The 72,089-nt window shown below is 34.8% G+C and overlaps 1 protein-coding gene and 3 pseudogenes across 1 annotated transcript; 3 read left to right on the top strand and 1 right to left on the bottom strand.

Annotated features, from left to right (window-relative positions):
• Positions 1–14,342: 14,342 nt before the first annotated feature.
• Positions 14,343–15,226, top strand: Cavporv1r-ps623 (vomeronasal 1 receptor cavPorV1R-ps623 pseudogene; annotated as a pseudogene).
• A 12,156-nt stretch (positions 15,227–27,382) lies between these two features.
• Cavporv1r-ps622 (vomeronasal 1 receptor cavPorV1R-ps622 pseudogene) lies at positions 27,383–27,658 on the bottom strand (annotated as a pseudogene).
• Positions 27,659–34,463: 6,805 nt separating this feature from the next.
• Positions 34,464–35,363, top strand: Cavporv1r-ps621 (vomeronasal 1 receptor cavPorV1R-ps621 pseudogene; annotated as a pseudogene).
• Positions 35,364–61,986: 26,623 nt separating this feature from the next.
• Cavporv1r606 (vomeronasal 1 receptor cavPorV1R606) lies at positions 61,987–62,895 on the top strand. Its single transcript, NM_001167462.1, has one exon. It carries the CDS (start codon positions 61,987–61,989, stop codon positions 62,893–62,895), a length of 909 nt encoding a protein of 302 aa, NP_001160934.1.
• Positions 62,896–72,089: the final 9,194 nt, after the last annotated feature.

Here is a 72,089-nt window from a genome sequence, read left to right as displayed (position 1 = left end):
TGAAGCATTTATTTTTAATCATCCTGTTTCTTGAGATAAAAATTTAGAAATTATACATTTAATGAGGTACTCTATAGAGATGAGCTGATTCTACTTACAAATTCTGAGATTTCATTCATTTTTAGCTATTTCCTCTTTGTGATTTTTTTCTTTTAAAAAGTTTATTTAGAAATGGTTGTTTGATATTTTATATTTTGGTAAATATTTACATATCATAGTTATACATTTGGCATATTTGATAGTTTTAAAATATAAACTGTCTAGTTTTTCTTTTGCTAACTTTGAGGAAACATTTGTTACCTAGTGTCATAGTTACTTTTTACTGGTCACTGAGACAAAATACCTGATGCCCAAAATTGGGAAAGGAAAGGTTTATTCCTTAAAGTTTTTGGAGGTTTCAATCCATACTCAGTTGGCTCCAAGACAGGGTGGCATGGTGGGGCCGCAGTTCATGGTGGCTGCAAACAGCAAGGAAGAAACCCGCAAGAGAGAGAGACACACTTTCTTCCTGCTATTACATTACATCCCGGCTCCACTCTTAGGTGGGTGTAGCACTGACGGACATCCATCCAACCACTAGACAACCAATCACAAATGCACAATGCAAACACATGAGGCCTGGGGGCCACTGACATAAACCATGACACCTAGTATATGGCAATGTTGGTGAATATGTTCTGTGTATTTAAAAAGAATACACATTTCTCAGTTTTGAGGTGGAATGGTTTATAAACATGAATTAAATCACATGTAACTTTAAAACGTTGCTTTCCTTCATGTGTCTTTTTCATTTTGTCTGTTTGGTATAGTAAATATTGCTGGTGTCTATGATTGTGAATTTGTCAATTTATTCCTATAGTGTTGTCATTTTTCCTGTAAGTGTTTAATGTGGTTTAGACATTATGTCAACTTGATTTATTTCAACTGGGTTATGTTTATGAAGTGTCCAAATTTATAGTCTATCTAGCAAAGCCAGGTGTATTATACTTACTGTGTATATCATGTAATTTTTCAACTAGAGACGTCCATTTAAGGGCTACATGATCATCAACTTTTGTTGCACAGGACACAATAAACTGAATGCCTTAAAAGTTAGGACAATATTATTCCATATCTATAGCATATATTTAAATGAGATAGATTTAGTCAAAATCATTTTTATCTTTTTATCCTAAAAAAGCAAAGGAGAAAAAAAGAATAGAAACGATACAGAATTTCAAAAAATAGTAGAAAATAAACACTAGTTATACACGGTAGCTACAATAGTAGTTTATAATAGATTGCATGTAGTAAGAACTGAATAAATCTAACACTATTTTCTAAAATAAGATGTCAAATAGTTTGACAAAAGTGTAAATATGCCAACTCCATAGAATTTGCTTTTGTTTATAAAAATAGAAATATTTACACTAACATTATTTTAATGTTATAACCTCATAACTTTTAAAGTCAGTAAGTAGGCAAACTCACCAAGTTATATTGATTAAATTAAGATTTTTCAACATGATCCTGTGAAAGCAATAATCATTCAGTAGAAACATGAGCAACTATTTTGCAGATAACACTATGTAATGTAAAGGCTATTGTTAAATGCCTATATCTTATTTTGAAATCCTACATCACTATTTTGTTGTTTTTGTTGTTGCTTTATTATTATCATTTGGCTTTTGCCAATTTTTTGGCGTCTGCTTACTTGATTGCTTTTCAATTTTCTGCATTTTTCCTCTCCCAAATACAAATAAATAAATATAAATATCATAGAGTGGAAACCACATTTAAATTTAGACTTTTCCCAGGCTACTGACATGCACTGCCCTGGTACTGTGTACTGATGCTGGACAGTGCAATGACCCACAGCACTCAGCAGCCACTAGATCAGAAGAAGAAAATACCTGCATCATGTCCAGTGCTTAAAGTATAAAGTCCAATAGGATAGTGGATTGAATGCATTTTTATTGTATGTCCAATATGTCCAGCCTGTTATTGGTTTATCTATATACAATACAATAGTCATTTAAAGAATATCTGTAAAAATATTTTAAGAAATTTAAGGACTGTGTGTTTAGCTCAGTGGCATTAGTCACTGCCTGGTGAGTGTGAGATTGTGAATTTGATCCCTGGTACAAAAAACCTTTTTTATTCTATTTATCTAACTTTGATAACAATCCATGCAAACATAGATTTATATGTCACCATGAATGTTATGTCAAAAATTCTCCTTACATCAAAAAGTTGAAAAACTATCATTCAGAAGATAGAAAGATATCCATCCTTAACATTTCCCAGGTTCTTTGCTGTTTTATAAGTAGAAGGATTTGTAGGATATTAATGTAACCCATTTTTGTGCACTGATCTGTGTTTTAGTTATACAAATATATTGTTCTATCCAGTTCTTGGACACTTAAGAAGCTAAGAAAGAAATAAAACATGTTTCTGGTGTTTTATCATGTGTATAACCATTTTCATTATTTTTTCTGTACTTCCATAACTCAATTAACTATCACATGCATACTCTGAAAACCTTTATACATGGGTTTATACATCTTTCATTTTTATATATTGGTACATAATTGCCCTCAGATTATATCTCTAAGTACATTATTATACTCTCATGTTGAAAATGTTTTTCATGAAATGTTGAAATCACTGAAAGAGAAATAAGAGAAGCCACAACTTTCATACTAGCATCCAAATCAATGAAATACTTAGGAATTAATCTCACAAAAAAAAGTACAAGATCTAGATAGGGAAAATTATAACACCATGGAAAAAGAAATCAAAAAGGATCTCAGAAAATGGAAAGACATCCCTTGTTCATGGATAGGAAGAATAAATAATGTGAAATGGCCATTCTCTCAAAACTGTTATACAGATTCAATGCAATCCAAATGAAAATACCATCAACATACCTCATAGATCTAGAGAAATCACTCATAAAATTCATCTGGAACCAGAAGAGACCTAGAATAGCAAAGACAATTCTAAGCAGCAAAGGCAAGGCAAGAGGCATCACAATCCCTGACTTGAAGTTATACTACAAAGCAACTGTAATAAAATCAACATGATATTGAGATAAAAACAGATCTGAAGATGAATGAAATAGATTAAAAATATATAACCACAACTACAAACACATTCAACCACCTTGTCTTTGATAAGAGGGCCAAATATGTTCACTGGAATAATGACAGTCTAATAAATGGTGCTAGAAAAACTGGCTCTCCATATGCTGAAAACTAAAACTACACCCAAGCCTGTCACCATGTACTAAACTAAAATCTAAATGGATCAAAATCTAAATATTAAAACAGAAACACAAATCCATCGGAGGCAAATTAGGTAAAAATCTTGAAGACATAGGGACAGGTAGAGAATTCATTAACAGGACTCAAACCACACAGGAAATACTTCCCAAAATCAATAACTGGGATCACCCCTTATTAAAATTCTGCATGCTAAAATAAATCTCCAGCATAGTGAAAAGAAAACCCACAAACTGGGGAAAAATCTTAGTGGGATGTCCGTCAGACAAAGGACTTCTGTCTAAAACATATAAAGAATTAAAAAATTCAGATCCCCAAAATTCAAAGACCCAATCCAAAAATGGGCATCAGATATGAATACACAGTTCTCAAATGAAGAAATATAAATGGCAAATAAATACATAAAAAATGGTCATCATCACTAGTCATTAGAGAAATTCAAATTAAAATCACACTGAGATTACATATCACTCCAGAAAGAATGACCAGGATCAAACAAACTACCAACCAAAAATACTGCAGAGGCTGTGGGGAAAAAGGAAGTATCCTGCATGTTGGTGAGAGTGTAGACTGGTGCAACCATTGTGGAGGTCAGCCTGGAGATTTCTCAAAAAGTTGGGATTGGAAGTTCCATTTGATCCAGCTATTCCACTTCCAGGCATATTCCCAGAAGAACTGAAAACATCATACCACAGTGATATGAGTGCACCCATATTTATAGCAGCACAATTTGTAATAGCCAGATTTTGTAGGCAATCTTAGTGTCCATTAACTGATAAATGAATAAAAAATTGTGCTACTTTTATACAATGGAGTACTACTGAACTATGAAGAATGATCATATTGAAATATTTATAAATCAATGGATGCAACTTGAGACCATACCCATAAACGGATAAACTAAACTCACATGTATAAATACCACATAGTCTCCTTAGTGCAAGAAATGGTAAGAGTACGTAAGAGTTTATGGTAATCATGATTCCCCATTACATTGCTTTGGAGCCTTATAATGTTCCCATTCATTAGTTGGAATGGTTTCATGCTGGGTTGTTTGATTTTATTATCTGTGATGGTATGAACAGCTATTTTGAAGAAAACAAGACATTGTAATAGCCAGCGCTGATTTAATATCATCTAGTTTTGAAGCCCTACCATGTTTTTGTTCTTCTGTTTCCATTGGTTCTATCATGTTGTAGCTTATTGGATTTTATTATGTATGATAGTATTAACAAATCTTTATGGACAATGAGATAACATAGTAACCATTTTTTTTTCATTTTCTGTTATTTGGTTCTGATTGCCCTGTAATACTTGCATTCTCTTTAATGTTTTTATACTATTTTTATATGTTTGATATTATTGTGTATGAAGTTATACTCAACTATTTCAAGGAAAGAGACATTATGGCAGCTACTGATATATCAGGTTGTCTTGTGGTGAAATACTATTTTGCTTAAATTGTTCTGTTCTGCTCTGCTTTGTTATGTCATCTTTTATCTTAATCTCTTTAAAATAAAGATAAAAGATGACATAATAAAGTAGGTAAGTGTATCTGTGATGGGGTGGTGGAGAAGTAGATGTGTGAGCAGGCAGCCAGTGAAGCCTCTGAGTGATAAGTTTGGTGGGCCCAGATAAACATTTAAACCCCAAATATCATACATCTCAGAGGAAGTTAATTCTGCAGTGCAATGGGAAATTCTCTTATGAGTGTTTTAGTGCTTTTATTTGATGATTCATAAAATTAAGACTTTTCAGATGAAATACTAAGGTAATATAAAGTATGCATTGTTTTTTTGCTAAATTAGAGGACTGTGGATTACTACCTAGGTCCATTCTAAGGGAGATACCATCTGGTCACTTTTTTAAAATTTTTATGTCATACTTTTTAAAAATTTTACTTAAAGAAAAAAATTTTTTTAAAAAAGAGAAAAACAGAAAAAAGTAGAATACAGAATTCAAAAAATATTTAACATCATAAAATCATTAGTTGGTACATTACAGTGTCATCTTATCAAGAGTTGTTAAAGTCACAAAATCAAAGCATACAAAGTGGCTAGGCACTTAAACATCGAGAGTCCAATTTCTTCTGTTCAATGATCTAATAGAAATTTAGTAATATGATCAACTATCTTACACACTATATATACTGTTGTATCCTTTAGAGCAATTTCTTTCCCTTTCACTTTTACAATATCTATGATACTTTTTGGATCCCAATATTCTATTAGTTCCTATTATTTTATATACTAGAGAGACAATGTGTTATTTATTAATATGAATCTTGTTTATCTCACGAATGAGGATATTCTCAAGTTGCCTCCATTTACCCACAAAGGCCTCAAGATCATCCTTTTATATAGCTGAACAATTTTCCATTGTATAAAAATACCACATTTTTTTTCATCCATTTTGTGGGTGATGGGCATTTTGGTTGTTTCCAAGATTTAGCTATCACAATGGTGCTGCTATGAACATGGCTGCACATATATCACTATGACATGACCTTTTCAATTTTTCTGGGAAAATACCCAGGAAAGGAATAGCTGGATTGAATGGAACTTCCAATTCTAGACTTTGAGGAATCTCCATAAATATTTCCACAGTTTTTGCACCAGTTCGCACTCCCACTAACAGTGGGGAAGTGTTCCTCTTTCCATGCGTCCTCGCCAACATTTGTTATCAGTTATTTTCTCGATGGCAGCCATTCTTTCTGGGGTGAGATGAAATTTCAATGTTGTTTTAATTTGCATTTCTCGCATGACCCACGATGGTTATCATATCTTCATGTATTGATTTGCCATTTGTATATCTTCATCTGAGAAATGTGTGTTCATCTCAGATGCCTATTTTTGGAGGGGTCTTTGAATTTGGAATCTTTGATGTTTTTCAGCTCTTTATATATTCTGGATAATAAGTCCTTTGTCTGAGGGATATGTTGGCTAAAATTCTTTCCCATTCTGTAGATTTTCTTTTCACTTTGTTGGTGATTTCTTTTGAAGTGCAAAACTTTTTAGTAATATGATATCCCAGTTGTTGATTCTCTGAAGTATTTTCCATGCAGTTTGCTTTTTATTCATGAATTGTCTCACTACCCCTGTGTCTCCAAGATTTTTACCAATCTTGTCCTCCAGTAGATTTATTGTTTCTGTTCTAGTATTTAGACCCTTGATCTGTTTTGACGTTAGTTTAGTGTATGGTGATAGGCATGGGTCTATTTTAGTCTTCAGCATGTAGAGAGCCATTTTTTCCAATACTATTTATGAAACGGGCTTTTTTTTTTTTCCAGTGAACTTGTTTAGCCCCTTTGTCAAATATAAGGTGCCTGAATATCTCTGAAGTTGTGTTTGCAGCTTCTAATCTTTTCCATTGATCCTCAGGTCTATTTCTTTGCCAGCAACGTGCTGATTTTATCACTGTGGGTTTGTGGTACAGGTTGAAGTCAAGAATTGAGATGCCTCCTATCTTGACTTTGTTGCCCCTAATCGCCTTTGCTATTCTAGGTTTCTTCTGTTTCAAAATGAATTTTAGGAATATTTTTTCTAGATCTTTAAGGTACGTTAATGGTATTTTGATGAGGATTGCATTGAATCTGTATAATGGTTTTGGGAGTATAGTCATTTTCACAATGTTGATTCTTCCTAACCAAGAGCAAGGAATATCCTTCCATTTTCTAATATCCACTTCAATCTCCTTTTTTTAGAGTAGTGTAATTTTCACAACATAGGTCTTTTACATTCTTGGTTAGGCTGATTCCTAGGTATTAAATTTTTAAGATGCTATTATGAAAGGCAGTATTTCCGTGATTTCTCTCTCATGGAGTTTTTTGTTTGTGTACAAGATTGCTATTGATTTTTGAGTGTTGACTTTGTACCCAGCTACACTGCTGAATTTGTTTATTACCTCTAGCAGTTTTTTCATGGAGTTTTTTTGGGTCTTCTATGTAGAGTAACATGTCATCTGCAAATAATGATAATTTTACTTCTTCATTTCATATTTTTATTCCTTTTATTTCTCCCTCTTGTCTGATTGCTCTGGCTAATATTTCCAGAACTATATTGAATAGGAGTGATCATAGTGAACATCATGGTCTTGTCCCTGATTTTAGAGTAAAGGCTTTCAGTTTTTGTTAATTTAGCATAATATTGGCTGTTGGTTTTTCATTGATAGCCTTTATGAGTTTGAGGTATGTGACATCTATTCCAAGTTTTTGTAGGTTTTTTATCATGAAAAGTTGTTGGATGTTATCAAAAGCTTTTTCTGCATCTATTAAGATGATCATGTGATTGTTATTTTTGGCTCTGTTGATGTGGTGTATTACATTTATTGATTTGCATATGTTGAACCATCACTACATTCCTGGAATAAATCCTACTTGGTCATGGTGTATAATCTACTTGATTTTTTTTTTTTTTTGTCTTTTTCATTTTTATCGGTACCGGGGATCGAACTCCTGACCGCCTGCTTGCAAGGCAAGTACTTATGCCGCTGAGCTAAATCCCCAGCCCATCTTCTTGATAATTTATAATTGATAATTTGCTGCAGTCTATTTCCCAGTATTTTATTGAGAATCTTTGCATCAATGTTCATTATTGAGATTGGTCTATAGTTCTTTTCGTTTATGTCTTTCTCTGGTTTGGTACCAGAATGATACTTGCTTCCAAGAATGATTTCAGGAGGATTTCTTTTTCAATTTCATTGAATAGTTAAGGAATGTTGGCAGTCAGTCTTCTCTAAATTTCTTAATAGAATTCAACCATGAACCATCAGGACCTGGGCTTTTCTTTTTCTGGGTAAGTTTTTAATCACATTTTTAATTTCAGTAGCTGATATTGGGTTGTTCAAAATTGCTATATTTTCTTGATTGAGCTTTGGTATTTCATATGTTCCTAGACATCTATCATTTTCCTCTGTTTTCCACCCTATATGAGTAAACATTTTCAAAGTAGGTGCTCGTGATCTTTTGAATTTCCATGGGATCTGTATAAATTTCCTTCTTTTTAGTCCTTATTGCATGAATTTGAGTTCTTTCTTGATAAGGTTGGAAAGTGGTTTATCAGTTTTGTTTATTCTCTCAAAGAACCAGCTCTTTGACTTATTAATTCATTGTATTATTTTTTAGTTTCAATTGTAGTAACATCTAGTCTTTACAATTTCCTCTCTTCTATGAACTTTGAATTTGAGTTGCTCTTCCTTTTCTAGAAGCTTGAGATGTAGCATTAGGTTATTTATTTGTGTACACTCCATTTTCTTTATGCGACTATTTATTGCTATGTATTTCCATCCTAGGAGTGCTTTCATTGCATCGCATAGGCTACAGTATGTTGTGTCTGCATTTTCATTGTATTGTAGACATTGTTTTATTTCTTCTTTAATTTCATCTGTAACCCACTGATTATTCAAAGGTTGTTATTTAATTTGCATGTATTCATGCAGGTTTTGCAGTTTTTTGCCATTGATTTCCAATTTTAGGTCACTATGTTCGGATATTATGCATTAGATAATTTTGCTACCTTTGAATTAGATTAAGAGTACTTTATAGGTTAATGTATGGTCTATTTTGGAGAATGTACCGTGTGCAGCTGAGAAGAATGTGTATTCTGGTGTGATTGGTTGGAAGACTCTGTAACTGTCCACTAAGTCTATTCACTCACAGGTATGATTCAGTTCTGTTCTTTGTTGGCTTTTTGTCTAGTTGATCTATCCCTTTATGACAGTGAGGTGTTAAGGCCTCCTTTTGCAATTGTGTTCTTGTGTATTTGGTTTTTCATGTCCATTAGGATTTGTCTTATATAGTTGTGTGCTCTGTATTTGGTCCATACATATTTATAACTATTAATTCATCCTCTCGTAGTTTTCCACTTATAAGTATGTAGTGGCCTTATTTGTCTCTTTTAATAATTTTAGGTGTGAAGATCACTTTACCTGCAAACATAATTGCTACCCCTGATTTTTTCTGGATTCCTATTGCATGGAATATTGTTATCCACACTTTGACTTTTAATCTATGAATTTCCTTTTGAGTCAGATGAGTTTCTTGTAAACAATATATTGTGAAATTCTGTTTCTTGATCCATTCTGTCAACCTGTTTCTTTTGATAGGTGAATTGATTCCCATTGACATTTATGAATGACACTGATATGTACTGGCTTGACTTTGCCATGTTGTGTTCCTATTGTTGGTTTCCTGTTTTTTACCCTTTTTTATTATCTTGTCTAGCCTGGTGGTTTCTTTCTGTTGTTTTTCTGAAGATTGTGGTCATTTTTATCGCTGTGTAGCACGTCTTTTAGTACTCTTTTAGGGTTGGTTTGGGGAACAGGAAATCTTTTAGTTGTTCTGTGTCATGGAAGTATCTTATTTCTCCATTAAGTTTGAAAGGTAGGTTGGCTGGATACATCAGTCTGGGTTGGAAGTTATTTTATTTCAGAGCTTGAAATACTTCACTCCAAACTCGTCTTAACTTGGTGCTGAAAAGTCTGCCCTGATTGTAATAGACTTTCCTTGATAGGTGAGCTGTTTCTTTTCTCTAACAATTTTTAGTATTCTGTCTATGCTGTATGTCTAGAATATTAGTTATTATATATCTGAGTGTAGATTTATGTTGGTTGTAACTGTTTGGCATTCTATATGCCTCACTTATTTGTATATCAGATTTTTTCCTTATGTGTGGCAATTTTCTGCTGTTACTGTTGTGAATAGTTCAGTTATGTTACTTGCACTGTCTCTTGCATCTTGACTGATACCTATTAGTTTTACATTGTTTCTCTTAGCATTGTCTTGAAGCTGCTGGATTGTCATTTCATGCTAGTTTGCTGTTTTTATACTTTATACTCTTTCATGATCACTATCTGCAATCCTGCTTTCAAGGTCTAAAATTCTATCCACAGCTTCATTTAAACTTTTTTGCCAACTTCCAATTAGAGTCTTTTGTTTCTTTGATATCTCTTTGAATTTGTTTCATGGATTCTGCTTGTTTTCTGCATTATTCATTCAAAGTTTCAATCAATGTCTCATGCTATTTTTTAATCTACTTCTCTAGCTTTGTTGAGCAATTTATTTACTAAGGTTGTTATTTCTGTCTTTTCATGAGACATTATTTCCAATTTTGTTTCCTCTATAGCCTCATGGGTTTATTTCTTTACTTGCTTTGCTGCCTTTTCAGAGATTGTGGGTGTATGACTTTTAAAGTCTCCTGTACTTGCTACTGATGGACTAGATATTTGAGATTGCATTCTGTCTTTTTTTTTGTCATTTTCACCTTTTGGGTATACATTTGATCTTTCAATCCCAACACCCTCAACTGTCTGTAGTGTGAATTGTAGGGGCTTACTGTCTGGTTGATGTTTGTCCAATTGCTGGATGCCACAATGTAGAAGAGAGCCAGTCACCTGAATTCCTCCTACAGAGCCTATTGAGTGAGTCCTATGCTCTTTATGGGGTCATTAGCCTAGAAGTATTGATGTAGGCCAACTCTTTGTTCCTGTTGTTGCTATGTCTTCAGGTTGATGCAGGTCACCAGATATCCCTGTCTGTAGTATTTGTGTCAGCTGAAGCCATACTGTGGTGGCTGTACTAGGCAGGTAGATCGTGCCAGGGGCAGTACTATTGTTCCCACATTGGGGCAGACCTAGCAGCAGCAGTCCTAGGTGACCCAGGCCTTCCAGGACATTCCAGGTGTTCACAGCTTAGGGGTGGGCCCAGAGGCAGCAGCCCTAGGCCATCTTGTCACTTTAGAATAAATCTATTAGTGTTTATGCCCTTATGAACAGAAACTTTCACTATGATTCTGCATCAGGTACTCTCAGATGTTCTTCTATTATCTACATAAGTCAGCATTAAAACTGTTAATTAACACTTGTAGTTAACTATATTTAACGTATTTAAATTATTTAATATTTAACAGTATTCTTTCTTCAAATGATTTGCATATCCAGAGATTTTAGCCTAAAAAAGAGCAAGCCCAGAGAGCAAATCTGTTAAAATAGAGATTAGCATTTTGTCATACTGAACTTTCCTGCCCTAATGCTAATTTCGTAATTTTCCACTTAATGTTGTACTCATTTCACTACATGCTCCATCTGGGAAGTAATCTCATTTCAATGCATATTGAATTTTGGGTGGCTATGCCATTAAAAATAAAGGACTCAAAGGGAAAACAATAGAAACTTTCTGACTCTCTAAATGTATACTAAGAATACAGTTTTGCAGAGTTTGGTGAAGAGACTGTTTTTCTTCAAAAATTTCCATATATCTTTATTTTCATAATTCTTTTTAAGCTTTAATTGGGTGTGATACAAGAGAACTCATTTCTTGAGAGCAAATGCTTTCACCTGCCCTGATCTCTGTCAGTAGGTGTTAGATCCACTCTACCAACAATTATTGCAGCATTTACAGTCAACAGATGAGCAAAAACTAATATATTTTTGGGTAATCAATAAAAGAGGATAGGCTTTATAATCAAAAGTGAAAATTTGTTCCTGAGATCACAAGGTGACCCTTGTTTCATTACTAGGTTGGACAGGAAGTCCTTGACACAGCCTTTTCTATTCCAGAGTTATGGCTGTTTTGTTTTTGTGAAAAATGCCACTATGAATTTCTTGTTTCTGTAGTAATTTCATTCTCCAGATTTTTCACAAAACCATGTAAACATCTTGATTCTCTAAATACCACTAAGAAGAAAGCACCGTGGACTATACATAACAATCTTTTAAATCTTCACAAATAGCTAACTTGCACTCCCATTTTGTGGGACGGTGGTTGACATTAATCTCATATACTCCTGATTGTTCCTTTTCCTGGGTGCAGCACATTTGAGAAAGGCTATGTACCTGGAAGGGAGCTGTGGGTGATGACTTTGCTTTCCGCACATGCCAGCCATATCTCTCCTTTTCCCAGTGAAGTTTTTTACTGATCTGAACGCATTGAATCACACTCCCAGAGCAGTGTTTTATTTTTTTTACTTTTATTCATAGCTAAGGAAAATTTTGAGCAAGGTGAAGTGAACTAATAGGCTATAGTGCTAAGAAGTTAGGAGTTTCCTGTCATATACTTAGAGAAACAGAGAATGTATAGAAGATAAATCATTTCATCCTTGAGCAATGCAGAGTGTGCTCATATTACAGCTGAGTGAGGAATTGTGTCCTCTCTGCCTTCTGTGTGCACTCTCTAATTACTCTACCCACAAGGTCACACTTGTACAGAGATCTGCAGAGGCCTCCTCTTGTCCCATTGATTGTAGTTCTCTTCTACCACTGGCTCAAGTACACAGATGAACATTTTTCTCAAATGTTGGCCCTTTTTTGTAACAGGTGTGTGAAAATGCCTGTCATTTTGGAAAATGCAAAAATATCACCATGTTTCAAATAAATCATTCCTGGATCATATTAGTAATAGGAATGAATTACATTTCTCCTGAAGGAAGCTACTCAGTAAGTCATGAGAGCTCTCCAAGATGGGTGTCACAAAGAATGTATGGATTCCCTTTTAGCATTTTTTCATCCATGCATATTTACTTTGACTACCACTCACTGGGCTTTTTCCTCCTCTTTTCCATTGTGGCTTGAGGCCATAGCTACTTGAGGCTACTCACCTGGGTTAATTTACCTTGATTTATTTATTAGCATATTAATCAATCATCTCCTTAAGGAAAAATTTTTCTGCTAGTGTTAAATGAGACTTTTGTCCATGTTAAGTTGAGCAAGCCAAGTGTATTCACTGAATCATCACTACTAAGAGTTGTGTTACAAGAAGAACTACTACATTACTCTACTGATGCCTAAAGTCCCTGTCTGTGCCCCTTCTATTTTTTAATTGTGTTGTGCTAAGCAATGATAAGATGGATGAGGAACATGAGGTGTCATGTTTGAAGATTGCCTTTAATTTTACTTCAAGAGATGTTCATACTGTTCAATAGGTATTTTCTTCTAAAGTAATCTGTTAAAAAAAATATATATATATATATATTTAACGTATATACAATACACACAGAGGTATTTTGAGTATGTGTTTACATGACACGGATTTATGTGATTCATAAAACTTTGAAGTAGTTAAATTACTCACCATTATTTTTTTTATCTCGCAATAGAGCTAACACAAGTTGATGAATATGAGTTCATCAAATTGAGTCATATTCCTTGATTACTGCTCAAAAGGAAGGTCAGTTGAAGATTACCAGTTTCAAGCAATAATTACTCACTGATCCCAAGGTACTTTGTATGTTATGTAAACATGTCGCAAGTGAGCACATTTGCCATACCTTTGTAATTTCTATGTAGGGCCACATTTTCCTACATAATAATAAGGCAGTGAACTTCTATTCTGGCACGTGTTAGAAGATTTGAGTGTTTTCCTTGGCTACTTTTGGGATGTTATGTATTAAGATTCTTCTTGAAGCAACTTTAAACTATCTCTTAAATTTCAGAAAATCACATTAAAAGACAAATTGATATTTTAATTTGTATTGTCATTCTTTTAATATATATGTATTATATATCCATTAACATTATGCATTTCAATATGATTTGTATATATTTTGAAACTTTCATAAAGTAGAGGGTTAAAAACCAAGTACACTTTCTGTATAAGCACATGTAATCCAATATTCCTTGCTGAACTTTGTTTTATAATATCACGTGATTCAAAAATCTCACACAGAACCAGATAACAAGACTTAAAGTTTTCTATTTTTTCTGGCCTCACATGGCTCCTTAATTTACTGCATTTGTGAATGCAGATGCTGGGACAAGTAAGACAGTGGCTTGGTCTTGGAGCTCTAAAGATGAGAAACATTATAAAAATATCTTCTAAATATGACTGTTTTATTTCAGAAATAATATAGTAACTCAGCAAGGAGAGCCATAATGCAGCCATGATGTGTAACAGAAGGGACAAAGGACAGTCCCAAGAGGAATCCAATCTGTTGGTGGAGGTGACTAGTGAAATGGGGAAAGTACACATGGACATAAGTATTCATAATTTGAAGAATTGTACTGTTGGCAGAGATTAACTAAAGAGATAATATTGTAATAATTTTCTTTGTTTTCCTTCTCAGATATCTATGACATAATTCTTCCTCCATGAAGGTGAATAAAAACAACAAAGTTTTCAGGTTTATTTACATACAATACCTGTTTATCTTTGAAGTCAGCATTGAGATATTAGCCAACGTAATACTGCTTCTCTTTCATGTCCTCACATTACTTCTGGAGCACGAGCCAATAGGTCTCACCATTGGCTACTTGACTTTAATTCACACTGTGATGCTAGTAACTCTGTGTTTCATAACTATGGGCATTTTTGGCTATCAGGATATAGGGGATTACATTAAATGTAAATATCTTCTATATTTGTACAGGGTGATGACGGGCCCCTCTATCTGTACCACCTGCCTTCTGAGTGCCCTCCAGGCCATTACTCTCAGCCCCAGGGACTCCGGGTTGGAAAAGTTCTAACAGAAATCTCTGCATCAGAACTTTTTCTGCTTTCTGTTAATATGGTTTACCAACATGCTTATTAACTGTCATTTCTTAATCTTCACTATTGCCTACCTTAATGTGACTAATAATAACCTTATATTTGTCACTGAATTCTGCTCCCTTTGGCCAATTAATTACTTACTTTGGTATATAAGTTTTTCCTGCTGACTTTGAAAGAAATTTTTATATGGCTAATGGGGCTCTCAAGTGTGTACATGATGATTCTTTTGCACAAGCACAACAGACAGTCCCAGTACTTTCACAGCACCGACTTTTGTCCAAAAGCATCACTAGAACAAAAGGCCACTCAGATGATTTTATTGCTCATGAATGTCTTTATTGTCATCTATGCTTTGTACTGTGTTATTGACTCCATAGCTGGAGTGTTGTGGAAACATAACCAGATTCATCATTATACCCAGATGGTGGTTGGAAATGGCTATATCATTATCAGTCCTTTGATGCTCCTCAGTACTGAAAAATGAATGATCAAGTGTTTAACAAACATGTATTGGAAATTCAATTGATGGTTGTGTATCAGTGACTGATAAATTTCTCAGACAATGAACAAATGATTTAAATTTCTGTTGGATCCTTGACATATACAAAATTGTACTTTTCCTTTTCAATGTATTTACTTTGATATATGTGACTGTGAAGCATATAATTTGACAGTATAACTTTGAAGAAATACAGGCTTCGATTCTTAGCATACATGAAGAACTTGAACTCTCACCTGGTTTCAAACTTTAAAGAATATGGTACTTTACTCCTTCTGGAATAGCTTAGTAGTACAAGAAAAAGCCTGCAGAATGCGTTGAAAATCTGTATACAATATTTGAAATGTTGTTGTGTTTATTTTTAACATATGCTATATATGTTACTATTTACCATTGTATATTTTGTTGTACATGTTACTATTTATGAAGTTTATTTTATTTCAGTTACACCTAAGATAACTGTTTGAAGAATCGAATACATAACTTGATGGCTAGTGAAATAGTTAGTGGACTGTCTTCCTGGCAAGCATGAGGTCTCAATTCAATCCCAGATACCAAAACAAAAAAATCTGGAACTTAGATAAGAAAGTTGATGACTTTACTAAATTATTAAAGAGCATATGTATAATGTCTCTAAGTGATGAGAAAATACAAGTAAATTTGTAGGAGGTCATTGTTACTATTGCTTTTATATGGGTTTGGGAAATATGGAGAGAAATTCCATAATGAAAAATTACTATGGTCCTTAAATTATTGTGATCTTTATTCTCTCCACATTACTTACTGGACTAATATCAGCACATAACCACAGAGAGCAGTAGGATTTACATCCTTCCCTTGTTTACTTATTGTTGCCTGTAAAAATCCACATTATAAATACAAAATGGACCAAGATAAGAATAAGCAGAATAGAACATAAATTCAGATTTTCAGTTTTTACATTTTTGTTTTGGAATTGGGTAATTAAGAATTGCAACCTGGACTGGGGACTTAGCTCAGTGGCATAAATACCTGCCTTGAAAGCATGCAGTTGTGAGTTCCATCCCCGATACAAAAAAAAAAAAAAAAAAAAAAAAAAAAAAAAAAAAGAAGAAGAAGAAAATTTCAATCATTGTTCTACCAATTTAATAGTATTATCTCATTATGCAATTTTGGCATTACTTTCATTTGGAAAAATTAATTTCACTTATTTGAGTCTTTCTATGGTAATAGCACACAGGAACAACAGAAAGTACACACAGACTAAACTCAGGCTTTCTTCTGAGTCACTTTTTCTGCAATAGGATATCTATGTGATGTTGTTCTGAGAATATTTGTTCCTAGACATGTTTTACATGCATAGTGTTACTAGAGATGATATTATAAGCTAGTCACAGTGAAAAGCTCCTGCTGTGAGTTCTGAATGAGTTGTGTATACATTCATTTAAATGCATGTGACAAAGCTGTCATTCCAGCAACCACATATGAAGAATTATCTAAAAGGAAAGCACGAAATAATCCAAAACATGTTCTGTCCCTAGATATTCAGGATATCCAGGTAATTAAAATTATATGGTTTGACCAGACAGTACACAGAATTTTCGATCTATAACTAAATAATCCACAGTTAGATAGTGGAATTGAGGTACCACATTAAGTAGGACTTTCAGGAAAGAATTGAGTGGTGTGAAAAGTTGCAAAGGTGACAATGAAGGAAGTCCTCAAACCTATATACGGTGAAAATGCAAGTTTTCTTTCAATCATACTTTGATTTTAAATATAGCAAATGTGTAAACTTCAAATATAACATATATGCAACAAATGTGAACCAGCTAGGAGAGATGCAAGAGAAAGTTCATCTCTATACTCCCTTGGGCTTTAATTATGTATATATGAGTGAGTATTTGATCCACAAGTGTAATATTTTGATCTACATACAGAGTATGAAACAGTTGCCACAATTAAGTGAAATTATATATCCATCATCTCACATGGTTCTTTTTTGGTGATTATACAAATTTAAATAAGATCTAAAACATAAATAATGTACTATCTCACTTGTGTATTGAATACCTTTTAAAATGTTAAATTCATGGGAAAAAGAATGTAAAGGTGGTTACCAAAACTGAGGAAGTATGAAAAATAGGGAGAAGTGGTTAAAATACTCTAACCTCTGTTCTTACATGAATGAGTTCTACAGACTTAACCAACAGCATAATAATAGTAAATATTAATGTGTTAGTAAAAATATATTAATTTTGAAATTTGAAATTTATTAAGAATGCAGATAGTCATTTTCACTGAAAAGGTTTTATTAAAATAACAAAAGTTTTGAAATATTTAAGATGTTTCACGCGTCTCTTATGATCACACTTTCTTATTATACTTGTTAATTACATTAATTTGTAAAATAAACTGAATATACATTTCAGGATTTAATTCCATATATAAATTTTAATCCTTTTATATAATTCTGGATTCCCTTTATTAATATTGCATTGAGGAACTTTGCTTGACTCTTCATGGGTAACAAGGATTTACAACTTTCTTACCTTAAAATATCATTTTCAATTGTTGTAAAATTTTCTTTCTTCTTGATTAGACTTGTAATATTTCCCTTCAGCTCTGTTTTCTGAATGAACTCATGTGAGATAAATTGAATCTTGGACAGTTTATAACTAGTATATCTAAATTTTCAATCAAATTCTATTAAATCATTTATACTGTTTCTTTATGTGTGTCCATAGTGCTTTATGCAGGACTCCTCATATTGGCCAATTTTGTTTGCTTGTTTTTGGACCCAATCTTAGGGGTTTGTCAATTTTATTTATTAAAGAAGCAGTATAATAGTTTCTTGATTTTCTTTCCTTTTTAACTTTATTGATAGCTCAATTTTATCTTTGTGTTTCTCTTTAATTTGTTCAAATATGTTTGCTTTTTTCTGTCTTCATAAACTGGAAGGAAAGTTTCCCTTAGTTCATGGTGCTACACGAAGTATCAAAGACTTGTGGCTTAAAACACAAACATGATTTCTCACAGCTACGGAAGCCAGAAGTCCAAGAGGAAGGAAATCAGAGACTCACTATCTGGCCACTTCTTGGCTGGTGTACTGACAGTTCCATTCTGTTAGCTCATATGGCCTTTCTTCCTGGGCTCTTGTAAGCTTGATCTCTGCCTTCTCTTGTTACAGTGCCATTAATGTCATCACAAGGACTTTACCTTTATGGCCCAATCTAACTCTAAACAGCTCAAAGCCTCACTTGCAAATACACTACCATTACATTTCAACATCCGAACTGATGTTGGGGAAGTGTACACAAACAGAAATTCTATAACCTATAATCAACTATTTTGGAGATAAGTATTTTAAAATTATGCATTTACCTAGATACAAACACGGCTGCATCTTCTATAAATTGAGGTTTCATTCACTTTTGAATTATTTTCTAGCAGCTTTTATAATTTTTTTCTTTGAAAATCTGTAGCCTAAAAGCATGTTCCTTAAGGTTTACATTTTAAAAATAATATGATACACTTGTGTGGCTTAAAAAAATAGACATTATTTCTTACAGCTGTACAGGGTAGAAGCGTGAGAGAAATGTGCCCCAAGATTGAATATCTGGCCAAGACTCATTTCCTGGGTTTTGGACTGCCACATGCTTGCTGTGTCTTCACATAGTCTTCCTGCTTGGGCTCTTGAGAGCTCCATCTTTGTCTTCTCTTTTTCTTCTTACAATGTTATCTGACTAAATATCTTCCAAGTTCCTACCTATGAGTACCATTACACTGGATGTTAAGATTTCAACAAGGCAATTGCAGAGAACAGAGAAGACAAACATTCAGTGTGCAACATACTGACAAGTCACTTTTAAATTTGTATTTCTTAAGTGCAGCATTTAAATATTATACATTTCCTCTACACAAATATAAGCTACATATGTGTGTAAACAGTGAGATTTTATTTATTTATTTATTTATTTTTGGTACCAGGGATTGAACTCACGACCTCACACTTACCAGGCAGGTGCTTATGCGATTGTGCTAAATCCCAAACCCTAATGTTACTGACATCTTTTTTTTCAGTATCAGGAATAAAACTTATGAGCTTGCACTTGCCAGGCAGGCACTTATGCCACTGAGATAAATTCCTAGTCCTTTCATTTACTTTTAAACTCTTTTGGGATTGTTTTTATGATTTTTTCTGATCCTAAACTATGTACTTGTGTTGGTTAGGTAAATTAAATGTATTTGTGATATGTACTATTTCAACTTGTAACTACTTAATTCAAGTATAATGCCATAATCATTTAAAAAGTATCTGTATACATAGTAGTTATAATTTTTTGATGTAACAATCTAATAAAGTAAGTTTTAATATAAGCCATACTACCAAAACTGTTTTATATTACTGATAAATTTTAGTGTTCAAAGTTCTATTGATGCCTGAAGTTTCCAGAACTATTACACAAAAGGTAAAATTTGTATCTATAACCTATTCCAGAATCCTAAACTAATATCTTATATGAAATGCAACATATTGACACTATATTCCTTTTATCTCATATTTTTAATCTGCCCTGTATTTTAATTATGCAGATGCACTGTATTGTAATTATGCAGATGCTGTATGACTCACAATGTATTTTTCCACATTTATTAGACCGCTTAGCAGTGCATAATGATTACACTGACTCTAAAGGACTGGTACATGAACATAAGACATTTCCATTCCCTTCTCTCTTTCTCAACACCCTTTTTCTTTTTCCAGCATCAGTTATTACCAAGTTATTTATACAGATTGAAAACCAGACTCATAGACCAAAGAACATATAAAACAATTGTACTAAGTCAAGGTGCACTTTGAGATAGATTGGCAGAATTGGGTGAAAACACATTTTTTCTCCTTTTTTTTCCCTATGAGAGACAGAGAAAGACAGAAACAGAGATAGAGACAGATTTTCATATGAGGGCGATCATGTGATTTGTAAGATTGTGTGTCTCAGTTATTTAACTTAATATTATGGTCTCAAGGTGCATCTGTTTTCCAACAAATATATTTTTAAATCCATTCACCTGTTTTTGAAATACACAGTGTTTCAAACTAAACTTTTCCAAAGTTTAGATATTTTGAATTTCAGTGCTATAAACATGGCAATGTGTGCATGCCATGTGCATGCCATATGGCATGATGTCTTTTATACTTTTGGGAAGATACCTAGAAGTGGTAAAATGGAATTTCTCCTTTTTCATTTTCTGAGAAATCTCCATACTGCTTTCCATACTGGTTGTATCAGTTTACAGTTGAGAAGCATTCTCACCATAGACTTAGCAGTATTTGTTATTGGTAGAATTCTTCCTGATGGGAGGTCAGATCACAATGTGGTTTTAATTTGCCCATGTAGAATTGAGAGCACTGTTAAACATTTTTAATGGATTTATAGGATGTTTATCTTTCATTTCAGAAATCTCTTCTCACTTTAGATGTCCATTTTTAATTGGTTCTTTAAATTTGGGGTTCAAGTTATTTTTAGTTATTTGTATTTTCTAGTTATTAGTCCTTGGTCTGGATAGTAGTTGGCAAGAATTGTTTCTTATTATGTGTATTATTTCTTCACATGTTGTGGTTTCCTTTGTTGTACAGAAGCTTTTTAATTCATATAATTCCATTTATTGATTATTGGGTACTGTTTCTTCTGCAATCAAGGTATTTTAAGAAAGCCTTTGTCTAAACCTATATCTTCAATAATTTCATTTATTGAGCTTCAGTTAGATAATTTTTTTCTGTTTTAGTGCTTATATCTTTGATTTATTTTGATTTTGGTTTAGTGCACGTTGAGAGATATTGTGCTACATTCAACATTCAGCATATGGGCACCCAGTTTTCCCAGCTCCGTTTATGAGAGACTCCTTCCTACAGTGAAGAGATCTGGCCCCACTGTCAAAAATAACAGTTGAGGGAGAGATTCAACATGGCCAATTAAAGGAGGCCTCACATTGTAGTTTCTCAAAGCAAATCAACTAAAAACAGGGATTTGGAAGTAAGGTAAGGTACATCTTGATACCAAAATTAGTATTAAATAAAAGAATTGTATATCAAGCAAAGCATAAGCATAGGACTTTATAAAATAAGAAATCAGACAACAGGGATGTCCATGGGTTTCCCAGTGGAAATTCCAGATCACAGCTGAAATTGCCATTCCCAGGAAGTCCTTCCACCAAACCTAACCATACCATACCAAACCAAACCAAACTAAACCAAACCAAACCAAACTAAACCAAACCAAACCAAAACAGTGCAACAGGAAAGGTGTGGCAAACAACCCACACAGGATACACCTAGTATATAAAGCTCCTTGCCTCTGTTGATTCCCTGTAAACTGAGGACACTGAAGCCTGGCAGTCAATTTCACTGGCCATTGGTGTGATTGGCTACTCTTTCCCGAATAGGCCACCAGATATTTTTTTCTTTTTTCTTCTTTTTGTTTCTATGTCCAGAAACACAAGGACACTAACTGTAATCTTTAGCTACAAGGTTAGGAATCAGCCAGGGTGTGGAGGATTGCTAATGAAATATGATGGCTCCTTCCCTACAACTGTTTCAAGAAAGCTACTTGAAGCATTCCACAACGCCTGGGTCAAGTGCTTCTCTGCCCTCCACAGTAGCAACACAAGCATCTTTGGACCTGGAAGTCAGCAACTCTCTCTGACCTGCAGTGTGGGGACAGGCAGTGGGAAACAAGCACTCCTCCACTCCGTGACCAATGGTGTAAGCACTCCCTGACAGGAAGTCAACACTTTCTCCTCTTGCAACAATAGTGTGGGACAGATTTGCAGCCACCAGTACAGCACAGGACAAGAGGGACAGAGTATGACATAAGCTATTGGTGTTAAACAGAAAAGATTGTATAATATCCAGGAGGGGTCAGTTGTACACAGGACCAGGAGCTACCTTAGGCTGTCTCTGTCTGAGGACACCACCATAAGCAGGAGAACAATCAGAGATAAATTTGGGTGAAGCATGATGGACAGACCATCCAAAAAACTTCTGGCTAAAGATTAGCCACAATCCTCATATCCAGAGAACAAGATCAGCCCCACATTTAACCCAGCAGTAATTTATTGCAGAATTGGTGAGATGCTGATTTGGAGATCACTACAGAACAGTGGACACCAGAGTAATTTTTTTTTAATTTTATTGTGTGTATTGTTTCCATTTTATTGTCTGATTGTTTGGGCTTTCTTCTTTCTTTATATATATATATATATATATATATATATATATATATATATATAACTTCTAATCTTCTATACATATATTTCTAAATTTTTATTATATATATATATATATATATATATATAAATTCTAAACTTCTATACATACATTTCCAAATTTTATATATATATATATATAACTTTTAAACTTCTATGCATACATTTCTAAATTTATATATATATATATATATATAACTTCTAAACTTCTATACATACATTTCTAAACTATATATATATATATATATATATATATATATATATATATTTCTTGCTAGTCTGTTTGTCTTCTTTTTCCCTCTCCTCAACTATCCCTCTTGATTTTAGGATATCTTCAAGTGAGTGAACATTGATCTCAATCTTTCTGATTCATTGCAATAATCTTTTGCTTTCTCCTCTGTTATTTCTCTCCTTCCCTCTTGTAGCTCCCCAAAACTTGTATGACCTCCTTTGTCCTGAAGACTTGCTTCAACTACATTTCTCTTCATCTCCCTCATTCCAAGTTCTCTGTAATTTGAAGGTTTATATTGAGATGTTTGCTATAATTCTTATGGGCTTTCCTTTGTAGGTGATTGTTTCTTTTCTCTAACAGCATTTAAGATTATGCTCTGTGCTGAGTTTCTGGGATCTTAATTGTTATATGTTGGGGTATAGATTTATTTTGTTTCTGGATAACTGGAGTTCTACATGTGTCACTTGTTTATGTGTTAAATTCTTTGTTTCATGCTTGTTAAGTTTTTTGCCAATTCTTCTGTGGACAGGCATAACTATTCTGTTTGCAGACAATATGAACTCAAGCCATGACAGATCAAAGGGGATAAAGAAAGTTTCTATGTTCTTGTTAAGGAAAAACTCCAAGAAGAAGAGATAACAAACATAAATATATATGCAGCAAACACAAGAACAACTAACTATGTATACCAAATATTAATATACAATGAAAATCAAATAAGCACTAATATAATTGTGATGGGGGACCTTAACACCCCATTGTCACAAATAAGTTTAGGTCCTAAGGTTCTGGCTACAGGAATTGAGGTGTTATGGTTTGTGTCTAGACATCCTCCTAGAGTGTCACTCAGTTTTAGATGGAGATTTTCACATGTAACTAAATCTAGACTGTGTGACTAATTCAAATGCAGTGCTAGGTTTCAGAGTGCTAAGATTAAGAGTGCTACACCAGCCCTAGGGTTGCTAGCTTGCATACAATATAAGGACAAGAAAGATTCTCTCTCTCTCTCTCTCTCTCTCTCTCTCTCTCTCTCTCTCTCTCTCGCTCTCTTTCTGCTTTTGCTGTTCTCTACCACCATGAACTGTTAAGCCTCTTATGTGTCACACTACCTTGCAGTAAGCCAATTATGGACTGAAATGTATACAAACAGTGAGCTAAATAATCCTTTTTGGGTATTAGGTCTCAGCAACAACAGAATTTTGTACCATGTGGTTCAAGAGCCACTAAAGATGGCAAAATGGCTTGTGGGAAATGACTGGAAGTGTTCAGAAATAATGGCTGAAAAGGTAGAGCTAGAACTCCTTAGGTAGTTTTGTATGGAAGATTCTGGTCAGAGGTCAAATACCAGATGGCTGATAAAAATTTTGCCTGTGAAGACCAAGATCTGGGGGTTTCTGCCAGGAAGAAGGACTGTGATGGCTAGTAGACTCCAGACGATATATGTTATAGCTTGACAGAAAGTTTGTCTGCATTTTGCTCATGTCCAGTGATTGCTGAGACTGAGGTTATGGGTTGAGGATTAATTTATCTGGAAGAATAATTTTCAAAGCAGGTGAATATTGACATGATGGCATGGCTGGTGTTGGGGACTGGTAGCCAGATTTATGTTGAAAATCAAAGGCAAAGAGCCCAGAGGAATCATTTGAAAGGTTGAGAGTTTTAGAAAGGAAGATCCAGTAAAGTTTTGCACTGCAAAGATAGAACAGAGGAGATCTTGATTGCTGAGAAGGAACAGGAGATAGAAAAGATGGTCTGAGATTATCACAAGTAGCAGCAGAGCTTTATCTTTTGCAGCCTCAAAATTGCAAATGTAAAAGACTTTGTTTTGAGGAGAAATCTACAGAGAACCACCTTCCACATGACAGTGGCAGCTCTATGTTTTATAATGGCAGTGACCTAGAGAATTTTTCTAAATGTTGGATTTAGAATGCTCACTGATCCGAGCCCTCAATCCCTACAGCCAAAAGAGAGGAAAACCTAGATAATTCACTAACTGATGACAGATTACTAGATGATGACAGTTACCTTGGGACTGAATATTTTGTGCTGGGTAAAGAATGCAGAATGGAACAGTAGTGCAGTCAAGAAGGCTTCCACCCAGATTTCAGAAGAACTGGAAGACCAAACAAGTGTGCCAAAGGAAACATTGTGCCAAAAGTTTTAGAGACTCTAGAAGTTTGGAGAAGCCAAGGATGTGGGTTGTCTGAGAAAAATTTCAAGGGAGGAGCGGAGCATGTCCAAGAACAAGCCATGGGGGCTACAACAACAGGGGGCAGAGCCACTAAAGCCCATTGGTGTTTCCATCTTACTACAGATTGCTTCAGGTTCTGGAAATGAAAAGACTGAACATTAGTCCTGCTGGAAATTTTACTTGCTTTGGTCCCATTCCTTTGTGTTCCCCTGTTCATAACTTCTGGAATGGAAACGTCTATCTGTGTCATTGAATGGTGAAAGTGTTTAAGTTTCTTTTCATTTATACAGAAGCTTTCAGCTAATCAGTTTGCCTTAAATCTCAGAGTTTTGGTTCTTGGGATTTTCAGGGATGTTAGGACTTTGGTAGCTCTTACTGATGGATTAAATGCCTTTTGTATAAAGAAATGCCCTTGAATTTTTTAAAGCCCAAAGTAAAAACATAATGTTTTGTGTATTGATGTCCTTCCAAAGCATCATGCAGTTTTATATGACACTTTTTCAGAGATATCTGAATCTAGAGTGTGTGACTGATTCACATTCCAGTGCTGGGATTAAGTGTATGAGTGGTACACCTGTCCTAGGTGGGTAGCCTGCATACAATGTAAGGAACAGAAAGAGGCTTGGCCCTTTCTCTCTCTCCCCTTCTCTCTCTGTCTCTGTCTCTGTGTCTCTTTCCATCTCTCTCCCTTTCCCTTTCTCACTGCTTTTGGTAGTTCCCATCTCCACCAACTGTTGCCACTCTGCTATGTCTCACCCTGCCTTGGAGCCAGTTAATTAAGGACTAAAACCTCTACAAACTCTGATCTAAATAAACGTTTCCCCTTTTAACTTTGGATATCAAGTATTTTGTCATAGCCATGAAAAAAGTAACTAAGACTTAAGGGTCCACAGTAAGTAGATCATCACTGAGAGAAATTTGTTTCATAATAAGTGTCAAGGGAGACAAGAAATGACTTCTCTACTTTTCCTATTATAGTAATATGAATTTTCCTTTAAATGAAGTTTAATTCCGTATTTGACAAAAGTATGATTAAGTAACTGATTCTTATTCTCCAGAGCAAGTGGGAGAAAAAGGAAAAACTTGTATCAGTAGTTTCCTGGATCTTTGTTGAGAATATATCAGTTAAAAAAGTCATTTAGTTATCTCCGAATGTCTCATATGCAGCACATATTTTGATTTGTTTGAGTAGCCTATAGTTTCTTTTTTTGGCTAGGGATTGAACTCAGGACTTCGTCCTTTCCAGGCAGATGCTGTGCTACTGAGCTAAAACACCAGCCCAAGAATCATAACTTAAAACATTTTTCAGATTTGAAATTGGTAGGTACATTTATTTTGGTAAACTCTCCTGGGTATTTTAATAAACGTTCATCTAAGTTTAATCCTATTTTACAACAGGCAGTTTCCACACTGATTAGCATCTAGGACCATATACAACAGCACTACCCAAAGGACACATGTTGAGAAACAAGACTCTCAGACTCACATCACATAGACACCATGTCGCACAAAGATGTCTGTAAGACATTCTGACCATAGCACATATATGTTCGCTATTGCTGCTAACATGTGATGAAAAATGAATAATTGAAACAATTGTAATTTCATTTTTTTGAATGGAAGTATCACCAAAATTTGATATTGAAACCATTGTACTATTAAAAGCAATACAACATTGCTTAAAGTTATTATCTGCAGTCTAAATAAAAATATAGTTAAAGCTTGAAATAGTGTTACATACTGCCTATCACTATCTAGTTCCATTCTGTATTTATATCTATAGTTATTTACAACACTGTGTAAGACCAGCAAGGAAACAGACCATGAATTTAATACCCTTGACATGTTATATAATATTATTAAAGTATCACTAAAGAAAATTAAAATGAGATTGACTTTATAAATACTTGGAAATTTATCCACACATAAAAATTTAACCACTATAATTATATCTGATAAAGATATTTATATTTGGCAGACTCAGACACATCACAAAATAATATTTACTAAATTATTAAAGATATCAAATTTTTATCCAACCCTCATGTCCTCTTTTACCATTTCTTTTTTAATAGGCTACTTAAGGCATAAGTGAAGTAAAAATAAACCATATGTGTGAAACCATACAACCTTTAAATAGTAACATGCATAGACATATACAACTAAAACTACAAAAAAAGTCATGTATTTCCTATTCTTACACTGAAGCCAGATGAAATTTCTGATTCTTGCAAGTATGTAAGAATTAAAAGCCTGTGCTTCCTCAGAGAGCTATACTGCTGAATTATCCAGTATAATTTTGTTAGCAACATGTATAGTGCAAATATTTTAAACAGAAAAAGTACCATAACACATTTCAATGATGCCACAGAAATTCAGATCAATTGTTGATTTTCAGAGAAATTGTCTATCACTGAATTTACAAACACTTAACTGTTTTCCCCTACATGAATGCAAAAAATATGATCACTCATTTATCAGTACTGGAGAGCACCAAAGGACTGACTTTAACATAGTCTCTGTCAAAAAAAGCAGCTGGACACAATGATGCATTTGGTCAAGGTTCCACATTTTGGAAGCAGAAAAAAAAAAAAAAACTGTCCAAAATGGATATGACAACACAGAAACTCATAAGCAATAAAATAGTCTAGACAGACTCTTGTTCTAGAGATACCTTTGGAGACAGATTGGTGCTGTGAAGATGCTGGGACTGCCTTCTATGCTTGCACAAGAAAATCACCAAGAAATGGAAAACATGTAAATAACAACAACAAAAAAAAAATGAAAAAGAAAACTAATCCAGTGTAATACCAACAGAGAAACCAATCAAACAGAGACAAATGAAAATACTGAAGATCCTCTAGTTTCTATAGTTCTGTGATTGTCCAAGCGAGATTCCAGAAATGTGTACTCTGGCCAAGAATGCAGGTGGATTTTTGCTGAGTTTGGGTCTGATCTCTATCTCTGGATTTGGGGGTTGAGATTAGTTTTTGTAGCTGGAGTCCTCCCTAGTGGTTTAGAAAAGAAAAAGAAAGAAGAGGAAAGGACAGGGGAGGGGGAAAGGGGGCTGGGAGTGGAGCACAAGAATGGGAGAGTCCTTACCCTTCCACTTATATTCCTGGAGTCTTTGTTCCCAAGCACAGCCCTGGCTCTCCTGATTTAAAATATGTTGGCTGGTATTCCTACAGTTGCACAAACCATTTCCCTGCCTATAGTTCCCCCATCCTTCATTGGTACTTTAACCAGCATCCTAAAGTATCACTGAAGTTCAGGTAACCTGAGTTCTTAAATGCCTGACTCCTCCCTCAGTAGAGGGAGGGAGGAGCAGATCTCAGACTTGTCTGGCCAGCCTCCTATCCTAGGTCACTGGAGGAAGGGAGGAGCAAACTTCTCTGCCTCTCATCAGGCCTGCAGTGTGAGCACCTAAATCTTTTGTTTTGTTTGGTTTGGTTTTAATCTTTTTGAAAGCCTAATTTGAAAGCCTATTCAGGCTAAACTTGAACTCACTATGTATTCCAGGCTAACCTAGAACTCACAGCAATCATCTTGCTTCAGCCTTCTGAATTCACTAGCTTATCTGCATATAATGCCATGATAATTTAGAAAGTATCTGTGAATATTGTAAAAATTTTTTGGTATGAATAATGAAGAAAATTTTGAAATGGACCATACAAAAAAAAAAAAAAAAAAAAAAACCTCTTTGTTATTATTTTAAGTGTTAAAAATTCCTTTGATGTCCAAAATTTAGATAACTACCAGAAAAGAGATTAGAATCTCTATCCTTATCCCAGGACCTGAAATTAATATTTTATAAGAAATTTAGAACACTGGCACTATATTCTTATACCTCATATTTGTAATATGCTATATTTTAATTATATACTTTCTGCAACACACAACATACTGTTACTCTTTTTGACTTATGCAGTCAGTTGTTTATTAGGAAGTCTAGAAAAAAGAAAGACTTCTTTTCATATTTTCTTGAAAATTCAAATCATTTTTATTTATTTATTTCTGAATTTTCATTTATCAAGCAGTTTTTACTTATCAGCATACTGCAAAAACTTCTGTCTTTTGTTCTATATGTCTTTTTTTTTGCTACAGTCAATGTCCTTAGCTTATATCTCTTTAAAAAATCTAATGCATAAATTCCAATCTTTAAAAATGCTTTCATAGCCTATAGAAAATGATGGGAAAATATTTAAACTTTTCATATTTTTCTGATTCATATTGTTTTTATTTAATTTCTTATTTTTCATACATTGTTATATCTTTCATACTGCGTCTCTCCTCTTGGTTCAGCAGCAATTTCACTGTGCTGTGCTGGAGTATCATTTTCTTTCTCTGTGTTGTAGGAGACAGATGTTCGGATCCTGACTGAAGCAATTTCTCAGATTTGACAAGTTGGGTCACAAAAAAGTGATTTTCATTCCTTGTGCTCTAATTTTCGCATTATTTAGAATGCTTCATAAACCAGGGACATGAATTTTATTTTTAACACCTTATTTTTCACACTGCATGATTTTTTTGTTCCTTTCAAAACAGCTATTCCTTGAGAACTATTTGTATAATGTCTGATCCTCCCCAAGTCATCAATGAGAAATTTTGTATATTTGGTATTTCAAGATTGATTCTTGTGTTCTGAATAAAGTCTTTGGATGTTTACATTTGTCTAAAGAAACACCTACACTTGTCATTCATTACACCTCTATTAAAATTTATCAAGTTGACCCTACTTTCTCTAAACTGTTGTCTTCTCTTTATGGCACCTGAGACATCTGTGGAGATCTAACTAAAAACCATATTTTCTTACATATATTTAGTATTCACAATGTCCCATGTCTTGCAATTCTGCGTATAGTTCTACATAAAGCATATTATGACTGAAGAATACTCGCAGAGTGCTTTTCAAAGACAGTAATAGCTTTTTCCTTCATTTTCATGAGAATATGTGTTGGTCATAGAGCTTGTGTCTAGAATGGATGGCAACATGGACTGTGCCTCAGCTTTAATTAAGTTCAGTTCCCCTGTGATTTATTAACTCAACTTTCATCCATTAGTTCTTCATTTATTTTTTAATTCTCATATTATTTCTTTTTAAGTTCACAGAACATTTATCATATTGGTGGGAATCTGAATTCAAAAACTTTTAAATCATAGGATACAGGTCCAATAATTCCCAAAGCCACAAGCTCCACTTGGGAATAGACTAAGGAAGAAGGTGCCCAAGACACATGGTTGGGAGATGATCTTGAGAGCTCCAAGGAGCTCACTGGTGCTTCCAGGACTCTCTCACCCCAGAGCACAATCATTATATGACATGCACTGGGATTGGACTACTGTGAATTCAGCTCAGAATGAGGAAACTAATGATGGCTAACTACATGATTCTGTCCTTTCTAATCCTTCATGCTGTGTGTCAAGGGAACTTAGAGAAAAGTTCTGAATGCAGCTCTCCCCAGATGACTATGATTCTACAGAGAATAAAATAATAGTAAGAGACACGTGAAATACTGATGACTAAATTGTTCTATTCTCCCCAGTGGAGTCTTGTCATCTTTCTGCTGACACTAAAGTTACAGGCCTTCTGAGAGATGAGCTAATGATGAGTTTTCCAAAATTTATGCTGACTTTTCTTAGGTATACCACACTGCTCCACACATCACAGTAGGTAAGTGGGTCTTTATTCAAGGGATGTAAAATTATCTGGGTGAACAGGGTCATGGACACACCGTGAAGGGAAGTTGGGGTGGGCTGAATCAACAGTTCGTTGGATTCAGATGAGCAGTGTAGCTCCAGCCACCATAACACAAAAATGTTCACCCCCCTGTGCAGTTGGGAAATTATCTAGTAATTTAACTTAATCACCCTTAAAATTAGCACAGCTTTTCGTATAAAATGCTAACCTAGTTTCAAGTATGCATTATTTTCTCTGAATGAAGTGACTACTTTACTACCTAAATCAATTCTCAGGGAAAATACTGTCATTTTATAACGTATCTTCAAAATTTGTATTTATAGTCCTTATTTTAAAATTTTCCATTGTGATGCTTTAAGAAATATCCTGTTTTTTCTTCTACCATTTTATGAGGCATTTAAAAATATATTTGGAAAAGTAATATCTGTAGTTATTTATTTTAAAAATTTCAAATTTGTTAATATTTAATGAATTTTTTTAGAACAACTTCCCATAGACAAAACTTACCCTCATTCTTCCAAAGTGAGTGCTGCATTTTGTTATATGGACCTTTCTATTTCCTTTATTTAACTTCACAAATTTATACTTACTGGTTTCAGCAGTTAGCCATGTGCTGTACCAGCTAGAAAATCTCATTTCGGAGCATAGTGGATGTTAGGCTGCAGTGATATTAAAAATAAGGAAAATAAACTGATGACAATAAATACTTCATCTGCCTTTCTACTAGAGTTTAAGAATAAACTGCCAGAATTTTATGAATGGAAAGACTATTCTTGTCCATTTATAGTTTCTCCACTAATCTTTACTGTAAAAACATCTTGTACTCTCTTTGCCAATAAATGTACTAGTTTAGGAGAATATTTAGAGCACAAAATTTTCTTTTTCTCTGATCTCATATTCATTTCCCAGTGGATGCTATATTCCTTCAATTAATATTGGTTGTTAAAGCATTTATTGGCAACAGGTAAATATGAAATGGAATTTTCTTTATGGTATCTTATAAAGATTATGATGATAAATGAAAATGAAAAAGAAATCTGGTTCACAAGCCCACGACATGACCCTCAATTCATTACTAGACTAAGCAGAAAAACTTCCTCATACATACCCAGAATGCCCCTGCTTGTGACAAAGGGCCATTAGGGTTTCCCATTTCAGTACTTTGGAATAGCAATGAACTCCTCTTGATATTGCTCAAAATGCAGTTAAACATCTTGACATAGTGAGCACCAGTGAAGAGTCAAGCCCCCAGACATTCAGTAGTCTTTTGAATTAAACAACAACAACAGAATTTTCACTTTTTTGGGGAGAGGGGATGTGGTGAAAGGTGTTTATCTATCTAAATAGTCTTGAAAATTTGTTTCATGTTTTTCAGGAGGGGAAAACACATATTTTACTTATGCTGTGTGCTCAGGACCATCTTGCTGCCAATGACATTGCCTTCCCATTATGATTCACCTTCCTCTCCTCTATTTTCTTTTTTATTTTTCCAGTTTTAATTCTGTCAGGCAGTGGAGTTATTAATCAATATCTGATTCTGATATATATACTGAATTTTGTTCCCAGGCCAGTTTTCTATTTAACTTTATTAATAAGAACAATGTTGAAGAGAGTGATGTGATGTTGATAGAGTGATTTTAGCAATAAGAAACCACAGAGGTGTCCTTTTATGTATCTAAGGTATGGGATAATGTGCTGGACATAAGTTATCTCATTCCTGAGCTGTAATACTAAAATTATGCTGATACTACATGTGAGGAAGTACAGTCCCTGCCTTTTTTGTGGTTCCACAATCAGGCCATGCCCAAGCCCAGAGGTACCTAAATTTGCACAGGAGTATGCAGAGTCTTCTCCCCCTCCCACTGATTCCACGTTCCTCCTGTCGTTGTCTCAATTTCATGGACCTGAGCATTTTTCCCTAGTTATGGTCCACTTTATGATAGCATCACAGAATAATCCATAGTCTTAGGAACTGCAGAAATAACAGTATGTTTCAGTGTATCATTACTGGATTATGATATTAATGAGAATATAGACATCGTTCTGTTTCTCCTGAGGGTACAGTGGCCTTCAACTGTGAGTCATGGTTTCCAAAGGTGACTGGTCCAAAAGAAGGCACGGATTTCTCTTTTCTATTTCTTCCTCCTTTTGTGTTTAATTTATCCCTATGCTGCCCACTAGACTTTTTCTACCTCAATCCTGGCATGGTTCCATCAAGCATTTCTCCTGAGTTACTTGTGATTTATTCATGTATTTATTAACTTCTAGTCTCTCTAATAGCAACTGTTTTCCTACACTGTGTAAAACAACACTTTTTTACTTATTGTGTTAGGTCTCCTAGGTGCCTTAACAGGCAGCATTGTCTGTCCTAAGAGGTGTGTTATCAGAAGAGTCTCTTAGGAAATCCTGCTGGTGGAGAGAGTTCCTATTCTGCCCACTGAACTCTTCAGTTGTGTGGTGCACAGCAGGTATGAGCAAGTTGAAGTACGATTGGAAAAGGAGTATACCTTGTCGTCACGAGATGTTCATATACTCCAGAATGTACTTTCTTATAGGATAATATCTTAATATGGAATCAGCTGTGTATCTTTCCTCTTTATATTTCTCCCACTCAAACACAGTACAAAGGTATTTTGAGTAGTTGTGTCAGTGATACAGATTTGTGAGAGCCATACAATTTAAAGTTGGAGAGTCGACCATAAGTTTTCGTCAGGTTTTTTTTCTTTTTTTTTTTTTTTTTTTTTTTTTTGTATCGGGATCAAATTCATGACCTAGCACTTGCCAAGCAGGCACTTACGTCACTGAGCTAAATCCTCAGCCCTGTTTGAGTGTTCCATGGGAAGTAATATGGATGTGTGATCGTGGCTTCCTCAAATTATATCAATTTCCTAAATTAGTGCTCTGGATAAAGCAGACCAACTTCTTTACTCCAACTTTATATTTCCAGGTACAGATAATAACCATCTGATATCATGATACCATGAATTATATGTAAGCCTGTCACATTTGCATGCATTTGTCCAGCCTTCATTATTTGTCTTTGAAGAAGTAGCCTATTAAGTAATGTTCAAAATAATACAGCCCTATCCTCTCCCTTGGTAGTAGATTTTAATAATATCTGTGAGCAATTTGAAAATGTATATTACTTAAGGTTAAATTGTTGAAACGAAATTAAACTAGAGCTTCAATTTCAGAGAAATCACATTAAAAACAAATTCATAATTCACATTTAATTTATGTCATCTCAGTCTTCTAACATATGACCTTTAAGTATTATTATATATTAATGGTATTTCTCTAAACATTATCAAGTCATGTTTTATAATTTACAGTAAGTAGATTTTCAGCAGATATTATCTACACTTACATGAAATACAAGAACACTTAGGTGTCTGTGTTATATGACACTGTGTGGTCCACAATCTCAGAGACTTCTATATAATCAAATTAAAACAGGGTTTCTTTTTCTGCACACAAGTGAGGAAATCTTCATTTACTGAATAAGAAAATGCAGGTATAAGGGAAAATAAAGCTGTAGATTTCAAAAATTCAAGGAGAGATGAATTGAGAATATGTTTTTTCTCATGATAGTTTCACTGCAGATATGGATTTTAGCCTGCTAGGGAGACTCACAGTGCAGTGATGATCAGAAAATGCTGGGAAGGACAAAGCCTTGAAAGCTGCCAGAGTGTGAAGTAGAGCTGCCTCCATAAGTGGAGAAAGTACACATGGCAATGACTCCATGTATTTTGATGATGAAATAGTGTTGGTTGAGAGTGATGAAAAGGGAGCTACTATTTGCGATTAAGAATTTTCCATGCATTTCTCCTCAGACATATGCTGTGTCCTCTCCATGAAGAAGAATAAAAATGGCAGATTTTTCCAGCACATGTTTTTCTTTGAAGTAACCATCGAGGTCATGGCCAACCCTTTTTTGCTTCTTTTTCATGTCCTCATATTTTTCCTGGAGCACAGGCCAAAGCCCACCGATCTGACCATTGGTCACTCGGCCCTTTCCCACACAGTGGTGCTACTAACTGTGAGTTTCATGTTTCTAGACATTTTTGGTTTTCAGGGCCTCTGGGATGACATCACATATAAATGTGTTCTCTACTTGTATAGATTGATGAGGAGCCTTTCCATCTGTAACACCTAACTGCTGAGTGTCCTCCAGGCCATCACCCTCAGCCCCAGAACCTCCTGTTTGGCAAAGTTCAAGCAGAAATCCTTGCATGAGAACCTGTTTTGCTTTTTGTTTTTATGGATCTTCAATATGCTCCTCAATAGTCGTTTCTTAATTTCCATTGTTGTTACTCCCAATGTGACTGCACACAGTCTTATGGTGGTCACTCATTCCTGCTCTCTTTTGCCTATTACTTTTTTCCTCAAGTACACATCTTTGTCACTGATGATTTTCCAGCGCATGTTGTTTATAGGGCTCGTGGTGCTTTCCAGTGGGTACATGGTGACTCTCTTGTGCAAGCATAAAAGACAATCACAGCATCTTCACTGCACCAAACTGTCTCTAAAAGCATCCCCAGAACAAAGGACCACTCAGACTATTTTGTTTCTCATGAGTTTCTTCATTGCCATGTACATTTTGGACAGTGTTATTGAGTACACTTCAGCAGTGTTGTGGAACCATGACCCCGTTCGTCATTGTGTCCAGATGCTGATTGGCCATGGCTATGCCACAGTCAGTCCCTTGGTGCTCATCAGTACTGAAAGATGATTGATCAAGTGCTTCACATAAATTTAGGGGGAAACATAGGAATGATTTTCATTTGTTTCACGATGAGTAATCTCATTGACCATGGACAAATTGAAAGAATTTCTTTGAAACCATTGAAAATATAGGTCATTAAGATTTTTTGCTGAACATATTTACTTTAACATAAGTTCCCAATAAGTGCATACTAGATAATTTAATAGTACATTCTCTTAGGAAGCACAGTAATGTTTCTAATATTAACCTTATTAATAAGAACTACAAATCTCATCTGGCATTACACTCTAAAAGATTGATGTGGTGTCACTGGATTTTGACAAAATATAAAGCAAAGCATACACTGTCTAACATGGAAGCATTCAGAAATAATCCAGATAATTTATTTGTTTGGTCTATCAGCACAGGGTGCAGAAATTCCAACCCTTGATCAGGTCATCAGGATCTGGGTTGTGGAATTAAAGGTCAACATTAAGTAGAGCTTTGTGGAGAGAAGCATGTGGTATGACAAATGCTAAAGGTGACAGAAAAAGAATTATGCATGTATTAGTCTCTACATGTATATCTATCCTTTCTGTATTAGAGGGAAAAGCAAAACAAAACAAAAGAGATTACAAAAAAAAAGAATAAATAAAAAAGACAAATAACAATAGCAAAGAGCTCAAAACAATAATGATATAGGCCTTCAAAACACAGTGGGGGAAACAGAACTAAGGTTGATATTTTACATAGTGATCTTCAACAGTTCCTTGGGTCACTTGAAAAAACATGCAGAATTGTTCCAACCTTACGAATATTACCTGTCTGTTCTACAAACTTATAGAACTTGTAGCACAATCATCTTTGTTATCCTAAGTGTGTTTATACAAAATTAGATATTTTCCATTCTTCTTTTTCCCTCATTTTCCCTGATAACAAATATTAACAAGGATGTGAGGAAAAATGAGCATTTCTCTACTGTTGATGGGAGTGCAGACTGGTGCAACCACTGTGGAAATCAATATGGAGATTCCTCAAAGTCTAGGATTGGAGATTCCATTCAATCCAGGTATTCCTCTCCTGGGTATTTTCCCAGAAAAATTGAAAAGGTCATTTCACAGAGATATGTGTACACCCATGTTCATAGCAGCACAATTTGTGATAGATAAATCTTGGAAACAACCAAAATGCCCATCAACTGCAAGTAGATGAAAAAAAATGAGGTATTTTTATACAATGGAATACTACTCAGCTATAAAAAGATGACATTGAGGCCTTTATAGGTAGATGGAGGCAACTTGAAAATATACTCATTAGTCAAATAAACAAGACTCACATTAGTGAATATGACATTGTGTCTCTAGTGTAAAAAATAATAAAAACTTACAGAATAATGGGATCCAAAAGTACAATAGATATTGTGAAAGTGAAAGGGACAAAAAGTGCTCCTAAAGATATACCAGTATGTATAGTGTGTAAGGGAGATCAATTATATTACTGAGTTTTTGTTGGAACATTGAATGGAAAGTTTATACTGTCAATGTTTGTGTGTCTAGCCACTATTTTTGCTTTGATTTTGTGACTTTGGTAACTATTTTTTAAGACAAAAATGGGTAATGTATTAACCTGCCATTTTATGATAATAATTTTTTTGAATTTGGTATTGTTCTACCCTGATTTTCTGTTTTTGTGTTTTCTTTAAGTTTCTTTTCTTTCTTTGAAAATAAAAGAGAACAATATGCAATATAACAGCCATTGTTAAATTTCTTTCATTCTGTTTTGAAAACCTACATTGTTATTGTTTGGAGTTTGCTGTTGTTGTTTATGTCTTTTGTTTTTTGTTTTTCTTTTCTTATTTTCCTCTTTTTAAAATTAAAAAAAGAAGAATTTGAGACCTCAATGACAAGACTGCATCTAGTGAGCAGGAAAAAATAGACCTTTTAAAAATAACTAGGAATCAGGAAATAACAATTCAACAGCTGCAAGATGATGCAAAGATAAACAACATAAGATTGAGAGGCATAAATGAAAAAGAAGGGGACAACACAAATGATATCAAGAAGCTATTTACAGAAGTAATAGCTGAAAATTTCCCAAACATGAGAATGAAAACTGACATACAGATCAATGACTCATATAGAACTCCAAATAACCACAACCAAAATAAAACTACTCCAAGATATATAATAATCAACATCCTAGAAATCCAACATAAGAACAGAAAATTAAAAGCTGCTATCCAGAAGAGACAGATCACCTATAAATGAAAGCCTATCAGAATCATAGAAGACTTCTCAACACAAACAATGAAGTCAAGAAGAGCATGAAGTGAAGTATTTCAAATTGTAAAGAAAAATGACTTCCAACCCTGACTGATATACCCTGAAAAAGTGTCCTTCAAAAGGATGGAGAAACAAGATACTTCCATGACAATGAACATCTGAAGCACTTCATGATCACCAAACCAACACTGCAAATAATACCAAAAGACATTCTAGGCAGATATAGGAAAAAATCACTAAGCAAGGCAAGCAATTAAACAGAGTGGGAAGGTAAAGAATCAACAGCCGAAAGATATCATGTCAAATGTAAATCAATATATATCAGTTATAACCATTAATGTAAATGTCCTCAATTCACCAATTAAAAAAAATATACTGGCAGAATGGATCAAGAAACAACATCCAACTGTAAAGTATTCTGTCTACCAGAAACATATCTAATCCAAATGAAACTCACAGACTGAAAGTCAAAGATGGCAAACAATACTTCATGCAACAAGAATAAAAAAAAAAAATGGCAGGGGTAGCTATTCTGTTTGCAGACAATGTGAACTTCAAACCAAGAATAAACCAAAGATATAGAAGTCACTACATACTAGTTAGGGGAAATTTTCAAGTGGAAGAGATAAGAAACTTAAATTTCTGTGAACCAAATTTGGGATGACCCAGCAATACAAAATAAATATTAACAGAAATGAAAAATCAAACAAGCAATGAAAGCACAATTATAACAGGAGACCTTAAGATGCCATTGACACAAAAGGACAGATCGACTAGATAGAAAATCAGCATATAATACAGAACTGAATCACACCTGTAACAAATGGACTTGGTGTATGTATACAGAATGTTTCACCCGGGGCTGAGGATTTAGCTCAGCGGCATAAGCACCTGCCTTGCAAGCAGGCGGTCGTGAGTTCGATCCCCGGTACCGATAAAAATGAAAAAGACAGAATGTTTCACCCAACAACATCAGAACATACACTGATCTCAGCAAAACACAGAACGTTTCCTAAACAGACCATATACTAGCCCACAAAACATGCTGAAAAAAAAAAAAAAACACAAAAGAGTTGAAGTTATCCCATGCATATGTATGCACCATAAAACTTGAAATTAATGACAAAGGAAACTGCAAAAACCCCACAAATTGAATAGTACAGATGGAAATTAAATAATACACTCATTAGCAATCAATGATATCACACAGGAAATTAAAGAAGAAATTAAACAATACCTACAAGCAAATGAAAAACAAGTACATTTTATGAGAACCTGTGGGACAAAACAGAACTAACACATATAAACAACCTGATGCTACACCTCAAACATCTAGAAAAAGTAGAGCAAGTCAAACCCAAAGCCAAAAGAAGAGAGGAAATTATAATAATCAGAGCAGAAATTAATGCAATAGAGACACCAAAAACAATACAAAGAATCAGTTAATCAAAAAGTTGGTTCTTTGAAAGAATAAACAAAAATGACAATCTTCTAACCTACCTTATCAAAAAAGGAACAAAAAACTCAAATTCATGCAATAAGGAATCATAAGGTTGAAATCATTACAGATCCTGTGGAAATACAGAAATTCATCAATACCTATTTCAAAAACATCTGATCTCATAGACTTGATAACACAGAAGAAATGGACAGATTCCTAGAAAGATATTAATGACCAAAACTGGGTCAAGAAGATATAAAACTGCTGGATAACCCAATTTCAATTAATAAAATTGAAAATGTAACTAAGTCCTTACCACCAAGAAAAATCCCAGGTCCAGACAGATTAACTGTTTAATTCCACAAGACACTCAAAGAAGATTTAATGCTGACACTCCCCCAAACTCTTCAATGAAATTTAAAGGGAAGCAACTCATTCTCTAACTCATTCCTGGAAGCAAATATTACTCTAATACCAAAGCCTGAGATTAAAACAACCAAAAAGGAGAACTACAGGCCAATCTCTCTAATGAACATAGATGCAAAAATTCTCAGTAAAATATTGGCAAACAGGATGCAGCAAATCATCAAAAAGATTATACACCTGACCAAGTGGGATTCATCACAGGAATGCAGGATGGTTCCATATATGCAAATCAGTAGAAGTTCAACATATGTAAATCAATAAATGTAACTCACCATATCAATAGAGCCAAAATAAGACCACATGATCATTTCTATAAATGCCAAAAAAGCTTATGATAAGGTCTAACACTTATTCATGATAAGGAACTTACAGAAAATTGGAATAAATGTTCTTGACCTCAATATGATGAAAGCCACCTATGACAAACCAACAGTCAGTATCATATTAAATGCCCATAACTGAAAGCCTTTAGCCTAAAGACAAGGATGTCCACTTACATCACTCTTATTCAACCTAGTTCTGGAAATGCCAGCCAGAGCAAATAGAAAAGAGAGAGAAATAAAAGGAGTAAGGATAGGAAAAGAAGAAGTTAAATTATCATTATTTGCAGATGACATGATACTCTACATAGAAGACCCCCAAAACTCCATTGAAAGATTCCCAGATGTAATAAATAAATTCAGTATGTTGCTGGATAGCATTCCTATGTAAAATCAACAAAATCACTGAGAAATAAGATAAGCCCACTTTTCACAACAGCATCCAAAAAAATGAAGTACTTAGGAATTAATCTGACAAAAGAACTAAGTGATCTGTTCAGGGAAAATTATAATACCCCGAAAAAGAAATTGAAGAGGTCCTCGGAAAATGCAAAAGACATCCTTGTTCATGGTTAGGAAGAAGACAAAAAAAATGATAACTTATGGGCTGGGGATTTAGCTCAGTGGCTTAAGCACCTGCTTTGCAAGCAGGCAGTCGTGAGTTCAATCCCTGGTACCGATAAAAAGGAAAACGACAAAAAAAAAAAAGAAGAAGAAACATTGTGAAAATGGACATTCTCGCAAAATTTTTACATGGATTTTAATGCAATTCCAATCAAAATACCACTAGCATATCTCACAGATCTAGAGAATCAGTTATAAAATTCATCTGGAACCAAAAGAGACCAAGTATAGCAAAGACAGTTCCAAGCAACAAAGGCAAGGCAGGAGCCATCACAATCCCTGACTTGAATTATACTACTGTAATAAAATCAGCATGGTACTGAAATAAAAACAGATCTGGAGATCAATGGAATTGATTAGAAGATACAACTAGAGCTACAAACACTTTGAGTCACCCTATCTTTGATAAAGGGGTCAAATGTGACTACTAGAAGAAAGATAGTCTCTTCAATAAATTGTGCTCAAAAAATTGGCTCTCCATATGCTGAAAACTACAACTAGACCCATGTCTATCACCATGTACTAAATTAAAGTCTAAATGAATCAAAGATCTAAATATTAAAACAAAAAGAGTACATTTGTTGAAACACAAATAGGCAGAAATTCTGAAGACAGTGAGAGAATTCATGAACAGGAACCAAACTGCATGTGAAGTATTTCACAGAATCAATAATTGGAATCACATCCTATTAAAGAGTTTTTGAATGTCAAAAGTAATTTCCAGCATATTGTGAAGAAAACCCATCAATTGAGAAAAATTCTTAGTGAACAGTCCCTGAGACAAAGGACTTCCGCCTAGACATTTAAAGAATTTTAAGAAATCAGATTCCCAAAATCCAATGACCTATTCCAAAAATGGGCATCTGAGATAAATACACAGTTCTCAGATGAAGAAATACAAATGGCAAATTAATACATGAAAAAATATTCAGCATCATTGGCCATTAGAGAAATGCAAATTAAAACCACACCGAGATTCCATCTCACTCCAGAAAGAATGGTCAGGATCAAGAAAACTACCAACAACAAATGCTGGAGAGGCTCTGGGGAAAAAGGAACTCTCCTTCACAGCTGGGGGGAGTATAGACTGGTGTAACCACTGTGGAGGTCAGTCTGGAGGTTCCTCACAGTACTGGAATTGGAAGTCCCATTTGACCCAGCTATTTCACATCGGGGGCATATTCCCAGAATTGAAAACATCTTATCACAATGACATATATGCACCCATGTTTATAGCAGTACAGTTTGTAATAGCCAGAACATAGAAACAAACTAAATGCATATCAACTGAGGAATGGATAAAAAAGATGTGGTATTTTTATATAATGGAATACTACTCAGCTACAAAGGATGATCACATTGAGATAAACAAATGGACAGAAATTGAGGCATACTCATAAGTGAAATAAATCAAACTCACATGTGTAAATACCATATTGTCACCCTAGTGCAAGAAATGGTAAGAGGGGGCTGGGGATTTAGCTCAGCGGCGTAAGTACCTGCCTTGCAAGCAGGTGGTTGTGAGTTCGATCCCTGGTACCGATAAAAAAGAAAAAGTCAAAAAAAAAAAAAAAAAAAAGAAAGAAAGAAATGGTAATAGTATGTAGGATAGAAAGTCCTCAATAAATCTAATGAAAGAATAATAATATGCTCCAAAGGGAAACATAAGGTATCAGCAAAAAGGAGGAAAAAGAAAAAGTGTGGAAAAAGAAAAAAAAAACATCTAAAATTGTATAAAAACACTTAGGATAGCTAAGAGGACTGTGCTACAAATTCCACAAGATCTTGGAAGTAAACAGCTAACATTGGTAGAATTGGAACAATTTTGCATGTTAGTGTCTGGTGATCTGAGGAACTCTTGAACATCATTATGTAAAATAAAAATCCTGGTTATGCTCCTACTATATTGTTTTGAAGGCCTATATCATCATAATTCTGCACTCTTTGCTATTGTTATTTATTTGTCTTTTTTATTTCATGTTTTTCTAGTAATTTGTTTTGTTTTGGTTTGTTTCTCCCTTTAATACAGAAAGGATAGGTTATACATGTTGAGGCTTATACATGTGTAGAACTTCCCCTAAATAGTTTATGAGAATCAATTATATTACATGTGATGTAATTAGTAGATACTTTGAAGAAAAAGACACATTATGGTATCCAGTGCTAATACTGTATTGTCATGCTGTGAAATCCAGTAATGTATCATTCCTTGTTCAGAGTGATTTTAGTCTTTGTCATACTGTTTAATTTCAACAAAAATGAAGATTTGTACAAATAATTTGAATGCAAACAGGAGACATTTTGGTAGCTACTGTTGATATTTCTATTGACTAGTTTTGAAGGCCTATAATGCCTTCATCACTCTGTTCTGATCAGTTTAATACTATTTTGTTTTGTATGAATTCATTGTGTGAAAATATGGACAATTATTTGGAAGAAAACAAAAGACATCATGGTAGGCATGGTAGATATCTTTTTATCTTGCTTTCTTCTTATCTACTTTGTTCTGCTTTGTTATGTTTAGTTTTACCTTCTTGAAAATAAAATTGGGGCTGGAGGTTTAGCTCAGTGGCATAAGCACCTGCCTTGCAAGCAGGTGGTCGTGAGTTTGATCCCTGGTACTGATAAAAATGAAAAAGACCAAAAAAAAAAAAAAAAAAAAGAAAGAAAGAAAATAAAATTAAAGAAAGTAATTTACAATGCTAGCACTGTATATTTTTAACCCATATCTGTAAACTATGCTATATTTTATTTTATTTTATTTTATTTTATTTTATTTTATTTTATTTTATTTTATTTTTTAGGGACAGTACAGGCTAGCCTCCAGTCTCTGTGCCAGTCAATCCTTAAATTAGACTGTACTTTCTGGATGTCACAGAGTTGTGACTATTTTGTATCTGCTTATTGGGCCCCAAGCAGAGGCTTGGTTCAGCCCCAGCAGATCCTGCCAGTTCTCTCTGTGCCAGAAGCAGCTGACTAATGTCACCGTAGCACAGGGTTCTCCCCAAATCCCAGCTGTTCTCTTCCAGACCTCTCTGTGCCAGGAGCAATGTAATGCCACCACTATGTAATGTCACCACTATGCTGTATTTTAATTATAAACTATCTATGACACACAACATATTGTTATTCATTTTGATTTAAGCAGTCTGTTGACTACATAGGTATCCAGAAAAGAAAGATATCATTTTATGTTTTCTTTCAAATTCAAAGCACTTTTTTTTCATTCCTTTCTGAAATTTCATTTATTGAGTACTTTTCACTTACTGCCATACTGAAGAATCTTTGGTGTTGTGTTCTATATGCCTTTTATTTGTGTTGTGATCAATACTGTTAGCTTATATATATATATCTAAAAATGTTATTCATCAATTATAATCTTTTAAAATGCTTTTATAGGTGAAAGAAACTGATGGGAAAGTATTTAAACATTTGATATTTTCTGAATTTTTTGAAACTGAACTTTTTATTGAATTTACCTTATTTTTCTTACCTTGATACATCTTTTATACTATTGCTGTACTTTTAGCTCAGCAGCAACTTCACTATGCTATAATGAGGTATCATTTACTTTCTCTGTGATGTATGATCAGATGTTGAGAGCCTTTATTTTTAGAATAAAACCAAATGGGGTTATTCAAAACAAAGGGATGGACATAATACATTATTTAAAACCACAATACATAGTGATCTAAAGTGTTATTATGATATGTTTTGTTATCTTCAATAGAACTTCCTACATCATCAGGCATAGTAAAATTTTACATAGCAGTACAGAACAATATCAATGAAAAGCAAAACATTGGAGACATTATAGGACTTCAAAATCTGGTAATAGTCAAACCAGAATGGGTATTGTAGTGAATCCTGTCATCTTCACATTGGTTGCCTATACTCTAGGACTTGATACTATCAAACATAACAGATTTGAATAAAATCAGTGAAGATAAGACAGCAATCTAACAACTCAAATTCAAGTAAAATCAGTTATAAGACAGTGTAAGTAACACAGTGCTTCAGATTGAGTTAATAGGAAATTAAAGATGGATACCACAGTATATCCAGCTATTTTTGGAATAGCTGTCTGTGCCCTCAAATCTAGTACAAGTAGACAGACTGGAACAGAATATAACCAAACTAAACAGAGTAAGGGGAACAAGGTGGATTTTCAATCATGATACACTACTAAAAATGTCTTCTGCCTTCCCTTTTTAAACATTCCTCACTTTTCACTTTCCCAGGGTGCATTGTACATTTTGTATCCCACTAACTCCTGGTAGTTTTTAGGTTATGGAGGCAATTTGCTATTTACCTAAGTGGTTCTGAAACTTTTACCCCTGAGCTTGGACTGAAATTGTATCCACATACAAGAGCACCTCAGTTTTCCTTTCTTAGAGCTTAGTAGGTCTCCACTGCACAAAAGTGTCATGTCTTTCCAAACTATCTGCAGCTACTGGGAAACCTCACCTATTTCTCTCTGGTTCCCTGTCCCACTGAGCATTATTTTCTCATGTTTGACTTTCAGTCCATAAACCCTCTTTCTGGTTAATTATATTTCCAATATAGAGCATCTTGATGGACTCTATCTCCTGATCTACTCTGCCTGTGTTTCTTTATGTTAATGTATCAAGGACATTTATGCTAGTGATTATAGCCAACCATCTCTGCTATGCTATTTTTCTGCCATTGGTTGTCTACTTATCCTCTTCATTTTACTGTCTGCCTCATTCAGTATGGCCCCTCTGCTGCTGTTCCTGAAACCACAATTTTTTTCTCTCTTTCTAGAATGTCCTTTAGTACTTTTTGTAGGGTTGGATTGGTGGTCATGAGCTCCCCCAATTCCTCTTTGTCATGGAGGCATCTTGTTTCTGCATTAATTTTGAGAGGTAGTTTTGCAGGGTATATCAATCTAGGTTGGAGGTTATTTTCTTTCAGTACTTGGAATACTTCAAGTTCTTCTTGATTTCATGATTTTTGTGAGAAATACGTTGTGATTATGATGTGTTTATAAGTGATCTACTTCTTTTCTTTGACAGCTTTTATTATTTTTTTCTTGTGTTGTATTTCTGGGATCCTGATTATTATATGTCTGGGTTAGATCTATCTTGGTTGTAGCTGGCTAGAGTTCTGCATGCCTCATTTATCTGAATATCATTTCCTTTTCCTATGCTTGGTAAGTATTCCTTAATTATTTCTTTGAATAGACTTTGTATTTCATTTGTGTGTACCCTTGCTTGTTCAGTTTTTTTTTTTATTCTTAAGTGATAGATCCTCTTGTCATCTTTTAGCCTTTGCACTGTTACTTTATGGTTTCTTGTCATTTTTAAGAGATCTTTCCTTTCATTATCACAAGATACAAAACTGTCTTCAAGGTTTGAGTCTGTCTTTAGTTTCTTTCAAGAAGTTTTGCCAGCATTCAATGGAGATTTTATTTTCCTCATAATCTCTTTGAATCTGTTTCATGTATTCTAGATTTTTAAACATTCTTCATCAAAGGTTTCCCTGCTCTTTCCATGCTCTTCAATTCTTCCATCAATGTCTTCTTGAGGTGCTTAGCATTTCTTTTATTAATCTTCTTATATCTTGCTTTACTTGAATTAGTATGTTTGTTTTGAATTCTTATATAATGTCACAAAGATATTTATTTTAGTTTATATTGCTTCTAATACTGCAATGTGCTGCCCTCAGTCTCTTCTGTGTTTACCTCTTCTGGACCAATATTGTTTGGGTTGGTGGATAGAGACTTCTTTTTTCTCATTGTCTTGTCATATTTCTGGATTCTTCCAGACAAGTGTTTAGTAGAGGTCTCAGGCCCTCTCTGTATTGGTTATGATTACTCTGAAGTGTGCTGCCTGGGGATTGCTTCCCTCTTCAATCTACTGTTGACTACTGAAGTACAAGCATGGGCTGTGCAGTCTGTCCCCTCCCATCCAAGCTGGTCAACTACTGGAAGTCTTTGCCATGTTAGTGTGTATCTCACAGAGAGGGCCAGTTTGGGACAGCTACAGGGGAAACTTTGTCCCTGGCTACTTGATCTTACACAGGGGTGGGACCCAGTCCAAGCAGTTTCCATCAATCTGCTCTGTGCCAGGAGTGCCTGAGTGAAGCTGCTGCAGTTGTGCATTTGAACCTGTTCTTCCCAACTCCAAAACGTTGCCCAGACAATCACTCCCTCTGACAGGAGGACCAAAATCCACACACTCACTGCAGGCCAGCATAGATCTCCCTGTGGGCTCCATTCTCTGTTGCAGTGCATCCCACCAAGATCCTGGGTCTCACCAACCCCCTATATCACCATGACCATATGTCCTTAGACTCCAGTGGTGCCTCACACATCATGTGACCTTATCTGGTGAGAGTGCACCTGGCTACATACAGCCTTTTGTCCACGTTTTTTTTTTTTCCTTTTTTTTTCTTTTCTTTTTCATTCTTTTTTTCTCCTGTCTTAGTTTCTTCCTGGGTCATTAGAATCCCTCTTCTTTCATCTGGTCTTCTCCAAGATGTTAAATTCTAGCATCTGAGCTGTTTCTCTTAGACAGGCTCTCCACCTTGCTACTTATAGATCCAGCATCTTCCCAGCTCTTAGATGTTGAGATTAGATTCTTGATTGGCGCAAATTCTCAGGTTTGACAAGTTGGGTCACTTTTTTCTCCAAAGATTTCCTTTTGTTACTTGTGTTCTAATTGATGTTTCATTTAGAATGCTTCTTAACCTAGTGATATGGATTTTATTGTTAACATCTTGTTTTACATACTGCGTGATTTTTTTCTCCTCTAGTAACAGCTATCCCTGGAGACCTATATGTGTAAGTTCTGATCCTCTCCAGGGCATCAACAAGAAATTTTATGTATTTGATATTGCATGATTGATTCTTATGCTTGGAATAAAGACTTTAAAAGTTTACTTCAGTCTCAACGAATACCTATACTTGTCAAATGTTATACCTATATTACAATTTAGCTAGATGACCCTAGTTGCTTGAGACTGCTGTCTTCTGAAAGAGAGCCAGCAGATCCACCTCTGCCTGCTGAACACTGCCACCAGAAGGCAGTGTTCCTCTGCTCAGTGAAAACAGGCCCAGTGTAGGAAGACACAGTGCAGGCAGAGAACTAGACAGATCTTCCTCCATCTTCTGGATGCCTCCACTGGAAGGCCTTTTCCTACAGGTGCTGAGCACAGAAATAGAGAGCCAGCAGATCTGCCTGCACCTGAAGGGAAATGCCATGAGAAGGCTCCTTCCTGTAGGCAGCCAGCAGGAGCAGGGACACACAGCCAGGTAAGTCCTGTGCACCTGTAGGCCACTACTAGAGGCCCTTGGTTCCTTTGGGAAGCCACCACCCAGTAGTGCAATCAGATAAACACATCACAGTGTGTCTGCCACCATTGTAGGAGTCTCAGGGTAGAAACACAGACTGAGAGAAGGATCCCTACCTCCACAAACCCCTGATCATCAGAGAAGCCCAAGTTTAGCTGTCTTCAGAAGGCTGCTCCATGCTGTGTACCTCCTTTTAAATCTGAGGTTAGAGGACCACAGGTCCCATTGCCCTGCAATGTGGAGGGACAGTCAATGTGGTAAGTGCCAAGGGCCCCAAAATCAGCTTGTGGGTAGGAATCCAGGAGAATGTCAAAATGAAGGAGCAAAATGCAATCTCTGATCTCTAGGCCACACATAACAAGCCTGGGAGATAAATTCTTGGAAGAAAATGGCATCCACACACCTAAAATCTCTGAGACAATAGCAACTGAAGAAAAGAAACAAATTCATGAGATTGCAAAAGAAGTCAAGTCATAAGTAATGTTTTAGGTAGAATAAGAAATCACAAACATACTGAAAGAATTGTTCAACAGGTATAAAGAACACAGAGAAAAAAGGGGAGCATAGGAAAATGAAGGATACCTTGAATGAATATTGAAAGAAATTGCAATACTTGAAACAGATTCAAAGAGAAATCCAGAAAATTAAAAAGTCAATCAAAAGCTGGCAAAACTGCTTGAAAGAGAGTGAAGATGGACCTTCAAATTTTGAAGATAGGATTGCAGCTGGCAATTGTGAGAGAAAAGATCTGTTAAAAACAACGTGGAATCAGGAAATAACAGCTCAATGACTGCAAGATGACACAAAGAAGCATTATTGAAGAGTCATAAAGAAGAAGCAGGGGTCAACACAAATGAAATAAAAAGGTTACTTAGAGAAAAATAGAAAAAAAAGTTCCCAAACATGGGAAACATATCTGCCATGCAGGTAAGTGAGATATATTGAACTCCAACTAGCCATAATCAAAGTAAATGTACACCCAGACATATTATAATCAAGATCCCAGAAATTCAGCATGCGAACAGAATATTAAAAGCTGTTGGGGAAAAAATACTTATAAAGGAAAACCAATCAGAATCACAGCAGATTTACCAACATAGACAATGAAGTCACAAAGAATTTGGAGTGAAGTGTTTCAAACCCTGAAAGCAAACAACTTTCAAACCAGGTTGATGTACCATGAAAAACTATCTTTCAAACTTGGTGGAAAAAGGAGATGCTTACATGAAAAAGAACAACTGAAGGAATTCATGACTACCAAACCAACCATACAGAGATTACTAAAGGATATTCTAGAAAGAGATAAAAATGACCATGGTTCTGGGAGCAGCAGCAAAGGAAGATTGCCAAACAAGACAGGCAATTGAATGAAGGGGAAAAGTGGAGGGCCAACAAAAGGAAGATAGCAGAGAGAAACCAATGAATGTTGATTGTTACCATTAATGTAGGTGGCTTCAGGTCAGCAATAAAAACAAACAAAGGAAGAGTGGATCAAGAAACAAGATTCATTGATATATTGTATCAAAGAAATACATTTAACTTGAAAGAAAATTCATTGACTGAAAATCAAAGGAGAGAAATCAATTGCTCCATGTAATAGGAGACCAGAACAAAAGCAAGAGTAACTTGTCCATCAATCACAGAATGGATAAGAAAGGTATGATGTTTTCATGCAATGGGAAACTACCCAGTTATAAAATAGAATAATTGCATGGCTAAATGGATGCAACTGATGATCATGTTTATGGGTGAAATAGTTTAAATTCATACACATGAACCCTAGGATAAGAAACAGATGTTAATGGGATCCAAAAGAAAAATTGTTATTGTATGTGGTCCAGGAGGATACTTGAGAGAGAAAAGTGGTAACTACTGTTAATTTCTTATTGCCTTGTCTTGAATCCTTGTATTGTTTTCACAATTTTGTTAGCGTTGGCTTTGTTCTGTCTTGTTTCCACAGATTTTACTCTGTCAAATGGTAGGGGCAGCTATTTTGAATATTATGTTGTATATTATGGTAATCATGGTTTTCTACTATATATTGCTTTGAAGTCTTATATGTTTTCATTCATTTGTTTAATTGGTTTTATTCTGCATTGTTTGATTTTATTACGTGTGATGGCATGAAAAGCTATTTTGAAGAAAACAAGACATTATGGTAGCCATTTCTGGTTTCCTATCATTTTGTTTTGTATTCTTATAATGCTTTTGTTCTTCTGTTTTTATTGGCTCTATCCCATTGTGTTTTATTTAATTTTACTATGTGTTCTGATATGAACAACTTTTTTGAGGAAAACAAGATAATAGCCATTATTCATTTCCTGTTATCTGGTTTTAAGTCATGTATTGGTCTCATTCTTTTGATTGGTTTTATACGATTTTTTATGTTTCATATTGTTTGTGATGTTATGGTCAACTATTTAAAGGAAACAAGAGACATTAGCGTATCCACTGTTGATGTCCTGTTGCCTTGTCATGAAGTGCCGTGATGCTTGCTTTGCTGTATTCTGATTTGCTTTGTTCTGTTTTGTTTCCTTTTTTGTTTAATACTCTTTAAAATAAAAAATAAACTACCATCTTCTTTTTTTTTTTATTTAAGAGGAAAAAGAGAAAAACACAAAACAAACCAAAGCGGCGTAAGGGTACATGCAATACAGAACTACAAAACAAAACAAAACAAAACAAAACAAAAAACCATAACAGTAAGAAATTACCTGCTAGTAGATTACACACTATTTTCTTGAAAATAGTTCCTCAAATCACAGTATCAAAGAACACAAGGTGGACATTCAAACAGGGAGACTGCAAACAGCTGTGTTCAATGATCCAAAAACATTGATAAAGTCAGCTATTTAACACCCCCAAACACACTTGCTGTTATATCCGTTAGAGCTCCTTTTCTTTTTTTTTTCCCTCTCTTTTTTACAACAAAATTTACACATCTTGGATTTTATTACTCCTTAGTGCTTATTACTTTCTTTGGGGGGGGGGGGGGAAGAATACAGTCAAATATGGCAAAACAAAGCTGTCAGTCAATACCAAGGATAGACGTAGCACATGGTGTAGAACAGAGTACAAGTTTATCAACAATGGTTATCAACGTTGTCCCTTGTTTCCTTAAAAAGAATTGTCTATCTTATTAGATATTATAAAGTTGGACAAAACAGTAGAGAACAAGACCAATAAAACTTAGGCATTGTAAACATTACAGGACTTCCAAAGAAGACAATAGTCAAACCAGAATGGGTATCTTAGTGAATCTTATTGTCTTCAAAGTAGTTGCCTATGTCTTCAAGCTTGATACTATCATATAGAATGGAACAGAGTCTAATCAGTCAAAACAAGATCGTGGGAGTACTACAGGACTTCAAAACAAGTTAATAGGAAATCAAAAAGAGTTACTATTTATATATCCTAATTTTTTTGAATTTTTTCTTTAATTAAGACAAACATAAGAAATGACTAAATAATTTTTTTGAAACAATAAGGGGGAGATTGAGATAAAACAGGACATAACAATATAACAATAGAGGTCACAGCATGACTGTTTCAATAACCTAGTACTTCACCACCTTATAACCTGACTTAATAGTAGTTACCATAGTGTCTTTTTTCCTTGAAATATTTGGGTAAAACTTCATATACTCTAGCTTCAAATATTTTCATATCAAGAAGCCCAGAATAAAGCCTTTCTAATTAATGAGTGAAAACTTTATAAGGCTTCAAGGCCACCTAATGGGGAATCATGATTACCACATATTTTTATATATTTGAATCATTACTTACATTAGGGAAACTATTCGGTATTCACACATGCAAGATTGATTTATTTCACTTATGAGTATGGTCTCAAGCTGTGCCCATTTATTGATAAATATCTCAATGTGATCCTTCTTTATAGCTGAATAATACTCCATTGTATAGAAATACCACAACTTTTTTATCCATTCCTCAGTTGATGGGCACTTGGGTTGTTTCCAAGATCTGGCGATTACAAATTGTGCTGCTATAAACATAGGTGCACATATATCACTGTGGTATGATGCTTTCAGTTCTTCTGGGAATATGCCTAGAAGTGGAATAGCTGGAATAAATGGGATTTCCAGTCCCAACTTTTTGAGAAATCTCCAGACAGATCTCCACAAAGGCTGTACCAGTCTACACTCCCACCAGCAGTGCAGGAGAGTTCCTTTTTCCCCACAGCCTCTCCAGCATTTGTTGTCGGTTTTCTTGATCCTGGCCATTCTTTCAGGAGTGAGATGGTATCTCAGTGTGGTTTTAATTTGCATTTCTCTAATGACCAATGATGATGAGCATTTTTTCATGTATTTATTTGCCATTTGCATTTCTTCATCTGAGAATTGCATATTCATCTCAGATGCCCATTTTTGGATTGGATCTTTGAATTTCGGAGGTCTGAGTTTCTTTAATTCTTTGTATGTTTTAGACAAGAGGCCCTTGTCTGAGAGAGAGTTCACTAAAATCTTTTCCCAGTTTGTGGGTTTTCTTTTCACTATGCTGGAGATTTCTTTTGACATGCAGAAACTTTTTAATAAGAAGTGGTCCCAGTTATTGATTCTGGGAAGTATTTCCCGTGCGGTTTGAGTCATGTTCATGAATTCTTTACCTACTCCTATGTCTCCAAGGTTTCTACCTATTTTGTCTTCCAACAGATTTAGTGTTTCTGTTTTAATATTCAGATCTTTGACCCATTTAGATTTTAATTTAGTACTTGGTGATAGACATGGGTCTAGCTTTAGTTTTTGGCAAATGGAGAGCCAGTTTTTCCAGCACCATTTATTAAAGAGACTGTCGTTCTTCCAGTGAACCTGCTTGGCTCCTTTATCAAAAATAAGGTGGTTGAGTGTGTTCGTAGTTGTGGTTGTATCTTCTAATCTATTCCACTGATCTTCAGCTCTGTTTTGATTCCAATACCATGTTGATTTTACTACTGTTGCTTTGTAGTATAACTTCAAGTCAGGGATTGTGATGCCTCCTGCTTTGTCTTTGCTGCTTAGAATTGCCTTTGCGATTCTAGGTCTCTTCTGGTTCCAGATGAAATTTAGGAGTGATTTCTCTAGATCTATAAGGTATGTTGATGGTATTTCTATTGGGATTGCATTGAATCTGTATAACAGTTTTGGGAGAATGGCCATTTTCACAATGTTTGTTCTTCCTATCCATGAGCAAGGGATGTCTTTCCATTTTCTGAGATCATCTTCAATTTCCTTTTTCAGTGTATTATAATTTTCACTGTATAAGTCTTTCACTTCTTTCGTAAGAGTAATTCCTAAATATTTCATTTTTTTGCTTGCTAATGTGAATAGTCCAGTTTCTCTTATTTCCCTCTCTGTAATTTTGTTGTTCGTGTATAGGAATGCTATTGATTTCTGAGTATTGATTTTGTATCCAGCCACATTACTGAATTTATTTATTGTATCTAAGAGTCTTTCAATGGAGTTTAGGGGGTCTTCTATGTAGAGTATCATGTCATCTGCAAACAATGATAATTTAACTTCTTCTTTTCCTATCTTTACCCCTTTTATTTCTCTTTCTTGCCTAATTGCTCTGGCTAGTACTTCCAGTACTATATTAAATAGGAGTGGTGATAAAGGACATCCTTGTCTTGTACCCGATTTTAAAGTAAAGGCTTTCAATTTTTGGCCATTTAGTATGATGCTGGCTGTTGGTTTGTCATAAATGGCCTTTATTATATTGAGGTAAAGACCATTTATTCCAATTTTCTGTAAAGTTCTTATCATGAATAAGTGTTGGACCTTATCGAAGGCTTTTTCTGCATCTATAGAGATGATCATGTGATTCTTATTTTTGGCTTTATTGATATGGTGGATTACAATTATTGATTTGCGTATGTTGAACCATCCTTGCATTCCTGGGATGAATCCCACCTGGTCATGGTGTATAATCTTCTTGATGATTTGCTGGATCCTATTTGCCAATATTTTATTGAGGATTTTTGCATCTGTGTTCATTAGGGAGATCGGTCTATAGTTCTCTTTTATAGTTGGGTCTTTCTCAGGTTTTGGTACTAGAGTAATATTTGCTTCCAGGAATGACTTAGGAAGGATTGCTTCCCTTTCAATTTCATTGAATAGTTTGAGGAGTGTCGGCATTAGGTCTTCTTTATATTTCTTGTAGAATTCTGCAGTGAATCCATCTGGGCCTGGGCTCTTCTTGGTGGGCAAGGACCCAATTACATTCTCAATTTCATTAGAAGAGATTGGGTTATTCAACAGTTTTATATCCTCTTGATCTAGCTTTGGTACTTCATGTGCTTCTAAGAATCTGTCTATTTCTTCTGTGTTATCAAACTTTTGAGAGTAGAGGTTTTCAAAATAGGTGTTGATGATCCTCTGTATTTCTATTGGGTCTGTAGTGATTTCTCCTTTTTCATTTCTTATTGCATGAATTTGAGCTTTTTCTTTCCTTTTTTTAATAAGGTTGGCTAGGGGCTTATCGATTTTATTTATTCTTTCAAAGAACCAACTCTTTGATTCGTTGATTCTTTGGATTGTTTTCTTAGTCTCTATTGCATTGATTTCTGCTCTGATTCTTATAATTTCCTCTCTTCTTTTGGCTTTGGGCTTGACTTGCTCTTCTTTTTCTAGCTGTTTGAGGTGTAGCATCAAGTTATTTACTTGTATTCGTTCTGTTTTCCTGATGTGGGAACTCAGTGCAATAAATTTTCCTCTCAGAACGGCTTTCATTGCATCCCACAGATTCCGGTAAGTTGTATCTGCATTTTCATTTTCTTGTAGGTATTGTTTAATTTCTTCTTTAATTTCTTCTGTGACCCACTGATTACTCAAGAGTGTGTTATTTAGTTTCCATGTGTTTGCGGAATTTTTGCAGTATCCTTTGTCATTAATTTCTAATTTCAGAGCGCTATGATCCGATAATATGCAAGGGATGATTTCAACTCTTTTGCATTTGCTTAAATATGTTCTGTGAGCTAATATATGGTCTATTTTAGAAAATGATCCATGTACTGCTGAGAAGAATGTGTATTCTGATGTTGTTGGGTGGAACATTCTGTATATGTCTATCAAACCCATTTGTTCACAGGTGTGATTCAGTTCTGTTATTTCTTTGCTCATTTTCTGTCTGGTTGATCTGTCCCTTGGTGTCAGTGGTGTATTAAGGTCTCCTGTTACAATTGTGTTACTGATAATTTGAGTTTTCATTTCTGTTAATAATTGTTTTATATAACTGGGTGCTCTGGAGTTTGGTGCGTATATATTTAAGATAGTTATCTCTTCCTCTTGGAGTTTTCCCCTTACGAGGATGTAGTGACCTTCTTTGTCCTTTATGGTCATTGTTGGTTTAAAGTTCACGTTGTCTGCAAACAGAATGGCTACTCCTGCCTTTTTTTGGATTCCTGCTGCATGAAGAATTGTTTTCCATCCTTTGACTTTCAGTCTGTGAGTACCTTTCTGGGTTAGATGGGTTTCCTGTAAACAGCATATGGTTGGATTTTGTTTCTTGATCCATTCTGCTAGTCTGTTTCTTTTGATTGGTGCATTGAGACCATTTACATTAATGGTTATTACTGTTAAATGCTGGTTAATTGTAGGAATGTTATCTCTCTGCTGTTGCATCTTTATCTTTCTGTTCTGTTTAATTATTTGCTTTGCTTAGTGGTTTTTTCCTTTGTGTATCTAAACTGTCTTTCAATATTTTTTGCAGGGTTGGTTTGGTGTTCATGAAGTTCTTCAGCTGTTCTTTGTCATGGAAGTATCGTATTGCACCATCTATTTTGAATGATAGTTTTTCAGGATATATCAGTCTTGGTTGGAAATCATTTTGCTTTAGGATCTGGAATACTTCACTCCATGCTCTTCTTGACTTTATCGTTTGTGCTGAGAAGTCAGCTGTGATTCTGATAGGTTTTCCTTTATAAGTGATTTGTCTTTTCTCTCTGACAGCTTTTAATAATCTATTCTTGTGTTGGATTTCTGGGATGGTGACTATTATATGTCTGGGTGTAGTTTTATTTTGGTTATGACTGTTTGGAGTTCTATATGCTTCACTGATCCTGATGTCAGTTTCTGATCTCATGCTTGGGAAATTTTCAGCTATTACTTCTCTAAATATCCTCCTGACATCCTTCATGTTGTCTCCCTCTCTTTCATTAATCCCTATCATTCTTATGTTATTCTTCTTTGCATCGTCTTGCAGTTGTTGAATTGTTGTTTCCTGGTTCCTTGTTATTTTCAAAAGATCTTTCCTTTCCTGTTCACTAGCTGCAATCCTGTCTTCAAGGTCTGAAATTCTATCTTCACTTTCATTAAGGCGGTTTTTAACAACTTTCAGTGGAGTTTTATTTCCTGTATATCTCTGTGCATCTGCATTATGTATTCTGTTTGTTTCTTATATTGCTCATCTAGGGATTCTATCTTTTTGTTTAGTTCCTCCAATTTTTTATCTGTGTTTTCTTTAGATATATTTAGAATCTCTTTCATTTCTTTTATCATTTCTTCTTTTATCTGGGAGATTATTTCGAGTTTGAATTTCTTTAAAGCTTCCTGGAGTTGCTTGCCAATTTCAGTGGCTATTGTGTCCGATATATGAGGTGGATGGGATATATTTTCTTCTATATACATCGCTCCTAGGGTTTCTTGAGATGGGCTGGAGGTTTGAGGTTGTAATTTGGTCTTTCGTTTTGTCATTTTCCTATATTTCTGTGTTTCAAGTGTTACTTGAAAGCTTCCTCAGGATCTGTTGAAAATCCCCTTCTATGTTTGGAGCTACTGGGACTCTGGCGCCGCGCTACTCCAAGCCATTAGGCCTACAGAACCATTGGCCCTCCTCTGCCTGCTCAGAACTCCACAGTTCCAGACAAGCTGGGCCTCAGGGACACTGTGTGCCCACCTGCCCCTTGGAAGCTCCACAGTTCTTCAATCGCAGCTGGGTTAGGGTACTCACCACAGGCCGCAGTGCTTCAGGAACCTGTGGACCCTCCCTGGTTGCAGAGATATCCACAGTCCTCCAGACACGCAGAGAGGCCAGTGAGGGCACCCCAGATCTGCCCAGCTCCTCCTCTGCAGACCTGTGGCCAGGCGCGGCAGCTAAACAGGCTGGGCTAGTCTGGTAGTGTGGGCCAGCCCACCTATCGGGAGCTCAGCAGGTCTCCAAATGAAGCCTGGAATGGGGAGGCTGATGTGGAAGCCTTAAACCCACCTATCTCCTTCACTGCACCTGGAAGCCTGAGGGAACTCCAGCAGTCTGGGCGCAGAAATCCAGAGTCCTCCAGACACGCAGAGAGGCCAGTGAGGGCACCCCAGATCTGCCCAGCTCCTCCTCTGCAGACCTGTGGCCAGGCGCGGCAGCTAAACAGGCTGGGCTAGGCTGGTAGTGTGGGCCAGCCCACCTATCGGGAGCTCAGCAGGTCTCCAAATGAAGCCGGGAATGGGGAGGCTGATGTGGAAGCCTTAAACCCACCTCTCTCCTTCACTGCACCTGGAAGCCTGAGGGAACTCCAGCAGTCTGGGCGCAGAAATCCAGAGTCCTCCAGACACGCAGAGAGGCCAGTGAGGGCACCCCAGATCTCAAACTACCATCTTCTGATTATAGATTCTGAGACATCTGCAGGTCTAGCCAAAAGATCATGTTTTCTTACACAGTTAGTACTGAAGATGCCATGCCTCACAATTCAACTTGTAGTTCTATGTAAAGCATTGTGTGGTTGAAGAATATTTGCAAAGAGTGCTTTTCAGAGAAAGTGATAGCCTCTTTCCTCATTTTAGTGACGATGAGAGCTGGTCATAGGGCTTTTATCTAGAATGGGTGGCAACTTGGGCTGTGCATCAGCTTCATTAAGTTCATTTACCCTGTGATTTAGTATCTCAACCTTCATCCATTATCTCTGCTTCTATTTTTCAATTCTTACGTTACTTCTTTTTAAATTCAGAGATAACTTTATCATACTGGTTTGAATATGAATCCAAAAACGTGAAGATTATAGGACACAGGTCCAGTAATTCCTAAAGTCACAAGCTCCACTGGGGAATGGACTAAGGAAGAAGGTGCCCAAGACACATGGTTGGGAGATGACCTTGAGAGCTCCAAAGAGCTCACAAGGGCTTCCAGGAGTCTCTCACCCCAGAGCTCAATCATTATATGACATGCACTGGGATTGGACTAATATGAATTTAGATCAGCATGAGAGAAGTGGTGATGATTACTTGGTTCTGTTCTCTCCAAGGGAACTTGGAGAAAGTTCTGAGCAGAGCTCTCCCCACATGACTATGATCCTGCAGAGAATAAAATAATAATAAGAAACAGATGACATGCTCTACTGGTGACTTAATTATTTTACCCTCCCTCATGGAGTCTTGTCACCTTTCTTCTGACACTAAAGTTACAGGTCTACTGAGAGATGAGCTAATGATGAGTTTTCCATAAAACTATGTCGACTCTTTTTAGGTTTAGCAAACTCCTTCACACTTCACAATAGGTAAGTGGGTCTATATTCAAGGGATATAGAATGAGTTGGGTCAACAGGGTCCTGGAAACATCATGGAAGGAAGGTGGGATGGAATGAATCAAGAGTTTGTTGGATTCAGATGAACAGTGCAGCTCTGGCCAATATATTATTCAAATGTTCATCTGGCAGTGCAATTGGGAAATTTTTAGTAATTTAATTTAATGACTGAAAATTAGCAGAGCTTTTCATATAAAATATTAAAATAATTTCAAGTATGCATTTTTGTTCTCCGAAGGAAGTTACTATTTTACTAAATCAATTTACTATTTACTAAATCAATTCTCAGGGAAAATATGGTCATTTTAGAATGCAGCTTTTAAGTTTGTATTTTTACTTCTTATTTTAAAAACTTCCAATATGACTGCTTGAGAAATGTTAGGTTTTTCTGCTACCATTTTTTGAGATATTTAAACATACATTTGGAAAAGTAATATCTACAGTTGTTTATTTTAACTTTTCTAATTCATTACTATTTAGTGAGGTTCATTCTTTCAAAAATCCTCCCACAAACACAATTTAGTTCATTTCTCCAAAGTGAACATTCCACTTTGTCATATGAACCTTTCTATTACCTTCACAAATTTATATTGAATGGTTTCAGTAGTTACCCATGTGCTCTACCAGTTACAAAATCTCATTTCTGAGCACAGTGAAAGTTAGACTGCATTGATATTGAAAATAAATAACACAAACTGATGACAATAGATACCTCTGCCTTTCCACTAAAGTCTAAAAATAAACTCTGTAAGAATGTTATAAGCAGAAAGACCATTCTTGTCCATTTATATTTTCTCCATTCATCTTTACCATAAAAACATTTTGTACTCTCATTGGCAACAGATATGCCAAATGAGGAAAATATTTAGAATGCAACACTTTCATTTCTCTGACCTCATATTCATTTCCCAGTGGGTGCTACATTCTTCAACTACCACTGGTTGTTAAAACCTTTATTGGCAACAGGTAAGTAGGAAATGGAATTCTCTTTACAGATTATAAAGATTATGATGACAAATGAAAATGAAAACTGGTTCACAAGAGTACAACATGGCCCTTAAATCATTACTAGAAGCAGAAAAACTTTCTCATACACAGCTGGAATATCCTTGCTTGTGACAAAGTACCATTAGGGTTTGCTGTTTCAATACTTTTGAATAGCCATTGGGATTTCCTGTTTCAATAACCTTCTCTTGATATGGCTCAAAATACCATTAAACAACTGTCATAGTGAGCAACAGTGAAGAGTCCAACCTCCAGATATCTGTCAATCTTTTCAATAAAAAAATGACAGAATTTGCATATTTTTGCAGAAAAGGAGTTGTGGTGAAAAGCGTTCTTCTATTGAAATAGTCTTGAAAATTTGTTTCATGTTTTTCAGGAGGGGAAAACTCACATTTTACAAATGCTGTGTTCTCAGGACCATCTTGTTGCTGATGACATTGCCTTCCCATTGGGATTCAGGTTCCTCTCGTCTACTCTCTTTTTATTAACCCAATTTTAATACTGTCAGTCAGTGGAGTTCCTTAACCAATATACTCACACACCTACCTGATTCCCGTATGTATGCTGAATTTCATTCCAGACCAGTTTTGTATCTGACTTTAATTTATTAATAAGAACCATGTTGAAGAGAGTGATGTGATGCTGATACAATGGTTATAGTAATAAGAAGCCACTGGGGTGTCTTTTTATGTATGTAAGGTACAGAATAATGTGCTGGACATAAGCCATCTTATCTCTGAACTGTAACATGCAGATTATGCTCATACTACAGATAAGGAAGGAGGTGTGTGTCTTCCTTGCCATTCTTTTGTGTTACAGTCAGACCAGGCCCAAGTCTGGAGGTACCCAAAGTTGCAGAAGAGTCTGTAAGAGCTTCTGCCTCTCCTACTGATTCCATCTATCTCATGCCCCTGTCTCAATTTCATGAGCTGTGCATTTTTTCTTGTTAGGGTCTGTTTTATGATAACTATAACAAGATGGTCCATTGTCTTAGTAACTAAAGAAATAATAGCATGTTTCAGTGAATTATTTCTGGATTATAATACTAATGAGAATATGGACTTCATTATGTTCCTCCTTATGGCACAATAGACTTTACTGTGAGTTAGGACAGTTTCCAAAAGTGACTGGTCAAATGGAATGCTATTTCTTTTACTTTCTGTGTTTAAATCCTCCTTAAGTCTAGTGTTGCCCACTAGACTTTTTGTAACTCATTCCTCGCATGGCTCCATCAGACCTTTCTTCTGAGTTACTTGTGATTTATTCATGTATTTATTAACCTCTAGTATCTCTGAGAGCAACTTTTTACCTATATTCCTGTGATAGATCTCCTAGGCACCTTAACAGGCAGCATTGTCAGTTATAAAGGCTATATTACCAGAAGAGTCTTCTAGGAAATCCTGCTGGTAGAGAGACTTCCTGTTCTGTCCACCGAGCTCTTCAGCTGTGTAGTGCACAGCATGTATGAGCAGGTAGAGGTATGGCTGGAAGGGAAGGAATATAACTAGTTTTCATGAAATGTTCATTTACTCCAGAATGTATTTGCTTATATGATAATATCTTCATGTAGTATTAGCTATGTCTTTTCCCCTTTATATCACTCCCACTCAAGAACAGTACAAAGATATTTTGAATACGTTTTTCAATAATAAAGATTTGTGAGAGCCATACAATTTAGATCCAGATGGATGACTGACCATAAGTTTTTGTCATCTTTCTGAGTGTTCCATGGGAGGTAATATGGATGAGTGATCATGACTTCCTTAAATTATGTCACTTTCATAAATTAGTGCTCAGGATAAAGCAGAGTAGTTTCTTTCCACCAAAGTAGTTTTTCTAGATTCAGTTAATGACCTTCTAATATCATGCCACCATAGGATATAGAGTATCACCTCACATTTGCATGTGTCTGTCCAGCCTTAGTCGTTTGTCTTTGAAGAACAAGTACAGCAAATAATACTGAAAATAATATAGTCCTATCCTCTCAGTTCATAGTAGATTTTAATAATATGTTTGAGCAATTTGAAATAGTTGTGTATTGTTTAAGGTTAAATTGTTGAAACAAATTAAACTATAGATTTAATTTCAGAAAAATCACATGCAAGAATTCATAATTCACATTTAGTTTATTTTATCTCAATCTTTTAAAGTAAAACCTTTAAGTATTGTTATATATTAATGGTATTTGTCTAAACATTATCAAGGTGTATTTTATAATGTACAGAAGATATTTTTAGCAAACATCATTTATAAGTACATGACATACAAGGCCACTTAGGGGTCTATGTTTGTGACACTGCGTGAAACACAAAATTCAGAAACTGCTACCTAATCAGATTAAAATATTTTATTTTCCTTTTCTGCACACATGTGAGTAAATCTTCATTTACTGAATAACACAATGCAGGTACAAGGGAAAATAAAACTATAGATTTTGAAATTAAAGGTGAAATGAAATGAGAATACTTTATTTCTCATGAAAGTTTCACTGCAGAGGTGAAGGTGCAGCCCACCAGGGAGACCCATACTGCAGCGATGATCAGAAACTTCTGGGAAAGACAAAGTCCAGAAAACTGCTGGAGAGTGTGAAGTGGAGGTGCCTCTATAAGTGGGGAAAGTACACATGGGGATGAATCTATGTATTTTTATGGAGAAATAGTGTTGGTTGGGAGTGACTTAAAAGGAGCTAATACATGTGATAAAGAATTTTCAATGCTTTTCTCCTCAGATAGGTGCTGTGTCTTCTCCATGAAGATGAATAAAAATGGCAGATTTTCCAATTTTATTGATGTTCAGCACATATTTTTCTTTGAAATAATCATTGGAGTCATGGCCAACACTTTTTTGCTTCTCTGTCATGTCCTCATATTTCTTCTGGAGCACAAGGCAAAGCCCACTGATCTGACCATTGGTCACTTGAGCCTTATCCATATAGCAATGCTTTTAATTGCAGGTTTTATAGCGATAGATCTATTCGGGTTTCAGCACTTGGGGGATGACACCACATGTAAATGTGTTATCTATTTGCACAGGTTAATGAGGGGCCTCTCTATTTGTACCACTTGCCTGCTGAGTGTCCTCCAGGCCATCACCCTCAGCCCCAGAACCTGCTGTTTGACTAAATTCAAACACAAATCCCTGCAACAGAACCTGTGTTGTTTTCTCTTTTTATGGGTCTTCAATATGCTCATCAATGGTCGTTTCTTAATCTCCACTGTTGCCACTCCCAATGTGACCTCACACAATCTTATTGTTGTCACTCAGTCTTGCTCCATTTTGCCCATTACTTCCTTCCTCAAGTACATATCTTTGTCACTGATGGTTTTCCAGCACATGACATTTATAGGGCTCATGGCACTCTCAAGTGGGTACATGGTGATTCTCTTGTGCAAACATAAAAGACAATTGCAGCATCTTCACTGCACCAAACTATCTCCAAAATCATCCCCAGAAAAAAGGGCCACCCAGACTATTTTGTTGCTCATGAGTTTCTTCACTGTCATGTATGTTTTGGACAGTATTATTGAATATACCTCGGCAATGTTGTGGAACCATGACCCAATCAGTCGTTGTATCCAGATGCTGATTGGCAATGGCTATGCCACAGTCAGTCCCTTGGTGCTCATCAGTACTGAAAGACGATTGATTAAGTGTTTTTTATAAATGTAGGGGCAAACATAAGAATTTTTTTCTTTTGTTTCACAATGAGTAATCTTTCTGACAATGGGCAACTAAATTTCTGGAAAACCATTTAAAATGAGGTAATTATGATTTTTCTACTAAGTGTATTTACTTTAACGCATGCTCCTGATAAGTGTATACTAGATAATGTAACAGTATATTCCTTTAGGAAGCACAATAATGTACTCAATATTAACCTTTTTAAGAACTGCAAATCTGGTTTTACACTGTAAAAAACTTAATGTGATATCATTGGATTTTTAGAATAGACCAAGAGACTAAGAATAAACAGTAAGAACGCATCATAATTTTGCAAAAAAAAATTGGGATGCTACTGTATTAATTAATTTCTGTATAGTATTATGATGATATTTGCTGGTTTATATGCTTCATATTTACTTTTGTTTCATTTCAGTTGCATCTCAAGAACCTTATTTTAAAAATTTAGATGGGAACAGAAACTTTATATAAAAAATTTCTTGAATTACTCACTTATTCAATAGTTTCACATAGTAGATTCTCAAGCACATAAATAACTTTGTATGGGATAATCGTATAACTGGGGCTTTTGTGTAGGGTTAAATAAAAAATTCCATAAATTAAGAGTATTATGGTCTTAATTCTCTGGATATCATTTAATATTACCAGAACTAACATTAGAAGAATGGCAAATTTTGTTTCTGTTCTCTCACTAAATTTGCATACTTTTAAAATAGTATATGTTATAAATACATAAGGAAAGTGGATCATGATGGGCAGAGTACAATATATGTTCAAATTGATAGCTTTTTTAAATTTTGGAAATCAAATAACCAATACTCACAAGTATCCTTGAATTACTTTATTAGTGTTATAACTTAAATAACAAATGTTAGAGTTATTTTCTTTCTTGTCTTAACAGAATGCTATAAGTAACAGAAATTATATATATATATATATATATATATATATATATACTGAAATCAGAATTAATTACAAATCCCTTTTTCTGCAGTACTATGTTATTGTAAATGGTGTCACAATATAGTCAATGTGAAAAGTTTATGCTCTAAATTTTATATAAATTAACACAAACATTTAAAATCTTTATGAGTACTTATAAAACTAAATGTAATTCGAGTGTCCAGATACGAAGAATTCTCTAAAACCAGGTTATAAAGCAAAACATACACTGTGCTACCATGGCAGCATTCAGAAATATTCCAGATAATCTTTTATGTGGTCTGTCAGCACAGGGTACAGAAATTCCTGCCCTCACTTAGGTCATCAGTATCTGGGTGTTGAAACTGAAGGTCCACATTAAGTGCAGCTTCCGGGAGACAAACGTTTGGCAAAATGAGTGCTAAAGGCAATAAGAAAAGGACTTCTCTACCCTCCTACAGTGGCAATGTAAATTTTCCTTTAAGGCCATTTTGATTTCAAATGTAACAAAAGTGTGATTCAAATATCTGAGAGTAGTTCTCCAGAGCATGTAAGAGAAAAAGTGAAAATCCATGCCATGACATTTCTGGATTTTTATCAACAATATATGAGTGCGGACTTTACATTTATACAGTATTTCAGAACCTAGTATCACAGTAGAAGTCACTGAAAAAATTAGATGAGCAATCCTACCAACACTATTATACTGTTATATACTATCCAAACATGAGAAATGTTAAAGGAATAAAAAAGACATAACATTTGGAATGGAAATGCATATTTTAAAATCTGTCCTTTAAAATATACGAGTTAAATGATACTTCCACTGTACAGTACCACCCCTCAAGCTACTTCCAGCAAACATTTAATGAAATCTTTCCAAGAATATTCCTGAAGACACTGAAAATTAAGAAAAGTAGTAGAACTTTTATAAGAGACACAACATGGAGATGTGCCCTACACAGGTGTCAATTTTGCAATTCTTTCTCTCAAGGATGTTTCTGTGTCTCTCATGAACAGACCTGGTAGTGGTAACTGAAAATACATCTTTATGACCTGAGAAAAGAGCAGAATAAAACCTTAGTTTAGGCAGTCTAGTAGAAAAATTCAGAGGGGTCCATCAGAGAATGGGTTCTCTACAGTTAGATCTGGATGAAATGGCAGTGCAAATACAAATGGACCATGTCTAACTGAATATAACTGAGTTTGAACAAACACAAGTAGGTTAAAAATAAAGGTCTGTTTAATCTAAACCTGTAGAGTACCTTCAAAAACAAAACATAAACATGCCCTATTATATCTTGAAAGGACTAAAAACACTGCATAATACAAATTTCCTCTCTTCTGAAATAAGCAGAAGAAACATAGATAAAATAGTCATCCTTCCATAATTAGCAAATTTAATCAAATTATAATCCATATTCCAACAACATTCTTCATGGAACTAGAAAAAAACAGTCTTAAAATTAATATGGAATGAGAAGAGACCAGAATACTAAAGTAATGCCTGATAATAAGAACAAAGTGAGATGTATCACAAAGCTGAGTTCAAGTTATACTACAAATTGCCAGGGATAAAAGTGGCATAGCATTAGCACGTAAACAGATATGGGGAACAATGGAACACTACAGAGGGATATTGAAACATCTCCAGATGTATGTCTTTCAAGTGGCCAAAAACATATACTGAAGGAAAGATAGCCTCTTTAAAAAATAGTTCTGAGAAGATTGTCTATCCATAGCCAATTAGTCTAGACCTGTTTATCTCACCATTTATGAAACTAAAATAAAAATGAATTGAAGATATGAGTGTTAAACCAGAAACACTGAATCTAATGGAAAATAAAATGGGTAAGAATCTTGAAGGCATAAGTGTAGGCAAGGTCCTTCTGGACAGAACTGTAATTGCACAAGAAATAACAAGACTCAACAAATGTGATTATATCAAATTGAAAAGATTCAGCACAGCGAGGAAAAGAAGCAGTATATTGAAGAGACAAACTTCAGAAGGAAAATATTTTTCTGTCTCCTCTTCAGACAGCGGACTAATATCTAGACAAATTTAAAAAATTAGACTACAACAATAAAAGATCCAATCAAGAAATGGCCAAGTGAATTAAATAGACACTTATCAGAAGAAGCAGAAATAATCAAAACCATATGAAAATATGTTCAGAATCTCTGAAAATTAGAGAAGTTCAAATTAACACAATATTAAGGTTTCATCTTATACCAGAATGTTAATCATCAAGAATTCTGATAACAACAAATGTTCAGGTGGATATAGTAAAAAAAGGAACACTCCTACATGGTTGTGGGAATGTAAACTAGTACAACTATTATGTAAACCAGTATGGAGATTTTGCCAAGAATTAAAATTAGCAATTCTATTTTACTTAGCTATTCCTCTTTTAGATAACTTTTCAAAGGAGCTAAAAAATGTTACATTACGCTGATCCATGCACATCAATGTTTAATGGCACCATAATTCATAATAGCTAGGTCCTGGATCCAGGCTGTATATTCATCAACAGATAAAGAAAGTGTGCTAACTATGCATGAGGGAATACTACCCAGATACCCATAAGGATAAATTTTCAACCTTTTGTAGGAAAGTGGATACACCTGAAAATATAAGTTTAAGGGAAATAAATCAGACCCACAAGGTTCAACACTGTACGGCATATCTAATTTGAGTGAGGCATTTAACAAAGAACAAAATAAACAATTGGTAGAAAAAACATGGAGCTAGATCTTTTGCAGTGGGAATGGCCCCCAAAGACAAAGGATGAGGGAGTAGGAGGGGAAGTGGAAGTATAAATATCTGGGAAATATGTACATTTTAAAAATACCAACAATGAGTGTAAAAATGATGTGCTATAAACATGAACTAAAAAGAATATTGATCCTTTTTTTAAAAAAGGGAAAAAGGATTCAGAGATGGAGGGAGAGTATTTAGTGGAGATAGAAAGTGGATTGAAAAAGTATCAAGAGGTATTATGTACATGTGCCTGCTCCCTAAGGTGAATGTGAATTTCATGGCAAACATATACTAATTCAATAAAATATTTGTAAGGAACAGTATGTCTTTATACATGTACATTTTATTAAAATTTAAAGATTCACCATATATCATAACCAGAATTCATAAAGTCAGTTAAGACTCATTAATTGTGTAATCCTGGGTTTGGCATTCACTGATTGCCTTGACTCTTTAGAACTTTCTTAGTTGTCTGTACACTGAGAAAATTTGAATCATATCTGGGGTTCTTGCATTATATTGTATTGTTATTCATGTTTTTATATTCAGTAGAATGGTTTGTAAAATTATTTACTACACAAACTTAAAATATAAAAAATATGAGAGTGATTCTATTGGGATGAGAGATTTAGGTGACATTTTCCGTATTTTTAATTTTTAATTCTATTATTGAATATTCCCTTTATTTTTATTAAGATTTTTGATGTAGGGGCTGGGGACTTAGCTCAGCGGCATAAGTGCCTGCCTTGCAAGCAGGCAGTCATGAGTTCGATCCCTGGTACCGATAAAAACGAAAAAGACAAAAAAAAAAAAAAAAAGATTTTTGATGTAATGCAGTCATATGTAGTGATCACATTCATTATAGGGACTTGCACCTGTACATGATATATCTTAGTATATTTCTCATTTACCTTGTTTCCCTTCACTTTCTCTTCTCATTTATGAAGCTTTGTTTCCATTTCATTCTTTTACTCTCATCTTTTCTGTTCCTTTCCTCCCTCTCCCAGTTCTCCAATCCTGTTGAACAATTTCTTCCTATTTCATGATATCTATTTTACTGGATTTTATATACAGTATCAATATCTCACACCAGAGAGACAATGCTATATGTACACATTAGTCTTATTTATTTCACGTAGGAGTAAGGTATTGACATTCACTCATTTGGTATAAATGTCTCAAATTTATTACTCTTTACAATTGGGTTTTATCATGAGTGGGTATTGGACTTCATCAAATCATTTTTCTGCATGTATTGAGATGACCATATGGTTTTTCTTTATAGTTCTGTTAATAATACATTTATTACATTTCATGATTTGCGTATCTTGAACCATTCCTACACTTCTGAATGAATCCTACTTGAACATGGTGTATAATTTTCCTGATGATTTGCTGCATTCTGATTGCCAGTATCTTACTGAAGATTTTTGCATCTATGTTCATTAAGGTGATTGCTCTGTAGTTTTGTTGTTGTTGTTGTTGTTGTTGTTGGATCTTTTCCTAGTTTTTGTATCAAGATAATTCTTGCTTCCAGGAACGATGTTAGAATTTTAGCTTACCTTTAATTTAATTAAAGAATTTCAACATTAGTGGCATTAGTTCTTCTCTGTATTTTTCTAAATATTAAAACAGAAACACTAAATTTACTGGAAAGGAAAGTAAGTAAAAATATTGAAGAGATAAGTATAAGCAGAAACTTTAGGAACAAAATGCAGACTGCCCAGGAAGTACATCAAAGGATCAACAAATGGGACTTCATCCTATTAATAATCTTTTACACATCTAAACAAATCACCAACAAAGTGAAAAGACAGACCAGAGAGTGTAAAATAATTTCAGCCAGTTGTCCGTCAAAGGACTCATATTTGAACATACAAAGAACTGAAAAACAACAGATCCTCAAATTCAAAGACCCAATACAAAAATTGGTAAGTAAGATGAATGTACACTTCTCAGATGAAGAGATGCAAATGAAAAATAAATATATAAAAATATTGAACTTCAATGGACAGTGAGGTGATGCAAATTAAAGTAACTCTGATATTACATCTCATTCCATTAACAGCTATTCCAAAAAACAGCCATTAACAAATGTTGGAGCATCTGCGGGGAAAAAGGAACCCTTCTCCATTGTTGATGGGAGTGTAGACTGCTACAATCACTGTAAAAATCAGTACGAAGGTTTCTCAAAAAACTGGGACTAGAGGTTCCATTTGACTCATCTATTCTATTCTGAGTATCTTTAAAACAAGAATTAAAAGCATCATAACACAGTAGTATGCATGCTCCCGTGTTTATAGCAATCAATTTGTAAAAGCTAAATTTTGAATGTAACCCAAATGCACACCAAACAATGCAGGGATAAAAAAAATGTGCTTTTTATATGCTAGAACCATAATAAAGTTGATGTTTTTATATCTAAATGGATGAGCCTTGAGACCTTAAACATGAGTGAATTAAATTGCACACACGTGTAAACATCTGATTAGCTCTGTGGTGTGAGAAACTTTAAATGAAAATAAGAACAAAAATGGACAATAGACATTGTGAAACAAAAAGAAATGGAAAATAAGGAGAGGGAGGGAAAGAAGAAACGAAAAATGCGCTTTGTAAACAGGGAGGGAAAGGGGATTTGAAAACTGGGTATGGGAATGGGAAGAAAACAAGGGGAAACAGGCTATATCATGTACACATACAACTTTCCTTTAACCAATGTGCTCATAATATATACTGAAATTGTACCAATAAAGATAAATCTCAAACTATAACAAAGCTGAATGTGTCTAGAGTTGTTTCTGTATCTTCCATTTTCTTCCACAGCTTCAAGAGCCTGTTTTTTCTAATACCATGGTGTTTGTATCATAGTTTTTTGATAAAGCTTAAAGTCGCATATTGTGATGTCTCTGCTTTGTCTTTGCTGCACAGAATTGATTTAGCTATTCTAGGTCTCTTCTGGTTCCATATGAATCTTAGGACTGCTTTCTCAAGTTCTGTGAGGACTGTTGTGTTGTAATAAACTTTTAGTACAAAAAATTTTAGAAGTGTGGCTATATTCACTGTATTGCTTCTGTCTATTCTTGAACAAGGGATATCTTTACTTTTCTGGTATGTCCTTCACTCTCCTTTTTCAGAGTATTATAATTTTTATTGTAAGCATCTTTTATTTTCTTTACATTGAAATTGCCAAGAAATTCATTGTAATTTTTTGAGGCTATTATAAAGGGTATTGTTTCCATAATTTCCTTTTCTGTGAGTATTCCCTTTGGAAACCTACTGATTTGTGAGTGTAACTGTGCATGATTATTATTTTTTTTATTTAAACTGTCCTTTCATTATTAAGAAGTTTAAAAACAGAGAAATGCTGTTTTTGATATATTTCACATATTTAAACCATTTTTATTCATTGTTTCTCTACTTCATGTATTCAGCATTGAAGAGTTACTAGCACACCAAGAAACTTTTCTTCTGTGTTTTATACCTCTTTTTAGCTCTAATTTTAGCTCTGATCAACATGTTGGCTTATATCGATCAAAACAATGTAACTTTTATATTCTCAAAAACTACTTTCATTGCATCCAGAAATGTTTGGAAAATATATATAATATTTTCACATTTTTTGATTTACATTTTTATTTCATTTGTCTTTTTTATATTTTTCTATGTCTCTTTTTGGTTCTTTCTACCATTTCTTACTCTTGATTCATCAGTGACTTCAATTTGCTGTTTTGTGATATCATTTTCTTTCCCTGTGTTTCATGCAGATAAATTAAGTTTATTAGGGCCTAGGATATAGCTCAGTGAAAAAGTGCCTGCTGAGAAAATGTGAAAACCTGAATTTTATACCTGGGTAAAAAAATAAAGAAAGAAAAAACATTCTCAGGTGATTTATTTTCCCAATTTTGGCCACTCATTTCTCCAATAATTATCTATTTTGACTTTATTTTATTGTCCTATAATTGGAGAGGTTTAGAATGCTTTATAACCTAGTTACATGCATTTTAATTTTTTATAATTTTTTTCCTTTACAACTTGATATTTTTATGTAATTCCCTGAGAACAAATTGCATAATGTATGTTCCTTTCTGGGCCTTCCTACGAGAAATGTTCTTTCATTGTTATTGCATAATTTAGTTCTTAAGTCCTGAATAAACTAAAGGTTTCCATTTGTCTTAAGCTTTGAATAAACTAAGTAAAGGTTGCCTAGTCTTGTCACCTATTATACCTGTACTAATATTTAGCATATTAATCTAGTTCTTTTAAACTACTATATTCTAATTATGGAGCTTGATACATCAGTGAGCTGAGCTAAAAGACTATATTTTCTAATGTATTTTAGTAGTTCACAAGGTCTCATTTTTGTCAAAATATCTCACAATTCTGTATACAGTGTTCCATAAAACACATGATGATGGAGAAATATTTGCAAATAGTGTTTTTTAGAGAAAGTAATAGCTTCCTCCTACTTTTTTCTGAAAATAAATCCTTATCATTCAACTTCCATCTAGAATGGAGACCAGTGTAGGTTGTACATTATCATCAGTTATGTTCAATGTCCTGTGATGAAATTACTACAACCTTCATCTATTAGCTATACTTCTTTTTTCTAAATCTTGTGTTTTTTAAAATCTTTTTAAATTCACAGGTAAGTTTATCACTTTCTCTTTTTCTTTAAAGAGAAAACAACAAAACAGAAAAAGGGTACACGTAATACAGAATTTCAAAACATATGCAGTAAGAAATCACTGGTTAATAGATTACATATTGTCATCTTAGAAAGTTTATCACTTTCATAGGATTCTGAATTCAAAAACTTAGAAATCATATGATATATCACCAGGAAAATCTGAAAGCCATTTGCTCCATTTGGGAATGGCCAGGGGAAGATAGTACCCAAGAGGCACACTTCCTTGAAATTTCCTGGGAGCTCTCAGGTGCCTCCAGAATTGACTTGCCTCAGAACCCAGTCATTACTTAATATGCATTGAGTGTCTACTAATCGAAACTTAAGGTCAAAATGAGAGACCTGGTGATAGCTACATGATATTGTCCCTTCTGAACTTTCATATAATCTGTCAAAGAAACATAGAGAAAAGTTTGAGTAGAGCTTTCCCTGAATGGCTACAATCCTGTAGAGAGTAACATAGTGTTAAGAGACAGATGAAATGCTCCACTGCACTGTTCCATCCTCCCCAACAGGTTCTTACCACACTTCTGCTGACACTAAAGTTAAAGGTCAAATGAGAGATGAGCTAATGAGAAATATTCCATAAAACTATGCTGGCCCTTCTCAGGTTCTCTGGAGCTTTCCACGTGTCCCAGATGTTAAGTTGTTCTATTGTCAAAGGATGAAAAATTAGTCTTGTGATCAGTATCTTCCTCAACTCTAGCCATCATGTGAATCAAAGGATGGTTCACTCTGCAGTGCAAGCAGAAATAATTTTATAAGTGTGTTTTTTGTGGATAATTCTACAGGATTCTGTTCCTTTCAAGC

Source organism: Cavia porcellus, unplaced genomic scaffold (assembly GCF_034190915.1).
Source record: "Cavia porcellus strain 051 isolate PalLab524CR breed Dunkin Hartley unplaced genomic scaffold, mCavPor4.1 scaffold_9, whole genome shotgun sequence".
In the NCBI taxonomy this organism is placed as follows: Eukaryota; Metazoa; Chordata; class Mammalia; order Rodentia; family Caviidae; genus Cavia; species Cavia porcellus.
This window is presented reverse-complemented; position numbering and strand designations above follow the sequence as displayed.

Coding starts and splice junctions, on each gene's coding strand:
- Cavporv1r606 (NM_001167462.1), top strand. CDS start 61,987: ATGAATAAAAATGGCAGATTTTCCAATTTTATTGATGTTCAGCACATA.